Genomic DNA, 68402 nt, shown 5'->3' with positions numbered 1-68402 from the left:
TTCCCAGGATGAAGATCTTGACATTCGGACAGGATCCAAGTACCCAAGTTCCATGCCATTTAGCAGTTTATCAGTAAGGACTAGCACTCTGAATTTGGGCCTATTGACACAGCCAGCATAACTGTTTAATACAAGGGTCAGCAAACTTTTTCAGCAGGGGGTCGGTCCACTGTCCCTCAGACTATATTTTTTTGGGGGGGAATGAATGAATTCCTATGCCCCACAAATAACCCAGAGATGCATTTTAAATAAAAGCACACATTCTACTCATATAAAAACACCAGGCAGGCCCCACAAATAATCCAGAGATGCATTTTAAATAAAAGCACACATTCTACTCATATAAAAACACCAGGCAGGCCCCACAAATAACCCAGAGATGCATTTTAAATAAAAGGACACATTCTACTCATGTAAAAACACTCAGATGGTCCAGATTTAGAAGGTGATTGGGCTGGTTCTGGCCCCAGGGCCTTAGTTCGCCTACCCATGGTTTTCGAATGTTTTGGGAGTCGAATGGACTTAAGGAACGAATTAAGGTACCACTGTATACTTGGACTCCACCACCGGTCAGTCCCAGGCAGCAGTGCCGGGATTGGAGTCCATGTATATCTGGAGGGCCACAGATTCCCCGTTCCTGCTGTAGGCACTCCCAGTTAGTAACGTAGGAGCTGCATTGTACAAAATTATACGTTTCGGAGAAGTCTCCAAGGGCAGCCCCATGCACAGTGAATTGCAGCAGTCCAGTCTAGAGGTTACGAGGCATGGATGACTGCGGCCAGGTTTTGTCTGTCCAGAAGCTGCAGCCGCCACACCACTCTTGAGGTGGGTGGGAAGTGCTGTGCGCCACTGGGGACCCTCCAATGACAATGTTGGATCTAGCAGCATTTCCAGAGCATGCAAACATGAAGGAGCACATGCCTCTCCATGGTGGCATGGGAATGGGCTATGACCTGGGCAGTCCTGTGGGCAACTTGAAGCCCCCATAAGTGACAGCTGCATATTCCTGCATTGCAGGGGGTTGGATTAGATGATCCTCAGGGTCCCTTCCAACTCTGCAGTTCTATGTTTCTATGATGCTGCTCTCCTGTCTTAGGGTTCTTTTCCCATTTTTTAAGGGAAATTCCCTTATTCCGAATAGGATTCCTCGCAAGAAAAGGGAAAAGTTGACAGCTATGGCGAGGGCACACTTTCCTCTTTAGGGGATGAAAGTTAGGATACAGTGATGAGGAAGGATCTTACAGTTTCTTTTTCTGTTCCTTCTTTCTTTCTTTTCTTTCTTTCTTGTAGATTAGTTTGTTTCCTTTACTGTACTGTAAAAACTTCAATTAAAATAAATTCCAAAAAAGAGGCAGCTCTTCAAACAGGAGTTCCAAAGTAGGAGCAGTGGTCACCTTGAACTTACCACGACTCAGTCCAGGCACTGATCAGGGATTAATAAATAAACAAATACTTTTAGGCACATAAAGACTGCTTTGCCCCCAACACAACAACCAACTCCCATAAATCTGGGGTTAGGGAAAAAACTGTCCTGGTTTGCCAATTAAAAGAAAAAGGTCCCTGCCAGGTAGGCATGGCCTCTGATTTTATAAAAGTCTTTGCATTTTGAGCCCATTTGGAGGAGATTGGCAATAAATGAAAACATTAAATTTAGGTTAATCCCAGCAAATATTGAGCATGCCCCAGTGTTGAAGATAACAAAAGGTATGCAAAACAACTTTGTTCCACCTAAAACTATGTTTTTCTCCATGAATAACCCTTGATGGGCCTGTGCTTCTCCCTGGCTCTGTCTGGTCTGCTGGAGGACAATTATGTGTCCTCTGGGGGATGGATGGAGGCTCCAGCGAAATGGCTTTGCAGGGGGAAAGAGCCCAAAGAGCTAAAGCAATAAAGGGCTTTTTCCTCTTCCCATTTTTGGTGGTGTCCAGTCACCGCTGCATAATAAGAAAAAACAGGATATCCCCACTTAAAAGGTAAGGCCAGGCACTGTTAGCAACATCAGCATTCAAAGTAATGTACCTTTTGGATTTAATACCAAATGAGGGCAGCCGCCAGCACTTTTTGGCTTATTGTCGGAGCGTCTCCTCTTGGTGATGATATTATGCCATCATGCTGCATTGTGAACCTCCATTTGTGCAGCCATAAGGTCTAGCAATTTAATGGGCTATTTAATATTTAAATGAGAGCCGCAGAAAATTGATGAGCATAGCCAGGGAAGGAAGGAAGGAAGGAAGGAAGGGGGATATTGGAGAAAGACAGAAATTCGAATTCTTCCCTGACAGTGAATGGGACTTAAAAGTGCTTAAGATTTGGAGAATTGTGTGCCCTAGACTAAGGGTGGCAGGAGGAAGACTGGGATCTGCTCAGGTAGATCTCTGAGTGATTTGCAGGAGATGAGCAAAGATTCCAGGCTTCCAGTTGTTTGACAATAGCAGCAGCCGCCACCTTTAATAGTTGCATGGAGGACACCTGCTGGCTTTGCCCTTGTATTTGATTTCTAATACATACCTTGGTTCTCAACACCTTGGCACTCAAACAACTTAGAACCCAAACACTGCAAACCCAGAAGTAAGTGTTCTGGTTTGAATGCTACGCTTACGAGTGCCACACTTCCATTTTGAGGGAAAACAAAATAAAATAAAAAATTCCTTCCAGTAGCACCTTAGAAGACCAACTAAGTTTGTTCTTGGTATGAGCTTTCGTGTGCATGCCTGTCTGTTTTTGCTATTTATTTTGCGTTTTTGCTTTTGCATCTCTTTTTTTGTGTGACTGCGTGGAACCCAGTTCAGCTACTGATTGATTGTGTGACTGCAGCACATTGTTTATTGCTTTCATTTTACCTCGTTAGATAGTAAAATTCATGTTAAATTGCTGTTTTAAGGGTTGTTTTTTAAAGTCTGAAACGGATTAATCCATTTTGCATTACTTTCTATGGGAAAGCGCGCCTTGGTTTTGGAGCACTTTGGTTTTGGAACGGACTTCTGGAACGGATTAAGTTTGAGAACCAAGGTACCGCTGTAATTATTGATGTCTTGGTGTTCTGTAGTGTGTGGTGCCACAAGTAGAATTTCTCCAGGTGATCTGAGCAATAAAGGTTTGTACAGGTGCAAGCAGTCTTTCAGGTAACCTGATCCCAAGTTGTTCAGGGCTTTCTTAACAAGGCTTTGAGCATGCCTGGGATCTGAAATTTTGGAGTATTGGGGGCAGGGGCATTCAGAGAAAGATGTCCTCCGGCACCAAAATGTTTACCTTTTAAAAAATCCCACATGCATCTGGTTGGACACTGTGAGAACAGGATGCTGGACTAGATGAGCCATTGGCCTGACCCAACAGATTCTTCTAAATTCTCATTCTGCTGTAAACATGCAGACCCAGGTTCCCTTGGAGGAAGCCTAGTAAATCTTTAAAAATAAGAAGGCCTGATTCACCCATAAACAACAGAGCAACAGAGCAATGCCTCTCCTTTTTCTTGACCCACTGACTATTATTGGAGGAGTGTTAAACACAATATTAACTTCCTCAATAAAATAAAGGCAGCTAAACATAGTGTCCGTTATCTTGCCACAATTTCCTTTAAAAAGAAGAATACAAATCATACATACTAATGCTTTAGTTGTTCCTTATGGAACCAAAAGGTATCAGCTGTGCACAAGAAAGAAGTATCAGCAGGTTTGGTGGATTCCCATTTGGTAGGAATGCAAACAAACAAATACTGTAAATCTGAAAGACTCCAATGAAAACTGAGCATGCACAATGGCCAGGAATGCTGATAGACACCTGGGGGGTTGGGGGTGGAAGAGAAATGGAAAACTAGGAGAGGAGAAGAAATGGAACAGAGTAGCTGGAACACTGAGCTGGAGATCATAACACTTCAACATTTTGTTGCAGATGACATGATCCACTAGATAAGATAAGAGCTCCCAAATGTAGAGGGGAAGGAAGGTATTGTGCAGCACAACCCTGTGTGCAGGTTTCTTCAGGAGTAAAGTGCAATGATTTAATGGGGTTTACTCCCAAGTAAGTGTGCAGAGGACTGCAGGTTTAACAGCGCAAGCAGAGGAAAGCAGAAGAATCTTACTGCAGCTTAATGATGTCAGGACTGAAAAGAGTTTGGGATTATATCTTTGGCATGTGTGTGTTTGTATGCTTTTGCTCTGTCACACCCTGGTGCCGTTAGTAAGACAATTAGTTTAACAGTTCCCTGTCTCCAACTGTCTGCCAAATGTTGAATTGCATTGCAAATTAACCTGAGTTTATCACTTGCCATTAACTCTTCAAAGGCAGTTGTGGAACAAGATTTCCAGCAACCCCCTTGGGAAGTGCAGTCTGGAAATACGGATTTGCATGAACCAGAAGCCTTGATTATTATTATTATTATTTCTGTGGACAGCAGATCGGGGACAAAAGATTGTCTGGCTCCATATTAACCACCACCATTTTCCAGTTGAATACTATATATACACGAATGCTGATACAAACTTTCTGGGTTTTTTTGGTGTTTTTTTTTTTTTTAAAAAAAGCCGAGAACTCCTGCGCTGAAAATGTTTTAATCTGTTAATACTTTGGAAAGCTTTCAGCATTAAAAAATAAAAAAATGTAATGCATATGGGAACAGGTGTGTCTGGACTAAGCCGGATGTCTATATCAGATAAAGAGAGGCGAAAGTAACTCTGTTCTCTTATCTAGGTCACTGAGCCATCATACTGATGAAAAAGAGTGAGTTGCAACTGTTCAATATATTCTGATGCAGTAATGAGGAAGTAGGTCGGAAAGATTATGGTCACCTTGGGGAAGATGCACAATTTGCAGCTCCCCCCCCCCCCGCAATATATCTCCAAGGGGCTAGATCCGAGACACAAGCAAAACTTGAAACAGGAGATCTGCTGTTACCCTCAAGGCCTGGCTTAAAGGTAAAGGGGCCCCGCCCTGACCATTAGGTCCAGTCATGTCCGACTCTGGGGTTGCGGCGCTCATCTTGCTCTGTAGGCCGAGGGAGCCGGCGTTTGTCCGCAGACAGCTTCCAGGTCATGTGGCCAGCATGACAAAGCCGCTTCTGGAGAACCAGAGCAGTGCATGGAAATGCCATTTACCTTCCCGCCGAAGCGGTACCTATTTATCTACTTGCACTTTGAGGTGCTTTCGAACTGCTAGGTTGGTAGGAGCAGGGACCGAGCAATGGGAGCTCATCCCGTCGCAGGGATTCGAACCGCCGAACTTCTGGTCGGCAAGCCCTAGACTCTGTGGTTTAACCCACAGCACCACCTGGGTCCCCAAGGCCTGGCTTAACTTCTGCTAAAGTCTCAGCCTCAAAGTTGTAACTGATTGATTCATTACAAAGTTAGTCTTCAGGTCTGTGTGCCGCTTTTCCACTAAAGGAAGCACTGTACGGTGAACATTTTGACAAGTCCAAGAGACTAATCCTGCCAGAGTTCTGAACAGGTTCAGCTGTTGAGCATTTGAACATTTTCTTAAGCTCGATATAATTTCCCAAAATTGTCTGATCTTTTTACAGTTCCACCACATGTGGATCCATGTACCTTCAGCCTCCCTGCATTTCCAGCAAATGTTTGTTCTAGGTCTGAACATTTTAGCTAGCTTAACAGGTGTTAGATGCCACCTGTAAAGCATTCAGTGGCAAAGAGCTCATGCTTCGTGATTCACAGGGACTCGTAGCCCCCTTCTTCACAAATCAAGCTCTTGGTTTTATTGGATGAAGTTTGTAATTCATACAGGTTCTTTTACTGTGCTTTGTAAGTTTTATGAACTTTTTAAAAAAGTTGTTTTTTTTAAATAGAGCCAGCTGGGTCGTACAATTTTAAACAAACCCTCTGAATCCCTCCATCAGATTTCTTGATCTTTGGACGAGCGCTGGGTTGGGGAGAAGAGAGAGCCAGTGTGGTGTTAAGACAGTTGGACCATGACCTGGGAGACCAGGGTCTGAATCCTCACTCAGCCATGGAGCTCCCTGGATAACCTTGGACTAGTTGCTGTCCCTCAGCCTAACCTACCTTGCAGGGTTGTTTTGAACAGGAGGAAGAGAACTACCGATATGTACTATTGAGAACTATTGCACTCACTGGAGGAGAAGCTGGTTTGTAAATGAAATAAATAAAATGAGAGAGGAGGCTTTCTGGATTGCCATAGCATCCCTTTATGAGCGTCTCTCCCTAGGAAGGCCTGCTTGGCACCTACTCTGATGTCTTGTTGGTGTTCGAAATCATTCTCTTTATGTTACCCAGGCTTTTCATCATTTGAATCTGGTTTATAACCTCTGCTGGAATCTCTCTCGCTCTCTAATTGCTCTGCACTTTTAAACAGTTTTTCAGTACCTGAATTGGTCAAAATATTTGCTTTAAACCAATTTGTTTAAATGGTGTGTTAGTCATTTGTTCATACAGTCAGACGCATTGACGACAAAAATATGAAAGGGTGATTAGAAACATCACCATGTATAAAACCAAATTCAAATCCAATATAAATGCAGAAAGAGATAATGATAGCTACTAAAAAGGCTTGTTCTCGTTAGGGTGAAAACAATGTATTTAAAATAATTTAAACAGCTATCAAAACATTTTAAAAAAAAATTAAACCAAACAAAAAAAAATAGAAGTTTGAAAATTATATACCCCCCCACAAGCAAACTGCCAAAGGTCTTTGGGAAATGCTAATGTCTTAAGACATTAATGTAGGGACATGGGTGGCGCTGTGGGTTAAACCACAGAGCCTAGGACTTGCCGATCAGAAGTTTGGTGGTTCGAATCCCAGCGACAGAGTGAGCTCCCTTTGCTCAGTCCCTGCTCCTGCCCACCTAGCAGTTCGAAAGCACGTCAAAGTGCGAGTAGATAAATAGGTACCGCTCCGGCGGGAAGGTAAACGGCGTTTCTGTGCACTGCTCTGGTTCGCCAGAAGCAGCTTAGTCATGCTGGCCACATGACCCGGAAGCTGTACACCGGCTCCCTCGGCCACTAAAGTGAGCTGAGCGCCACAACTGGACCTAACGGTTAGATGTCCCTTTACCTTTACCTTTCATGTCTTAAGAAGCAACCTAAAATTCAGCAATGTAGCTGAAGAAGGGGAGCATTATAGCATTTTGATGTCACAAATGAAAAAAAGAGGGTTTCGGACACTCGCCACACAGACCTCCTGTACGTGAGGAACTCTCAACAAAGCCTTCTGAGATGGGGAGTTAAAAGCAGCACCTTGAATCGAGCTCTGGAAGAGTTCACATCCAGTGCTGATCTGCCAAAATATCTTACTGGTACGTTCTCTTACCAGCTATCGTGTGGAGAAATATTCAGCAGGTAGAACTTTTCCTGCGGAAGCTACTCATCTGTGGGTCGGGTGGTGGCTACAGGAATGGAAGCCCTTCCAGACCAAAGCATTGGCGAACTTACATTTCAATCCATTGCACTGATCAGCCGAAAACAGTTTGAACTACTCATGGATAATTTGAATGGGCGAGATCCATTTCTAAGACTGCAGGACTCAGCCTTTATTTGAGCCTGTACTCCAGGGGGTAGGGAAGCTGTGGCCCAACAGATGTTCCTAGACTACAACTTCGGCCACCCCTGACCATTGGCCAGGATGGGTGGGACTTGTGGGAGCTGCGGTCCTTCAACACCTGGAGGGCAGTAGGTTCCCCAGGTTTGCTGCACTCCTAGGAGCAAATGATGATGCCAACTATAGCTCAAACTATTAATCCAGCCAGTCCAGTATCTTTCGCATCACCTGACCCCATTTTGACTGGAGAAGGACGTGGGACCTTCTTCCCATAAAGGATGGCCTCTAATGCTGAGTGACGACACCTTGAGAACATCTTGCATTCCTCCAGACCTACCAGTGGAACTTCTTTGTGCATTGCTAGACAATCATAATGACTTATGCACGATCTCCCTGTTGCCTGGGCGTGTCTGACTTGCTAACTTCCTTGCATGATTTCATGAATGCATTTATTTATAGCACTAAGGCAAGCAGCTAGAAACATTGGGCTTGGATTGAGAAGACCCAAGTTCAAATTCCCACTTGGCCAGGTAGGTAAAATGGGAGGAGCAGCACGTACAACGCCTTGAGTTCCTTGGTGGGAATGTAAATATAATAAATGAATGAAAACTAAATGAAAAAAAGAAGGAAGAGCTGCATTGCGGGATATGGCTTGGACTTAGAACTGTGATGTCAGTGCATTCAGGAAAAAAATAAGCTGGAATTTTACAGCAGCATGGAGCTGAGGGGTTCTGAATTGAAAGGCGTCCATTATATGCTGAAATAAGGAGATCTGAAATAACCTTACAGGAGAATTCTACTGGATCAAACCAAGGACCCATCGAGTCCAACATCCTGTTTCTCGCAGTGGCCACCAAGAAGTCTCTAGAACAGGGGTCAGCAAACTTTTTCAGCAGGGGGCCAGTCCACTGTCCCTCAGACCTATATTTTGAAGAAAAAAAAATATGAACGAATTCCTATGCCCCACAAATAACCCAGAGATGCATTTTAAATAAAAGCACACATTCTACTCATGTAAAAACACCAGGCAGGCCCCACAAATAACCCAGAGATGAATTTTAAATAAAAGGACACATACTACTCATGTAAAAACACTCTGATTCCCGGACCGTCTGCGGGCCACATTTAGAAGGCGATTGGGCCACATTCGGCGCCCGGGCCTTAGTTTGGGGACCCCTGCTCTAGGGAGCCTACAAGCAGGGCATGAGGGCAACAGCCCTTCCTCATTGTGCTGGATGTCAGACATTCTAAGGTACACTGCTTGTGAACATGGAGGTTCTTCACATCAGATGATGCTAAGTGGCACCAGATGCCCCAACTTGCCTAGCCAGTTGCAGTTTCATTGCTGGTTTAGTTTATATCCCACACTTTCTGCCGGATACATTTTAATCCATAGAAGCTGCTAAGGACAAAGTGGCTAAAAATGACTGACGGAATATAGACAACTTCCTTACACTTAGTCAGACCACTGATCCATCGAACATGGACTGGCAGCGGCTCTGTAGGGATTCAGACAGGACCTTTCCCAAATGTTTGGGACTGAACCTGGGATTGCGCACAAGAATGAACTCTACCACTGGACTTTCCATCTAACATAAAAAATCTTGACCAGTTGATCAGAGGTAGAAACCTCCTTAAGCAGGGAGTTCCAGAGGTGGCTACTGCAGAGAATGTCCTGCTGCATTTAACTATCGATCTAACTTCTGGTATATGAGACAAATGGAACCAGTGCTCCCCAGGTGCAGGGAGTTTCGGACAGGAGGTGGTTTCCCCAAAGACATGTGGTACTTAAGAAATTTAGGGCACAATTCTATACCAGCTGACTTTCTGGGCATAAGCTCCATAGAACTCAATGGGACTTACTTTTGAATAGGATTGCGGTGTTACGTTTTAAGTGGCAGAAACAGAACCTTGAGTTGTGCCCAGAAACTGAATGACACATTAGGACACCTTATTTTTAATTTCCACCTTTGGCATTGCCCTACCTAAATTTCCCAAAGCAACTCACTTAACTGATCTCTCGGCTCCATAAGCTTCGTGAAAGCCTAAATTACCACACTTAACATTTAGGAAGCCCGTTCAGCATGCACATAAATGCGACTTTCAATAACTATTTGCCAGGCAAATAGCATGAAGCACTGGGAGTCAGGGTGTCTAGACTGCCCTCTCGAGCTCTCCTAAAACAGGCTTTATGAGCACGAGTGAGAATCAAGAGTTTCCCATGCCTCAACGTCCCCTCTATAAAATGGGTGCAATTGCAATTTGCACCACAACGTCGCCCATGGCAGGCCACTTTCTTTTGTCCAACTGATTGAGCTCATAGGGCTGAGATCCAAGAGACCTGAGTTTAAATGGCTGCAATATGCAAAGCGAGATTGCTGAGTCCCAGATGGCACACACTGATAGAGTTTGCATGACAACAACCCTGGGGGTTGTTGGCTTGTTAATGAGCAGCATACTGCTGCACACTGCCAGGGTGCAAGTGTTAGAAACAAGACAGTTGATGTCCAAACCCTGGATTGTGTGGCTTATTTCTTGCTAACAAATCAGGCTTTGTAAGCCAGCAGTAGAGATAGGGGCGGACTTTGGCAATCTTTCATAATAGAGGTCAAAATTTGGATCTTTTTGATTATGGATCTTCTCAATTTTGCGCCCCGTGACTTGGCACCCTGTGTGAGGGAATTGCTACACTGTCCTAAATTCGGCGCTGCAGTAAAAGACCCTGGTTTAAGGCTCACTTAGTGATCCTGTGTGAACACAGCCAGTGATATATTTGAACCCTACACTTGAGAATGCAAAATATGGTCTGAAGCTCAACATCAAAAAAACTAAGATCATGGCCACTGGTCACATCACCTCCTGGCAAATAGAAGGGGAAGAAATGGAGGCAGTGAGAGATTTCACTTTCTTGGGTTCCATGATCACTGCAGATGGTGACAGCAGTCACGAAATCAGAAGACGCCTGCTTCTTGGGAGAAAAGCAATGACAAACCTAGACAGCATCTTAAAAAGCAAAGACATCACCTTGCCGACAAAAGTCCGTATAGTTAAAGCTATGGTTTTCCCAGTAGTAATGTACGGAAGTGAGAGCTGGACCATCAAGAAGGCTGATGGCCGAAGAATTGATGCTTTTGAATTCTGGTGCTGGAGGAGACTCTTGAGAGTCCCATGGACTGCAAGAAGATCAAACCTATCCATTCTTAAAGAAATTAGCCCTGAGTGCTCACTAGAAGGACAGATCCTGAAGTTGAGGCTCCAGTACTTTGGCCACCTCATGAGAAGAGAAGACTCCCTGGAAAAGACCCTGATGTTGGGAAAGATGGAGGGCACAAGGAGAAGGGGACGATAGAGGATGAGGTGGTTGGATAGTGTTCTCGAAGCTACTAACATGAGTTTGGCCAAACTGCGAGAGGCAGTGAAGGATAGGCGTGCCTGGCGTGCTTTGGTCCATGGGGTCACGAAGAGTTGGACACGACTAAACGACTGAACAACAACAACAACAACACTTGATCTTAGCCAAAAGGCCAAGAAGCGAGATATATATATATATATATATATATATATATATATATATATATGAGCCCTAGAATTTTCCGCAAAAGGCCCACAACTCCACCACTTTTTAAAATAATTATTATCACTTCACACATCCTGCTAATAATTTGTGGCACAAAGATTCAATTCCAGGCCTGTGGCCTGAAGAGTCACGGCTGAAATTAAGTTCTTGGTGCACTGTAAACAGGGTGTGCAATGGGGGCAAACATTTGGAGGTGGATTGGGCAAATGAGCTTCAAGGTATCTCTCCCCCAGTATCAGTGGACAGTCCGAGCTGAGAAAACCTGCCCGCTGGGCCCTCCAAGATCTCAGGGAAATATGAGCAAAACGTACCCAAGAATCTCTGTGGGTTGCAGTTCCATGACACTTCAGCATCCTATCTCTTATGGTAGTGGTGGTGTTAAGTTCCCCAGTGGGACTACTGCGGATGAATTTGTTTAATCGGTTCCTAAACTATAGAATTCACAGTGCCAAATGCTCATTTATTCAATAGACTTTATGGATATGTCTAGGAAACTGGAGCCTAATTATTCTGAGTTTTCCCAAGTCCCAGTGAAGCCTACATGGGAAACCACAAGGATTAATTACCCTGCAACAAACCGTCCAGCCAGTTTAAAATAATTTTAAGTCCAATTGATTTCAGTGGTAGGAGAGATCAGAACACACCCATAATTCCCTCAGTGAATAAAAAGGGTCTGAAAAGTTTTTAAATTCCTGTTTTACCCACCCAAGGTATAGATGTAATAATACTTCACACTTTAGTTTGGAGCACTTCGCAAGACAGATTTGCTTTATTATTCCCATATTGCAGATGGGAATGTTGAGGCCAAGAGCACAGAACCTTGCGTCACCTGTAAATTCCTGGAAGCTGCAATCATATCCACACTTAGCTGGGAGAAGCAAGCCCCCTGGAACTATAACATCACGTCTGAAGAAGCATCCTGTTGAGCTCGGAAGCTTGCCGGTTATGTTGCGGCATTTACTTCATGCAGGTATTATGCTACTGTCCTTCTGGATGTGATTTACCCTGATGAGCTGAGATGGGCACATGGTGAACATGGTGAACACAGTGGAACTTACTTCTGAGTAAGCATGCACCAGACTGGGATGGATTCAAATGTGGAATGGAAATACTTTGGGGGGGGGAGGACCTGCCCTTTCCCTTATGTCAGGCAGCCCACAAAAGTACCATATATAAACACAGTAAATTAATAGTACTACAATACAGTAGTATAGCAATAATAGCAATGGCTTGAGTGCACTCTCGCCTCTTTAAGCACGGCTCCCTACCTAATTTCCATTAGCGATCTTGCTCATTGTGCAAGTAATACTGTAGTAGTTGCACGGTGTTCTTTTGCCTACTGACTGAGGGGTAATCAGTACGCGCACAGGAACGCCTGCGCCTAACTTCTATTCCTTCCTCCTCTGACACTTCCTCAAACCTTTTTCAAGCTTTTCCTCCCTTCTCTCCTTCCTTCTCCCTCTCTGCCTCCTCCCCAGACTTCAGGAATTAAAGAGGAAAAAAAATAGCTTTCAGAAACCCGATGCCTTTTTTTGCGCAATACAATCACTGTGTTTTTTTTTTTTTAAATAAAAAAGCGACAGGGTGTCTAGACGCCCACGTGATAAGAGGCGGGCGGCGCGCGCGGGGGGGGGGAGCGGGTTTGCCTGGGCAGGGCAGCGCCGCTGCGCAGTCTGGAAGCCACCGAGGCAGGCAAGAGATCGGGAAGGAGGGGGGGGGGGAAGAGAGAGAAATAACCGGGGGAGGAGGAGACGGAGCCTGGCTCGAGCTGGCTGGCTGTCTCTAGAGGAGGGATCAGAAGCGAGAGCAGCCCAAGCGCGGCCCCCCCCCTCCAGCCATCCAGGCGGCAGAGGCGCACTGGGGCTCCCTGCTTAGGTGACCTCCCCTCATCCCTCTGCCTTGCAAAAAGCTCTCGCCCTCCCCCGAAGGTTTCTTCATTTTATTTTAAATCCCCCCCCCCCTTTTTGCGCAAAATTGGCCCGCGGAGCTGCAAAAGGAGACCCGGCTCCTGCGCTCCGCGTTTTCCTCGTTCAGGGTGGGAGGGAAGAAGGAAAGAGGTGGAGGGAGAGCGCGAGAGCGCGCAGCAGCAAAGCTCCGATCTCTGCTGCGTTTGGGGAAAGGAAGAAGGGAACGGGAAAAGGAAGGGAGGGGAAGGCAAGAGCCAGCCCAGGCGAAACGAACTGGGTGGATAGAACACCCCCCCCCTTGCCGACGCCGACGCCCGGTTCCTCCTCTCGCTTTCTGCTGCGTGCTTGTGTCGACGAGAGAGGCGATGCTCCTGCTGGAAGGAGGAGGCGGAGGGCAAGCGGCGCAGGCAGCCGCCAGACGCAAGAGCTGAGAGCGGCATTGCCGGAGAGGCGGAGGAGGGGCTGGCGACACTTTTTCCGCCGCTGTCATTAGAGGAACGTCCTCGCTTACTTCTCCCGGATTCCTTTTGATCGCCAACGATCCACACCGACCATCCTTCTCCTTCGCCCCTGCAACGAGAGGAGAGGGGGGGAGGGCAAGGAAAAAAAGGTGGCGGTGGGTGGAGAGATCTTTTAAAGGGAGAACTTTGAAGAAGAAGGAAAATCCTGCGTTTTAAAAACTCTCCTTTCCTTGCTCGGAAAAGGAAGCAAACAAGCGAGGGGCCACCCCGCCGAGGAACAGGAAGATCAAAGCGCGTTTGGGAAGGGCAGACGCCGCCAGGGAGCGACCGGATCAAGGTGCTGGTAGCTGATCCGCAGATCGGGAGAGATCTGCTCCTGCAAAGCTGCCTGGAAGGAGAGGCAGGCGATCAAAAACAGACGTATCGGGGCGAAAAGGAACGGGGATCTTTGGATGCTTTTCTCGACCACAGATTTTTCTTCTTCCTTCTAAACGACCAGATCTAAATTATTCTCTTTTTTTTAGTTTTTGGCTCCCCCCCCCCATCCTCATTTTTGTAAACACCAGGTTCCCTCTCCCCCCTACTGCACTTTTCCTTTGGGCTGGATTTAGCACCTGCTTTGATCACCTAAGGATCTAAAATCTTGTGCCTTTTGCAACATTAAAGGAAAAAAAATATTTTTTGTTTGTTTGGAAGGGGCTGCTTGAGAAACGAAACTCCCACCGCATCACCTCGCCGCGAGGGCTTCTCCTTTGAACCACCGCTGAAGAAAATACTTCCATATCCCGTGGAGTTTCTTTGGACCGGGGGAGGGGGGCAGAGGGCATGTTTCGCTCTTCCCAAATCACCCCAGACCCCCTTTTTTGCCCCTTAGTGGATAATCACCCCACCACACGCACGCTTTAAATAAAACTGCAGGGGTTTCTTTTCTTTGCTGTTGTTTTTGTGGATCTAGAAGGATTTGCGAAGAGGGAGGAAGGCAGACTTGAACCCGAGCCTTTTTCTAAGAGACTGGCGCATGCTTCACCTTGCTTCGCCTGGGTCTCCCGCAGCAGGCAGCGCGCGGCGGCCGGCGCCCCCACCGCCCCCCGGCTCCGTCCTCTGTTTCCACTTCATCCCCATCATTTCAGGCTGCTTCTACTGGCTGCCTGGACTCGGCTCCCGGATTCTTCATGAGTTGCGGACGACATGCCCGTTTTTTAGCCGGGGAACCTTCTTCTCGTCCCGCATGTTCAGGACCAAACGATCGCTGCTCGTCCGAAGACTCTGGCGGAGCCGTGCGCCCGGCGGGGAGGAAGAAGGCGGCGAGCTTGGAGAGGGGGCCGCCGACAGCCGGGCGCATGGGGCGGGAGGTGGCGGCGGCGGCGGCGGCGGCGGAGGAGGAAGCCGGGGTTGCTGCATGGGCAAGTCGGGGAAGCTCGCCAAGGCACACCTCGGATCGGAGGCTGAACTGAAAGCGCTGACCCACTCGGTGCTGAAGAGGCTGAAGGAGAAGCACTTGGAGGGCCTCCTGCAAGCTGTGGAGTCCCGGGGGGGCACGCGGACCTCCTGCCTCCTGTTGCCCACCAAGGTGGACTCCAAACTGGGCCAGCATTGGTACTCGCTCCCTCTGCTGCTGTGCAAAGTCTTTCGGTGGCCCGATCTAAGGCACTGTTCGGAAGTCAAGAGGTTATGTTGCTGTGAATCCTATGGGAAAACGCACCCGGACCTGGTCTGCTGCAACCCCTATCACCTCAGCAGGCTCTGTGAACTAGGTAGGCACCGCTTTACAAATAACCCCTTCCACCCCACCCCCCAAAATGAGTGCATCGGGGTGTGTGTGTGTTTTGGACGGTAAAAAAGGAGAAATGTCAGGCCTTTCCATTCCAAGTCTTGCCTTCAAGTTGCTCTGGTTCTTTGGGATTTTTTTTTTGGGGGGGGGGACACAGCCTTGCATCATTCCGTGGAAATGTTGAGATCTGGAATTAAGGGGCGACCCATATTATTCGGCCACGGACCCAGATTGAGTATTTAGGGTACCCCTGTGTGCCCATTTCAGCTTTGTTTTGTTTTTAAAAGTTCAGGCTTTGATGCCCTGTCAAAGAAAAGCCCTGTGTTTTTGTTGTGCATCAGTGGCTTCCCATATATGTCTGTTTTCCTAAGTTAAAAAATAAATAAAATACCCAGGGAGATTTTTAATTTTAGGTTTGAAAGAAGCCCTGGAGGAGTTTTGTATGAGTAGTCAGACAGTATCAGGCAACCTTTTTTCCCCCCTTTCCTTTTGCAAACCTGCCCAGTTCTGGGTTTTAGTGTTTGAAGTTCCTATTGGACCTGCAATCAGGGGGAGTGAAGAAAGCATGCAACAATGACAGAAGGCTCTCCCACCCTACCTACCCCCATTTTGTAAATAAATGCATTTTTTAAAAAAACCCAGGCCATTAGTTTAAGGTGACAGGACCCGACATCAGACATTCTTCTGTGTTTTCCTAGTGTAGATTTACTATTTACGCAAAGGAGCTGTAACGCATAGTGCATGATCAAAGAAGTCCCGATTGGTTTTTGGAAAATACGTCCCCAGATCCTCCCGTTTTTAATATACAGATCTCCAGCCAGCCTGAGGTTTGCAAAAGTAATCCAACACTTTGCTGGCCAGCCTTCCCCAATATTCTCCCACTCAGCCCTCCTTCGCTGCTATAATATAAAAGACAACACACAATTTCCAGGCACCAATCTTCCTTCCTCCTCCGGGCAGGCTGCCTTTTGGTTTCCAAACTGGAAAGGTTGAAAGGGGAGGGGGGGGGAAGAGAGAAGAATCCTCAATGCAAACCCTTTTTTGTGCTTGTGAGTGTAAAGTTCACAGCCTGCATCAAGTTGTGTGTGTGTGTGTGAATGAGAGAGAGAGAGAGAACTGCTTTGGTATTTAAGTCATGCTAGCGACCCCTCTCTCCCACCCACCACCCACTCTCCCTCTGAAAACCTCGAGGCTGCAAACTCTCCCACTTTGACCCCCTTCTTCCCCAAAACCGCTTGCAAAACTTTTGGCACAACTTTTGAGCCAGCGCAGAAGAAAACTGTCCAGTTATGCAGGGCCGGGAAGTGTTGCTGCTGTTATTCTTTTCAAAGTGGGAGGAAAATGTGAGTCTCGAATTCTGTGCTTTTATCTCTCCCTTCTCTCCCCCCCCCCTTCAAGCCATCCCACCCGCCCTCTTTCCTCTCCCCACTCCCCCAGGCTTTCTGTGAAATGTTAAATGTGCATGCGGAGAGCTAGCCGGGGATTATCAGGGAGCCGGGATCAGTTGGTGATTTCCAGAGCTGGAGTGTTTCAGCCCAGCCAAGGAGGCCCCGCTCGAGACAGCCAGAGGAGCAGATAGTGCGAGCGACTGGCGCCAGCCGGCCCCCTTTGTTTATCTGACAGTTAAATATCAAGGCAATCGCCGCCTAGCTTGCCCTGCCTCCAACCCCCAGAGCTAAGACAAACAGTTTTGCTACAAGAATGCCACTGTTATCATAAGTTCCTATCTTTCTCTCCCCCCCCCCTCCTCTCTTCTCATGGCTCTGCTTTTATTTTCTCTGTACTTTTCTAATTCCAGAGTCTCCCCCTCCTCCTTATTCGATATATCCAATGGATTTTCTCAAACCAACTGGTAAGTAGACTGTTTTTAAAACAAACATAACATTTTTTGGGATGGGAAACTTGGAAACTTGAGTGTTGTTTTTTTTTCTGGGAAGGCTGTTCTCTCCCCACATGCATGCTCATGGCTCTTTTCTTACGATTGTATTGTTTCATATTATTATTATTATTATTATTAAGAATCCATTGGTTTGTTTCACTTTTTTCAGCTCTTGTTTGCTTTTGTAGGGTAGCACTCCTACACAGTTAATCATGAGCAATTCCGCATTAAGATAAGTGGGATTTGCTCCTGAATAAGTGTAGACTATGGGATTCTAGCCTTTGTTCTTTAAACCCATCAGCTTTCACAAGAAGAGACTGCCACTGGTTTTTCTAAGCTTTCCTTCCTCTGAAATAAGTTCCTTTCAAGTCAATGGGGTTTACTTCCAGTCTGATTGAGATCTAAGTATATTTGCATCGTAAGTCCAAAAGAGAGGCTGCAGAGGAACAAGCATTCCTCACCTGTTCCTGCACATAATTTACTCAGATGTAAGACCAAAGTGAGTTCAGGGGAGACAGACTCTCCCAACTTAAACCTGCAGTCCAAATCTTTCAAGCTCTTCCCTTAAAAACAAAAACAAACTTGGTTTCTATTAAAATGCAAACCAAAAGAGCACTGCTTCGTGTCATCCTGACATTTCACCTGTAATGTTTTAGGAGGAGCAGAAGGTGGAACAATAGAAAATTATTTATTTTTGATTGGTGAATAATGGAATGGGTGGATTTCGAGTAATACGGGTTTCCTGAAATGTCCGATTTGTTATTTCACTTTTGCTTGAAAATCCTGCTTTTGGCACAAATAAGAGCACACACACACACCCCAAAAAAAATTATGAAGGGGCACACAGATGTTTTTAGCACATTTATCCCTGCATCCTTGGTTGCTTGTAATTGAATGGCAGACTGCCAGGGCAGAAGCCCATTCGAGGCTGGCACCAAACGCTGTTGCGGTTGTCTGCATAAACTTTTGGCTGGCAGCAGGGCTCACCCTGTGCTAGATAAATAGGCTGGCATTGTGGAAGAGAGAGAGAGAGGAGAGGAGAGGGGGGGGGGTTAGTGAAAATCGGAAATGTGGATGAAACTGAGGGGGGGGGAGGGAAATAAAATTCCACAAAGCCACTTCATATCTCTCCCAAAGATTAATGGACCAAAATACAGATTGCAGAGCAGTTGTCTCTTATTGATTACATCCTGCCTGATGTCGAGTCGAGTCAATAGAGTTAGCAAGGTTTTAAAATTGACTTCTTTGCAAAGGCCCAATTTCATGCAGTACCAGGTAAACGAAGTCTCTGCTCCACCAAAGTAAAACATGTTACTGTTCAGTTCCCTGGATCTGGCTAGTTTGTCAAGTTTAAACATGGTTAATCTCCAGGGATGTGCAAGATGACAGTTTCCTTCTTCGGTGTTTCGACCACTTTAGGCTGTAAGCTCCTTGCGGGCAGAGACCTTTACGAGAGCTGTTGTAGTGTAGACTGAGCAGGAAGTGCTTAGTTCAGTTCTTTGCCATGAACGTGGCCTCCAGCAAATCACTCTCAGCCTCAATTCCCCCATCTGCAATTTGGGGCCTAATAATACCGACTTGCCTCTCTTCCAGGGTTTATTAGGATTACAGCTAGGTATTGCATGTGAAAGGCTTTGAACCCTTGAAAGCACACTGCTGCTGACCAGTATTGTAAACAACAACAATAATTTCTTAAGATGCTAAAAGTGTGTTGAGGTGTTTAGCTCTCTTTTGGCCAGGCAGTTCTTCTGCAGGGAGTGAGGATCATTGAATACAATCCTTCTTACTTTGGAGTAAACATGCATAGGATTACACCGCACAAGGTAGTCCTATCTTGCTGACACTTGTTTATGCCGTTTGCAAGCAGGAGAATGGATTTGCAAGGGGTAGGAAACATCCTTTAGATGTGCTCACTAAGATGACAATGTAATGGTTTGCAATCCTTGCAACGCACAATTTATTATTATGTGCTTTAGCAAGCAATAGTATGTGATTTCTGATAGACGTATGCCCACTCCAAGGTTGCATTAGATGCTAAAATATCTATCGTAACAGGTTCCCAGCAGTCTGTCACATTGCAGTGTGACGGAAAAAGAGAAATAACAGGTTCAAACCCCATGGCATCCTTAAATGCACCCATTTTATTTTGCACTATATGGGTGCCATTCATTCCAAAGGAAGGGGGAAGATTACATTTGGGAAGTCTGTTTTGCAGTGTTGCAAAAACTGACCTGGCACCTACAGACAGGGACTGCACAGGCTCCCCCCCCCCCCAATGCTGCAAGATGTTAGATACACTTCTGCTAGTTAGCCAGCTGTGCTCCAGTGGATGCCAGAATGGACTGGAAGCTGCGACGCTTTGCAATCAAATAACTGTTCCCGGTGCAGCCTTGGGCAAGTCACCTTCGCTCAGTCTCAGTTTCTCATTTGTAAAATGGTGGTGCTGTTTATCTATCTATCTATCTATCTAGCCTGCTTTTCAGACAAATGCTGTCTCCCAAGCGGCTCACATCAATTAAAAAAAAAAACGAAATAATGGCGAGAGGCGGGCCCTGCCCCCAGGCTTGCAAACCGAAAAGACAAGACACACAAGGCAAAAGGGGAGTGGAGGGAAAAGGTAGAGAGGGAGAGATCTTGGCTTGACAGCGCCAGACAGAACAATGTGGTGAGTTGTAAACAGGCGTTGATGTTCATCTGGAGCCAGACAGATCTTCCCTTGCTTGGAGGCCTTTGCTGCCTGGATAGAGGTGCTGGCAACTGACCCAGCAGCCCTGACTGGTGGCTGAGGCCAGAATGTGCTTTCTGCCACTTCTGCAATCCAGGGACACAACTGCCTGTTGGTTGGAGCCGAATGTTTTTTCTAGCGGTGAAGGGGAGAGACAAAAGTCACCTGCCTCTGGTCAATGTCAAGAGTTCTTTGTTACCCTTCGGGACTCGTAGTGCAGGCAGTGTGAGAGGTGCCCATGAGAGGTGGCGGCAGAGCCAACAAATTCTGGTTTTGTTCCCAGGACACTGGCTGGTAGCCAGGGATGAGGGCAGACTGAGATGTTGGGGCCATCGCCTTTTCACCATAATGGTCCAACCTCCACTGGTCAGTGGACAGAGCTAGGCTGGCCTTGCCATTGCAGAGGGTAAATGCCAGGAGTTCTTGGTTTTCCGGCTGGAGGATGGGTACAGAGTCTGCTGTCCCGTAAAAATGGCGTTGCTTTATCTTGCGGCCGTTTCCTCTGAACTAAGCCCTACTGTGTTTGATCAGGCTTTTATCCCAAGGAAGTCTGCACATTATCGCAGGTTCAAGAGTGCAGTTCTAAACACACCTGCTTGGACAAAGCAAAGCCAGAGAGACTTACTTCCAAGCAAAAGTGGTTAGGATTTAGGTGTCTCAGAGTTGTTGTTGTTGTGTGTGTGTGTGTGTGTGTGTGTGTGTGTGTGTGTGTTTAAAAAAAGCACATTTTTGTTTATTTACTGCTAATTGCTGTCTGTTGCACAGACCTAGGGGAATTTGGAAAGAGTGGGGCATATCTGGCAACACCAGAGCTGTTTGGAAAGAATGGTTAAGGGCCTGCCATTTGGTTTCCGGTAAAGATGCTAGGATAAATCTATTAGCAGGAGTTTAAACATCCAGCCGGCTGTTGCCAGGGCCTCATTTTCAGTTAGTGGAGTGATATATTTATTCATTAGCAAGTGTTGACACAAGGTAGCAAAACTGTGTGTAAACAGAAAAAAAAAGCCGCAGAATGTGAACGTGCCGTTTTGAAAGGAAAAGTTCTCTGTATCGGCCAATGGGAAGTGATTAATGGACCCGGTCGGAAATGAAAAGGCCCCCCTCCTTTTAAGTCCATTTGGCAGTTGAACTCTGAATATTGTCGCACGTGGAGCATGGAGACAAAAATACTCCATAAGTCTGTCATTACAGGTGGTTATTACAACCTCTGACTTCCTGTTTAATCAAGGCCATTGTGAGGATTGAGAGAGTGAGCAAAAGAGAAGTCAGTTGGTCTGTATATCATTGCTATGTTCTGCTGTGATTTCCCCCCCCCTCTCACTTTACTAAAACTGTTGTTTAAATACTGTTTGCTTGAGCCTCAGTAGACAAGAGTAGTCCTGGTGCTTCAGCTGGAGCAATTTGGGGACAGTGCAGATTAGAATGCACACACAGTGTTTTGCACAGCACTCTTCATCAGTGCAGACGATAAAGTAGCAGTTTCTCTGTTTGCTGATAGAGCAACTGTACTAATGAAAACATTGATTACTGCCTTAGGAGGAGGAACCTCTGGTCTTCCAGATGTTCTGGGGCTTACAGCTCCAGTCACCCCTGTTCATTGGCCATGCTGCCTGGAGCTAGATGGGAGCTGGAGCCACAAGAAGATGTGGAGGGGCCACAGGTTCCCCGTCTCTGTTCTTAGGTGCCTTGCATCCAAATTGGTGCTTAGGAATGCAAAACTCTTTCCCCCAGCCCTGCTCTTGGTAATATCACCTTGACAACGCTTGCAGCACCAACATGCCTGCGTAGTTAATTATTTGAATTGCCTTTGCTTGCGAAAGGGTGTTCCTCGTGGATGTCTCCCGAAGCCTTTCTAAACGGGGATGTAGAAAACTTCAGAGCAACCTAATAAGATATGCAGGTGTGTACTGTTAGTCCAGTTTTCCCCCCAAAGAGGTTGTGTGAGGCAGAGCAGAGAGTCTGCAAAACTGTAGGCAATAGGATGTTGAGTGAAGTCTTAATACATGTTGAACAGAAGGAGTTTTGGTGCGGGAAGAGAGAGAGACTGGTGCCATGTGTACCACCAAATGATGGCTCAGAGCTCCCTTTTTGAGCTGCATAGGTGAAGATCTTGAGAACAATATGCAGTCGTACCTCTGTTTACATAACCCTCTGGTTACATAAACTTCGACCCGGAAGTATTTTACTGGGTTTCGGCGCAGAAGCGGTCCTCAGGTTGCGGAAACCTCTGGATCTGAACGGATCCCATCCGCAACCAGAGGTACCACTGTATATTCTGTACTAGTTACACTAGAATTGATGGCTGGTAGCTGGAAATGTGGACATCTGACTTCAACTTACAGTTTTGTGTTCAAAGCAGTGTATTCTTTTAGGGCCTTGCGATTACCATGTGAACGAACCCTGAGTTTTTAAGGGCTGAGAAAGTCACACAAATAATTTGAGGCTAGTTTAGACTCTGTGTGTGTGTGTGTGTGTGTGTGTGTGTGTGTGTTAAAATGCAGAGCATGCATGTCACAGAGACACTTTTGCAAACATTACATATATGTGCATCAGAGAAAAACAACATGTGTGTTGCTTATCTGCTTTAATTTACCTTACCATCTATCATGGTTGCAGCTGTCCTGGCAATCCTATTTCATCCTCCCAGCAGCCCTGTGAAGGGTAGATTATTACACCAAGAAATGATGACTGCCCCCAGACCACCCAGTTTGCTTGCTGATTGAGTAGGGATAGACACTCTAGGCGCCTGTTCTGGGTTCAGACCTCTTTCGCCTGCCACACCATGCTCTTCCAAGGAGAAATCATAGAGCGGGAATCAGGATTATAATTTGTTTTAGTGCTTAGAAGAGCTGAATCGGATATTGGCATTGGTTGCATTTTAATCAACCCACGATAAAAAAAAAAGGTTTTGTGGATGCTCTGCATGTGGGGCAATGGCAACACCTAGGTATTTTTGGAAGCCAACACCACCTTCATAATGTACTCTTATGCCACTTTATAACAGTTGTGGAGAATCCGGGGAACTGTAGTTTGGGAAGACGGATGGGAATAATACACAACAGTTCCCAGGAGTTCCTTTGGAGAAGCCATGACTGTTAAAGTGGTCCGAGAGTGCTTTGAATGTACAGTGTGGAACTGGTGTTGAGTTTTTAAAATACCCAAAATATCCTTACCCTGTGTGTGAAGGAGTTGTAATTTTTTGCTGTCTTCATTGTGGGCCCTTTGCTCATTTATCCTTCATGCCTCCTTGGTTTCTGGAGACCCCTTTGTCCACATCCTTACCTGCTCTGTGCCCTTTTCCCCACTTCCTGTTCGGAAAATCCTCTTCCTTCCCTTGTTTTCTTAGAGGTTCATAGAATCATAGAGTTAGGAGAGACCATCATAGAATCATAGAGTTAGGAGAGACCATCATAGAATCATAGAGTTAGGAGAGACCACAAGGGCCATCCAGTCCAACCCCCTGCCAAGTAGGAAACACTATCAAAGCATTCCTGACAGATGGCTGTCAAGCCTCTGCTTAAAGACCTCCAAAGAAGGAGACTCCACCACACTCCTTGGCAGCAAATTCCACTGTTGAACAGCTCTTACTGTCAGGAAGTTCTTCCTAATGTTTAGGTGGAATCTTCTTTCTTGTATAGAAAGGTTCCCAAATTGCATTGTGATCTCTGGGACTGAAAGGGGCATCTCAAGCCTCCAATCACACCATGACCCACAGTATTAAATCAAACTGCTCCAAACTGCTAATTCTGAAACATCAGGTTAGGAAAAACTGGGAAGGGCTATAGCTTGGTGGGTAGAAACATCTGCTTTACATGCAGAAGCTCCCAGGTTGAATCCCTGGCATCTCCAGGTAAGGCTTGGAAAACCACCTGCTCTGAAATCCTGGAGAGCTGCTGCTAATGAGTGCAGATAATACTGAGCTATATGAACCAGCAGTCTGTCTCCGTTTAAGGCATACTCCCTGTCTTGAGGTTTTCGGGAAGGGCCATAGCCCAGTGGCAGAGCATCTGTCTGGAATGCAGAAGGTCCCATCTTCATCTCCAGGTGGGCAGAGCATCTGTCTGGAATGCAGAAGGTCCCATCTTCATCTCCAGGTGGGGCTGGGAGAGGCTCCGCAGTTATGAAATCTTGGACAGCAGCTGCCAGTAGCCAAATATTGAGCTAGATGGACCAGAGGGTCTGATTTCAGCATAAGGCAGCTTCCTATGTTATGCCACACTGGTTGCAAAGCAACAGGTGTCCCATTGTTGAGCTGGGTTTGGAAATCCTACAAGACGGGTGGGGGAACCTGCGCCCCACACTTGCTGGGCTTCAGCTTCCATCAGTGTGGCCACTAAGAGGTCAGGGATGAGGGGAGATAGAGCTCATCAGCACCTCCAAAGCCACATAGTCTTATACCCCTGAGCTACAGTTTGGGACTTGGCCATCATTCTGTCCCCTCCCTCCATACGTTCAGTAGCTTCCACCTGCTTTTTCATACTCTTTGCATGGGTCTAGCTCTGTTGTTATCTGGGCTGTACCACTTGAGGTTGCAAATGGACGTTCATGCGGTGGAGTGTGGAGCATTCCACCATGTTAGAGACCGCCGCTACCCCCAGGTCTGACCTGGTACAGCCCAGGCTTCCGCTCATACCTGGATTGAGAATTAGGGCCATCTCAAGAACGAAGGATTTGAAGTGGAGCAAGAGGCAAAGCGTTGATGTCTCATTTAAAAAAAATAAAACAAGAGGCCGTTTCCTTAGAACGCTGAAAACACTGTACATTTAGAAAGTGTATACTATACAGTATTTCACAAGTAACTCAATTTCCTGTCTGCCCCATTGTTTTCAGTTTGATTAAGTATATCCTGTTAAACTGTATATTCCTGTTCAGGGTTATACTTGACTCTGATAAAATGAGATTACACAGTCGCATACGCACACATACACGTGTTCCTGCTCTTATTTTTTTCCAGGAGTGAGTTCTTGGAAAAACAACTTGGAGGGATGGGTAGAGAAGGGATTGTATGTGTTTTTGCATGTGTCCATCGCTGCGTGTCCTAACTTCATGTAGCCACAGGCCATGTTGAAAGTTTGCCAGCTTGTCTTGAGGCTGGGCACATCCTTAGATTGGCTTTTGATTTCCTTTATTTCTCTCCTGGACTTGAACCGCTTAGATTTAGATTTATGTCTATGAGCTGGGTTCCAGTTTTCCTCAGGCCCTGGTGGTGTGGGAATTGGTTGAGAATATGTGACTTCTAGACTTCTTCTTTTTTCCTCCTGTCCTAGAGCGGATCAAACTTTGTTTTGTTTTGTTTGTTTGTTTGTTTGAGTCTTGAGTTTTCATTGCCAAGAACTTGAAAATTCTCTCCCCAACACTTGTTTTTCCTTAAGACTCTCTTAAATGACATTACATAGTTTGTAGTAGGGTAGCAATTTTGCATCAAAAACAACATGGTAGTCTTGTGGCACCTTAAAGACTAACAGTTTTATTATGGCATAAGTTTTCATGGATCATAGAATCATAGAGTTGGAAGAGACCACAAGGGCCATCTAGTCCAACCCCCTGCCAAGCAGGAAACACCATCAAAGCATTCCTGACAGATGGCTGTCAAGCCTCTGCTTAAAGACCTCCAAAGAAGGAGACTCCACCACACTCCTTGGTAGCAAATTCCACTCATGCATCTCATGGAGCGCTTTCCACTGGTTGCCAGACATAGTTTGCCCAGGTAAACTGTTGCAAAGACTGGCCATCGTTTGGAAGATTCCTATTGAAATAATATGGAAACAAGGGCAGTTTTTGTATTTGTATTTTTTTGTGTGGAAAGGAATGTCTTTGGCAAAATGCCCCCCCAGTTCTTCACTTTCGCACTGTCATCTCACTGCCTTAACTCAAATCAATAGCGCACCAGTGAAAACTCCTTTTTGATCTTGAGCTATGGCTTAATCATGGCAAGATGCATATTTCAGTAACCAGTGACCAGCCAGAAAAGAAAAAGGGATGAGGGGAAGAGAAGACTATTCCAGCCGGTCTGTAATCTTGTGCTCATTGACTAATGTGATTAAGTGGCAGAGTGGAGCCTAGACATGGGTGATGAGTTAGGGTGGATGTATCATGAAGAATTGCAGTGTCTCTGTGCAGACAATTAGTAATAACTTCCTGCTAAACGCTCTGGAATGTGCTTCATTTGGCTGGAGACATTGTTTGCAGTGTGCCTTTCTCTCTCTCTCTTTTTGAAGTGGTATGTCATGCTTGTTTCTTAATTCATTTCCCTTTTCTCTTGCAGCAAGTTGTCCAGACTCTGTGCCTTCCTCCACTGAGACAGGGGGAACTAATTATCTGGCCCCTGGGGGGCTTTCAGGTAAGAAACAGGATTTCATTTGTACCCTTGCTGTTGTACACATTTCATAAACGTTTAGCAATACTTTTTAACATTCTGATCCTGCAGATGTCTTGTCACTGTGGTTTGCACTGTCGTGGCTTAAGTGGCACCCATCTCTTCTCTTGTGTTAACTGGTAGGACAGATCCAGACAAACTCAGCCTGTTCTGTTCCCCTCTCATGAATGCAGTCATAGAGATGTTGGGAACTCGGTTGTCTGAAAAGCTCCAGCAGATGCAGGACCTTGTCTGCTGGCAGGCACCAGATGCCTTGAACTAGTTCAGCAGCAGCAGAAAAGTCAGATGTGTGCTAGCAAAAAATCTAGATCTTTGAATCCAATCTTTGAATCCAACCTCAATTGCGGTTCCATCGAAGGATACAATCAAGACTGATAATAACTATTTTAGGTACCTGTTGTGCAAAGGGCTGAAGAGCCATTTCATATTTTTAGGGGTCAGCATCCAGTTCCTAGGTGTCCAGGTGATTGGTTGCCGCAGATTTTCTGTGCACAGGGGCCTTGCATGCAGAAGGCCCCACGTTCCTGGCATAGAATTGTAGAGTTGGAAGGGTCCATGAGGATCATCTAGTCCAACCCTCTTGCAATGAAGGAATCTTTTTGTCCAATGTGGGTCCATCTTCAGGGGTGGGTGGGAAATGCTTCTGCCTAAAACCCTTCAGCAGGGTTTCCCCAATTTTTGGTCTCCAGCTGTTTGTGGACCACAACTCCCATCACCCCTAGCTAGCAGGAGCAATGGTGAAGGACGATGGGGATTGTAGCCCACAAACAGCTGGAAACACTGCTCTACAGACCTGCTGTCACCCTGCGTAGACACTGCTGAGCTGGATGGACCAACGGCCTGACTCTGTATATGGCAGTTTCCTATATACTTTCGTACCAGCAATTATTAAGTGTGTAGGTCTTTGCTGATGCTAGCTGGCAACTTGGTGGCCATAGTGCCTCTACATGCAAGATTCTCCTGCAGTGTGGAGCATCTCTTCATTATTTGGCACCAAAGAACAGTTTTGTGTGATGCTGTAGCATTTGACACATGGTGTAGAACAGTCCCAGGGCCGAGTATTTCCTGGCTGCGCCGACAACACGAGCCACCTTTCCCTCGCATTATCTTTCTGGCCCAACAACCTTGCTGTCAACCCCCGTTGTTAAAAGAGCTGGTTGTGATCCTAGACAAAGACTGCTGCTTGGCTAGCAGCTGCAACACAGCAGTTAGCTGAGGGCATTGTCTGACTATGTGATTTATGCACCGAGAGTTAAATTATATACTGTCCACTGCATGGGTGTGCCAGAGCAGGCTCCTGCTCTCCCCCCCCCCCCCAAACACACAAAGGTTGCAAGTTTGGGCTGGCATTTCAGTGATTCTGGTTGGGGTGTAAGGCATTTTGGTTGCCCAGAACTCTAGGGGATGGGAATGGCTGGGTCTCTTGCAAAAAGACATGTTAAAAGAGCATCATAAAGGCACCTGGTTTGGAGAGCTGTTGTCCCTCCAAGATCCCTTTGACTTCTAACTTGCCTGTAATGTTTATGGCAGCAATCCTGGGGGGCTTGAACCTTGATTTTTACTCAGACCAGCTTCTTTCAAAGCCGCCTTGAGCTTCCTTTTTTTCTGCTTGTGTAGTTCTGTTCCTTGAGATGCCCCTAATTTGTGTGTGTGTGTGTGTTTGCAAAAAATACCTGTCTGGGCTTGTGAACCTTTCGGAAGACAAATATTCCTTGGCCAAGGATTCCCGGCTTGATTTATGGTTTTGTGGAATGGTTCTGTTCCTCCGCTCATTAGCCCTACGACCGGAATGTCAGAAATATGTCGGCTATCTCCTCGTGAGTGTGCGTATGTGCGTGTGCTTTTCTCTCCAGGAATTGCAAGCAGCATGGCTATATTTAAGTAAGACTTGTTTGCTTTCCTTTTAGCGTAATACATACCCTGCCTGTGTGTCATTTGAGAGGGGAGTATTCTGTTTGTTCAAAGGGCCCTAATGAGAATTAATCAAATGAGCAGGAGGAGGGGGGAAAGGGAGAGGGGGGGCCCCCACTTGCAGGTTAGCCTTTGTTTTTCCTTTCTTAAAAAAAAGAGAGCAACTTGTGGTTCTAGTTTTTAAGCAGGGCCTCCTTCTGCAAAAAGCTGAACATATGTAGGGGTTGGGGGGCGGCAAAAACGAGAAGAAAGAAAAGAATCAGTACAACACAATAAGGATGCTAGGTGGTTTCAAAGAAACAGAAAAAACATGCGTGAGTACGCGAGGGGGGTGCGGTTGAGTTCCTCAGGATACCACATGAAATAAGCAAAGGAAGTACTAGCTTTTAAAGGGGAGACTCTTTTTGAAACCGTTTGTGCATTGATAGCATCTTGGTCTGTCTAGTCTGCTGCTGGAGGGGAGGGAAAGAGGGCGGGGTGGGGGGTTATGGGGCTGCAGGAAATAACATTGCCTGCCTGGTGGTGGAATGCTTTCTTAGTGGGGCTCACTAGGTAATGCAGGGGAAAAGTGGAAAAGTGGTGCTTTCAGTGAGGTTTCCAGTTGCCGTGTTCAGCACTCGAAGCCTCGTTGAAATAGATCTTATCCCTCTATCATTTTTGGGGGTGTGTGTGTTGTTTTTTAGCATGCCAGAATGCCAAGCTCCCACTCTAAAAAAGGGAATCTGTAGTGTAAAAAAAAAGTGTGTGTTGTTTTTTAACTGCACATTTTGTAGATATTTACAGGTTTAATGAGGAGGGGGGGGAGGGAGTGCTTTAAGTCACAAAGGAAATGGCGAGCTCTGAAGCAAAAGCTCAATATCTGCTGCACGAAGGAGCATTTGTTCTGAATTTTGCCTGATTTTCTACTAAACCCACTGGAAATCTCGGAAGTGTGCCTCTGAAAATTCCCCAGGAGGAGGAGGAGGAGGAACTGCAGTCAAAAAGGCAAAAGTGAAAAAAGGGGGAAACAGGGGCGTCGCTAGGGGGGTGCGGTGGGGGCGGTACGCCCCCGGGCGACAGGGGCGAGAAGCGGCGGGTGGGGGCGACAAGCGGCGGGTGGGGGCGACAAGCGGCGCCCCTCCCGCCACTCCCCAGGCAACGCCGGTCACCCCGGGAGCAGCAGCGCTGCACGGACGGGGTGCTCCCTCGGCCGTGCGCTGTTGCTCCCGGGGCGACCGGAGCGAGCGGCAGCGCATGGGGGTGACAAGCGGCAGCCCCTCCCGCCATTCCCAAGCGCTGCCGCTCCCTCCGTCACCCCAGGAGCAACAGCGCACGGCCGAGGGAGTACCCCGTCCGTGCAGCGCTGCTGCTCCCGGGGTGACCGGCAGCGTGGGGAGTGGCAGGAGGGGCCGGCGCTTGTCAGCCCCACGCGCTGCCGCTGGCTCCGTCCCCCCGGGAGCAGCAGCGCACGGTGTGTGCGGTGCTGCTGCTCCTGGGACAACGGAGCGAACGGTGGCACGTGGGGGTGACAAGAGGCAGCCCCTCCCACCATTCCCACGCGCTGCCGCTCCCTCCGTCACCCTGGGAGCGGCAGCGCACGGCCCGACGACGGAGTGCGCCTGCACGCGCAGGCGCACTCTGTCATCGGATCGCCGCTTCCACAGCCTCCTTTTGAGCCGGAGAGCTTAAAAGCGAGCTCTTCGGCTTAAAAGAGGGCTGCAGAAGCGGCGCCGGCACCCCCCGGAAACGCCCTGGGGGCGGAGCGTCATGACGTCACAATGTGATGTCACGACGCCCCGCCCCCGGGGCGTTTCCTTTGCCGCCCCGGGTACCGCGGAGTCTTACTCCGCCACTGGGGGGAAACACTATCTAGGCATAGCTAAAAGTCCAGTCAAGAGATTTTAGCACATGCTTGACTCCCACCCATTGCGAACATTAAGGTTTAAAAGTACTTAGCTTTGGATTGGGGCCCAGGGTTTGGAGCAGCTCATCAAAGCTAACTTTCTCTTCTCTTTGCACAGTTGAGATATGTTGCTAGAGAGCGTATTTGAACAGGGCTTTTCATGAGCTATTGTCAGGGGCATTTAGGGTACTTTACCTTTATCTGCAGTAGTAATAACTTTAAGTAAGGGATGGTTCACTGAAAAGCACACATATTCTTCCTTTTTCCTGTTGCCTTCCATGAATAAGCTAGGCCAGTTGCCTTCTCACTTTATCCCAAGCAATTACGAAATGGGTTGTCAAGAGTCTTTGTTTGTTTGCTTATTTGTTATTAAATGTCCTCCTTCCTCCCAAAGGAGCCCTGTCCCTCTCAACACACAAACCAAACAATCCTACCTGCCATGGCTTTCTCTCTCTCTCAAATTCTTAAACACACATCACATAAGCTTTCTGTCTCTCTCGCACACAGACAATTTCTTTCTCTCTCATACGTATACACAAACCTACTTCCCATTATTTTTTCTTCTAATCCGTCATCTTGGCACCATGAGATATATATATGGTGACCCATCTACAGAACCTTTCACTGCTATGTGACTTACCTTTGAAATGGTAAGATGTAAGATGACAAGCATTGTCCCAACGCAGACAAACCTTCAGCTTTTCTTGGGCAGCTTCACACACCATGTACATCTAAGATGATCTGAATGCAACATTGAGCATTATGGCGAACGAGAGGAGGTTCAGTCAGGGCAGACGAAAGCAAGTCCTTTTCTTAGGCGCAGAAACGGCATGGTTAACTTACGGAATTCATTATGGGAACTTATGGCATTCATTTGCAGCAATGGCCACTAGCTTTAGGAGGCTTGCAAAAACAAAAAAAGCATTTGACAAGTTCACGGAGAACAAGATTATCCGTAGCTATTAGCTGTATGAACTAAATGGTTCAGCGCGAGTGTATCTCTGAACATCAGAAGTGCAGCTGTTGGCTTCATACCTTGCTTGTGAACTTTTCAGAGGCCTTACCAATGCTGATGGCAGAATGTTTGGGAGCAGATGGATTTGATCTAGCAATGCTGTTCCTGTTTTTGTTTCTTTACTTGGTCCTACCTTCCCAAAATGTTTTTCAGTGGTGCATACGATATACCTCTTTAGGCATCACCCCTCGTGTAATCTCCCATCACATGTGTAGCCCTGCCCTACTCTTTTTTTGGGGGGGGGGGGTTGTCACCTCTCCTGCGGCTTTCCACCTGCAGATTTTTCTACTCCCTACATGATCTAGAACTTTAATCTCCTAGGGCGTTAAATATTCCAGGGAGCCAGTGACTTGATTCTGTTAGCAAAGAAGGAAGTTGCTTGCTTCAGAAATTCAGGATGTGAGGGAGGGGGCATTATGCACCCCACTCCCATTGTACAGTGGTAGTTGTGGTGGGGATGGAGGAAGAACATGGGGAAAGGGACATTAGCCTCACTTTTAGCAGTTCCATATTGTGAGTCTGTAATGTGAAACTGTTGAAATCAGTGAACCAATGAGGTTAATCAGGGGAGCGATTATTGAAATCGTAATGCCAAAGCAACTATTTTGTGGGCGCTTGCAATGCAGAGTGGCTGGGGAAATCCAGCCAGATGGGTGGGGTATTAATAATAGTAGTAGTAGTAGTAGTAATAATGCCCATGGGCACACCGTTTTCCTAAAAACATGGCCCCAAAGTCCTCTTTGAGAGCCAGTGTGGTGTAGTGGTTAAGAGCGTTAGACTTGTAATCTGGTGAACCGGGTTCGCGTCTCCTCTCCTACACATGCAGCTGCTGGGTGACCTTGGGCTAGTCACACTTCTCTCAAGTCTCTCAGCCCCACTCACCTCACAGAGTGTTTGTTGTGGGGGAGGAAGGGAAAGGAGATTGTTAGCCACTTTGAGACTCCTTCGGGTAGTGATAAAGCGGGGTATCAAATCCAAACTCTTCTTCTCTTCCACATCCAACATGGGAATGATTCTGGCTCTGCAGTAGGGCATGCATGGTGTTTCCGAAGTACACTCTACACTGTTTTTTAGGAAACTATTAAATATTTTTTTAGCCAGCTCTCCCTCTCCCCCAGGAGTTTCCAGAATTCCCATTCCCCCCCCCCAAAATAATTCTGTTGAAAACTTGCTGCTGGGTGTTTTGCTTCCAGGAGGGCATCTTAAAACAGTTGGAAGGCAAATGGTGCATTTTATATACATATATACGGTATGTATGGCTGCCTGGCCTTTGCCTGGAGAATGCAAGAAGGGGCTGGCTGTTTCCTTTAAGGGATGCCTTTCAGAGCTACAAAATACTACTGCGTCCTGCTTCATGTGGCTAGGAACTACTCTCCCTGATGAATGGCGAAGGTGTGGGGGGAATGCGCACTGCCCAGAGGATGTGGGAGGGTGACCATCATGGAAGGATGAGAGAAATTCATGGGAGAGAGCGAGAAGTGGGGTGGGGTGGGGATGGAGAGAGGGGGAGAGAGAGAGAGAGACGCCGCTGCCCAAAAGTGTTTCCCCCTCGAAAATAACCAATCTGACTCTCTCTTTCACTTGCTGTGTTTGCTGTTTTTCTTCCTGGCTTGGACGGAGCTGCAGCGGTTCCAGCTAATGAATGAGGCTCAGTTCAGGGTGGGAGGAAGCCTGGGAGCCTGGAGCCAGTGACTTGATTCTTTTGGCAAAGGAAGAAAAAGAGAGAGAGAGAGGGAGACAGAAATATATATATATATATATTCTGGATTTGAAAACTTAATCCTGTGGGGGTCTTCACAAAGGAACTGGTTCCACCAGAAGTGACCTTTAATTCACTCTGTGCTGCCCTTTCATGTTATGTGTGGCGTTTGGAGGGAAAAAGGATGAGAGGCCGTGCAGTTGTGGGGAGGGAAAGAAACTAGGTTGGCTGGCCAAATTTTCTGGGACCTAGTTTAACTGTTGTTGTTGGGTTTTTTTGTAAGAACTTCCCCCCCCCCCCCTTAAAGGAGGATCTTCCCAAAGGTTAAAACCTGAACAGGGAAACTTAGGGAGTAAACATGTGGCTTGGATCGATTTCCGCCCTCCCCTGTCTCAGTTAATCCTCCTCTCCTGAGGCAAAAAAAAAAACACCACTCCCTGGTTTTCTCTTTCCCCCTCCTTCTCCATAGGTCTTTTGTCCATCTCACTCTGTGACTCTCCTGCCCGTTTGTTGCCTACTCTTCCCTCTCTCTTTTGGGCAGAGATTCATGTTTCTTTTGCAGTAAATAAACTTTGGGTGGGTTCCTAGGGGGGCACATGGTGGGAATGGTCAAAGAAGTCAGACACCTGGTAACTGAATGTCACGGGTCCCAGAAGTGATGCTGAGGCACAGCCATTTTTGCCAAGGCCGTTCATAGAGTGGCTGGGGAGACCCGGCCAGATGGGCAGGGTATAAATAATAAATTATTATTATTATTATTATTATTATTATTATTATTATTATTATTATTATAGAACTGTAGAGTTGGAGGGGGCCCTGAGGGTCATCCAGTCCAACCCCCTGCAATGCAGGAATATGCAGCTGCCCCAGACGGGGATTGAACCTGCAACCTTGGCTTTATCAGCACCACGCTTCTAACCAACTGAGCTATCCAGGCTGAACATTCATGTTGGAACTGGGTCTGCGATTGAGACACAATCCATTTCAGTATCAATAGGATACAGGTTACTTTTGGAATAAGTTTTGACTGGCAAGCTGGGAGGGTATTTGTTTGTTTTTAAAGTGAGATAGTCCACCAAAATCTCATCGAATGCCAAGCTCTCGTTTGGAACTTGGGCCGGCACCTTCAACTTGGCTTGAGACGTTTTCTTGGTAAATAGGGCTGCATATTTTGAGCGACACCAGAAGTTATAAGTTATATGTTGCATTTAACCCGATGTAATGTGAGAGAGGAAGTGGGAGGCAAATTAGGGAGGGAGGAAGGAGGTCACAGCTAATCTACCTTTCGTAAAGAGAGGCGAAAGCTTGGTTCGGAGGTTTGTTGAAGTTTACTGGATTAGTCACATGGGTGATCCTACCCCAAAAGAGATCCTGTTATGTCACCTGATTGCGATTGAGAGTGAGGGTGAGTGAGTTCAGTGGAAATGAATAACCAAACAGCGAGAATGAGAAAGAAGAAGAAAAATCACTGAAAAGAGGGTAGGGTGTTTGGGGTTGTGTTTTTTTTTTAAGCACTACAAAAACTGCAGTTTGGGCTCAGCTCTACATATTTTGAAAGTTCGCACCTGTTTGTGTCAACGGAAGCTTTGGTCTCGAACAGTCATACTGTTTTCTATTTCCGTTTTATTTTTAAGGAAGATATTAGATGTGCAAGTAAACTAGCCATAACATGAAAAGGTGTGACAGTCAAATGCATCCCACCCCCCACCCCCTCTGCATGAGAACAGGCCTCGCGTTATTTTAACACATATGTTCAATTCTACTTCAGTATACCTTTTTACTACAAAAAGCAGGAAAAGCTGGTGGCCATTTCATTATGAAATAGCAAACGGCCCTGGTATGTTTCACTATGCCTCTTGATCCTTGCTGAGGCGGAACATAAAAATAATCTAGGAACCCTTCACAATGGCAGAACATGGTTTCGTTAGTGACCAAATTTATCTTCTCTCGCATTTCCCTACGAGTTAGATGATAAAGAGAGCAGGGCCCCTGTAGAAGAGGGAAATTCGGAAAGTGACACTTGCAAAGCGCATACCTGTGGAAATCCCCTCTTTGATGCAATCGTCTTGTTCTGTTCTGCATCTTGACTACCCAACAGTTTAAAATTGTGCATGGTGTTATTGAGGGCAAGTAATACTAGGATGGGCAGGATAATTTTATTCATACAAATCCCAATTACAATCCAGTCCCTTCCCCTTTAACATCAAATTTATAGCTGCAGAAGAAATGCAATTGTTTACACTTCAGCATTCCTCTTACAATCTTAAAAGTGAGACATTTCTCTGTAAAACCACTTCAAGCTAAACAATTGGTAGTGCTTTTTAAAAATAAAATAAAAAACCAACACCACCCCCCAATATAAAGCATTTATTTAAATAGCCCCACACCCAACATAAATACATATATTTCTCCATATATGGCTTCAAATGTGGTCATGCACTGCCTGTTTTCTTACTGCTGGATTTTTTAAAAAAAGAGGTGGGTTTTACAGAGCATTAGCTTGTACTTATGCCTTATTAAATGGCTTACCTAAAAACTCAGGTCTGTCTGTGCAAAAGGACAAGGTTATCAGGGGTTAATGCTAAGATGACAGCAATGGAGTCTTTGAAGTGAAACAGGCTGCCTGCCAGACTAGCACAGAAGCATTGCAGCTCTCCTCGCACATCATCTGACCATAGCAGTATGTAGCAAACGGAGGAGACTCACTCTTGGCACGGCGTCCCGTGTAGTTTTTGGCCTCTGACGCTTCATTCTAGCTTCACTGCCCCCCCCTCCCTCCCGCTTTCTCTCTGTCTCCCGGGCTTTCACTTCCATAGGAAGGAGAAGCAACATTTCAGAAGCCCGCAAAATGCGAGGGAGTCCGGATGCAGCCCTCCTGTTCTGGACATGCTTGTGCTGCGCAGCTCGGTTGGTTAGAGCAGGGTGGTGATAATGCCGAGGTTGCAGGTTCGATCCCCGTATGGGACGGATGCATATTCCTGCATTGCCGGGGGGGGGAGATGGGCTCGATGATCCTCGGGGTCCCTTCCAACTCTATGATTTTCTACTTACTCTAAAGTAGACAGCAATGGAAGTTAAGTCACAACTAAGTCTCTTTGCTGTCACTGGGACTTGGTCACATGACTAACTATAGCTGGATTGCAGCCATTAATAATAAAAGTCAACATTCCTTGGGCCTTTAAAAAAAAAAGTTGGTCGCAGTGAGAAGGAAAGCATGATGTTTATCAGACACAGCTCTTACTAGAAAGAACCATGTAATTTTTGTGAGTGTTTTTCTAATATAGTGGGTTGCTTTTTTCTTCCTTTCCGGCCTGCTGCATTCCCTCGACAGTTCCCCACCCCCCAATAATGTTTTAAGTGTTTCCATGGCTTTCTGAGCTCTTTAAATAATAATAATAATAATAATAATAATAATAATAATAATAATGGGGGACGAACGGAGATGAAGTCCCAACAAATATACAAAGGCACACTTTTCAAAAGTCTAGTCTAACCCTAATGGTGCGAGCCTGGCTTTATTTATGTATCTGCCTGCTAAATAAAATTTGCCCAGAGGAAGTGGTGAGGGCTTCGTCACATGAGACGGTTTACTTCAGCATGTAAGAGTTGGCAATTGAGCCAGATGGGCAACTTTAAATAGGTGCGGTTGGAGCTAACAGCCAGAGAGTTTGCATGAGGGAGCTAAAAGAAGCCTCCACGTTAGGAAATCCTTCTTGTCTGCACAACACCTCAAATGGCACTTCCCATTCCCCAGGACCCTCTTTATGGCGATAGATTATTCAAGACGCGGTTCGGACGCTTACCTGCGTAGTGGCTGCCTTTGTATAAGGGTGGGTGTCTGGCACTCTCTTGCACCACTCATGACATTAATGTGTGATTTCGGGTGCTCTAAGGGAGACGGCCTCCACTTCCCCCAGACAAACTGGATGGGCTGCCTCTTAACGCATGTTGCATAATGTGAGTGGAGGAAGGAAGGGGCAAAATGCACCCCGGTAGAGATCTATTCCCTCAAGAGTAAGGGGGACTCTGCCCAGACCTAAGAGCTCACACACAGTTAGCTTTACCTCAGGCAAAATGGTTGCAACTTAACTGTATCAGGACTGATGGATGCAGGAAAGCCTTGAGAGAGACAAGCAGACTGGAGAAGGCCTGTCACCTTCTGCCACATCCACCCCATGAAGGCCCTCTCCAAGTGGCTTCAGGCCTATTTTGCACACTCTTCGCTGTTTCCTTCCATTTCAGTCAGTGGCTCCGTGCACCACCTTTGAGAGTCATGGCCTTTGTTTTCATTATACTTTATTTAGGTTATTCTTTGGGCTCGGGGGGGGGGGGGGGTATGGTCAGAAGGCACACGAGGCCACCATTCCCTTTCTGAAGCCAAGCCGCTTTGAGTCTGGTCGGTGTAGGGATGGGAGGCCACCTGGAAACCAGTGGCACTCTGCTTTAGCTTCCATGATGGAATGAAGGTGTAGCGTAAGCTTAAGAAAAGAAACACAAAGCTTGAAAAGCGGGCCCAGCAAAGACATTCCACTTCCCTTGGTAAAAGTGTGAATACATGGACAATGTGGGGTTTGTGTTTCGTTTCTCACCCCGTCCGTTAAACTTCCTAACCATTTCACCAATGTCCTTGTTCCATGTGCTTTGCTATTGAACGATAAGCAAAATTGCAGCAGTGGGGTTGTTTAATAACAGTCGTTTGTAATACTACCGTGTGAACAAAAGGGCAGCACTTTCAAGGGTGTAGCTAACCGCACACGGGGTTTTCGGCGGTCACGGAAACCATGGGAGGTGTAGTATTTGCTGTGGAGGAGAGAGTCACATTTGCTGTGTAAACCCAGCCTCTCACGCAGCTGCTGATCCAAGACTCAGAAAACTGATAGGGATTTCTTGGCAGAGAAAAGGTGACTGCTCCTTCGGGGTATACCTCAGGTAGGCACCCCGGCTGTTCCTTCCAGCACGTACTTCCCATTCCTGTATTTGCTCAGCTAGGAGGCTGCAACGTGCTCCTCGATTGCCCGCTGTTTGGCTATTAACTAAGGTTACTCCGGGGTTATCGGCTTTTGCACTATCTGCGGCAGCCCATCTCCTCAGCCTCTGCTACTCTTGCCGGGTGGTTTTGAAGAGATGCAGGCACCTGACCTCTCTCAATTGTTTCGCCCAAATATTTGGGCCTCGGCCACTGCCTTATCAGACAGTGCGGTTTCGCGAAGATGAAAGTGAAATTCCTACTGGTGCCGTCTTGCAGCAGCCTCCGAGGGAGCCGTGTAAAAGAAGACGACAACAGGGCCAGTCAGAGGTCACTGCCAGCGAGGACCATCTTTCAGAGCAGGATTGAATGACCCATACCTAGCAACCTGGCTCTCCTCCTAGTGTCACAAAGCAGCTTCCTCTCCAGCTTGTTTTCAGCTGAGGGGTATTGAGCGCAGTTCCATAGACTTAGTTCAGTCCATACCACACAAAAGAAAGCAACCTTCGTGCTTTGTTTTGGATGGGTTTTTGGGGCACGCTGCTGTCTTCTGCAGAGTTTGTTTTAAGGTGTAACCGGGAGACGGTCTTCTGCTGTTCAGGAACTGAGTATCTGTGAGAAGGAACATGGGCTGGATGCTGTCAGAACGGTGGGAACCGAAAGTGCTTGATAGCTATCCAGATCTCTGGCCCCTGAGTTTGTAATTAGATGTTTTAACCAACTTTACAATCTTGGATATATTCTTACTTTATTCTATTCTATTTTGCTGTTAAGCTGGAGGGAACGGCTAGGTAATTTAATCAAACAGAGCCACCGTGTCTTCAGAAGCACAGGGACTTTCTGCAAGTAAATGCCCATTAGGGTTTCTATATTGGGATTTCCCCCTACATCATTCTTCACTTGTGCCTAGTTGCATTAGCGAGGAATGTCCAAACCCAACTCCTTTAATATGGCTGGGCAGGGGCGGCTCTTTTCATGTAGCCCTCATGTCCTTTCATCACTGCCTTTACCAACAATAAATTATTCCTTATTTAAGCCTCCTGCATCACATAGTGCCACCTAATGCAGATTTTGCACCAACCATATTTCAGTAGTTGTGCTCAAGGCGACTCATAAGCTACCTGGGACTTCATGTATGTTCTTTCTCCCCCCGCCCAACATGTAGATGTGATGCACGGACCAAGTGCTGTACATTGATCAATGGTTGCGCAGACACCTGCCTCACTCAGTCTCCCTTCCCAAGACTGGATCACGTGATCCAGCGCCGATGCAAGAAGAAGGTGCACGGCTTGTCTATGTCTACATCTGTTTGGTTGGAGGGAAAGAGAAGTGCACTCTGCTCCCCCCACAATTCAAAGTAGCATGCAGACTGGGGAGAGGGGACTGGAACACAGTATGGAAAAACTGATGGCTTTATTCCTGGACTGGAGAAAGGACAGAAAAGGCATTGACCCCATTTACACGTGGGTGGGCCCAAATAGGGTAAAAGGTAAAGGTAAAGGACCCCTGGACGGTTAAGTCCAGTCAAAGGTGACTGTGGGGTTGCGTCGCTCATCTCACTTTTCAGGCCGAGGGAGCTGGCGTTTGTCCACAGACAGCTTTCCAGGTCATGTGGCCACCATAACTGAACCGCTTCTGGCGCAATGGAACACCGTGACGGAAACCAGAGCACACGGAAACGGCGTTTACCTTCCCGCCGCAGCGGTACCTATTTATCTACTTGCACTGGCGTGCTTTCGAACTGCTAGGTGGGCAGGAGCTGGGACAGAGCAACGGGAGCTCACCCCGCCGTGGGGATTCAAACCGCTGACCTTTTGATCGGCAAGCCCAAGAGGCTCGGTGGTTTAGACCACAGCGCCACCCGTGTCCCTCTGGGCCCAAATAGTGTGTGAAAGACTCACAGGGTGAACCAACAAATGTGGGATCATCACACCCTGGCGGTGTGAGTGAATGGAGCTGTGGAATGGTGAAATTGGGAGTCCCCTTTTTAAGCCTGGGCTCAAAGCCTTCAGCCTGAAAAAAATTAGATAGAAAACCATTCAGCTTTCAGGACCAGAGAGCCAGTTTTCTGCAGCCTGGGGGGGATGACACAGTGTGGGGCTGGGGGGGGGGCAGCCTGTGTTGATAGCAGATAGCATTTTCAAAACACATAATGGTAACTTTCACCCTGTTCTTAACAGGAAACATTGAAACACGATAGGATATTGCATCATTGCTTCATGAGAAAAGTTTTTAAAAAAAGAAAAGAATGAAAGGACAAAAGGGAGGGAAATGTAGTTAGTAATTAGTGAAAGAGGAGAAAAAGACAGGGAGGCTTGAGAAGGCTGTCTCCCCCCCCCCCTTTCCTAGTAATCACGTGCTCTTGCAGGGCCTGATTTCCAAAGAGAGAGACTGTTTTGTGTGCTTGATTTTTATTTTTATTATCTCAAAAAATATTTTAATAGCAGGGTCACCTTTACTTGAACACTGCCTTTGCCGCCTCCTGTCTCAGTTTACTGAGGAATCTTTTCATGATTCCCCCCTTGGTTTCCTTCCCCAGAAGGCGAGGCAAAGAGAGCTTTTTGGCTGGGAAGCTAATTTTGGTTTGGCTGCTGAGGATTAAAATTTGGTCTCCACCCAGTGTCATTATCTAGGTTTCAACTTGGGGTGGTGAAGGAGCGCAGAAGAGAAGGGGGGGGGGGAAGACTTCATTAAAAAATCGTTCAGCCCTCCTTTACCCTTTTAACCTTGCTACGCAGAGGGATTTTTATTTTTATTTTATTTTTTTGCGTATTTGGTCTCTCTCTCTCTCTCTCTCTCTCTCTCTCTCTCTCTCTCCTTCCATGCTACTGAGTATGTTCATGTGCCTTGAAAAACATGAAGCCACCAGCCCTGTTTTTTCAGGAATTCCTTTGAAAGCCTCTTCAGTATCTCCCTGTGCATTAGCAAGAACAAAAAAGGAAGTAACTTTTTATAGCTGCCTTGGTGAATCTGTCTTGACTGCCTGTAAAGAACTGGCACAATTAAACCTTTTCTTTAAAGGGGAAGGAAGGGGAAGGCTGTGGGGAAAAGCCCTTTCAGGCCAATTATCATGCAGTCGCCTTCCTAAGGGGCTAATGGTATCCTAGCTTCAGCCTTTAATGCCCTGACCTTGATCTGATATCTTTCACCTTTTGTTTTTGGTAGAATCCTTTTATGTTGGTGTGAATAGAGATACAAGTTAAATCAGAAAGCGCTTAGCCTTGTCTATGGGTCTTTGTTAGCCCTCCAAAAACCCTAGCGTTCTGCGGTTTGTGTTATCTTTTGAGATAAGTTTTGGTTACAGAGAGGTGCCTGAAAATGTGATTGCTCAGGAAATGCAATGGGAACAGCAACAAATAAGCCCCAAGCTATCTTAATTCGTTAGGAATCTGGTGATAAGCAAATGTCCTTCTGGCTTAAGACAAACCACATCTAGCCCAGTACTCTCTCCCCAACAGTGGCAACTCAAATGAACCTGCAAGTTCACAGGCTGACCATTATGGAGATAACTTAGCAATCCCTGCCAACATATGGGAAATCAGATGTCTGTTGACCCTCAACATATTAATGACTCTAAAGTCTAATTATAAACATTTTTCCAGGTGCCAAAACCCATTTGAGGCAGACTATTTCAGAATAAAAACCCTGGTAAATTAACTAAACAATATGTCCATCAACACTAAGTTTGGCCTGTGCCCTGTGGGTATGTTTAGCCTGGAGAAGAGAAGGTTAAGGGGTGATATGATAGCCATGTTCAAATATATCAAAGGATGTCATATAGAGGAGGGTGAAAGGTTGTTTTCTGCTGCTCCAGAGAAGTGGACATGGGGCAATGGATTCAAACTACAAGAAAGAAGATTCCACCTAAACATTAGGAAGAACTTCCTGACTGTGAGAGCTGGTCGGCAGTGGGATTTGCTACCAAGGAGTCTCCTTCTTTGGAGGTCTTTAAGCGGAGGCTTGACAGCCATCTGTCAGGAATGCTTTGATGGTGTTTCCTGCTTGGCAGGGGGTTGGACTGGATGGCCCTTGTGGTCTCTCCTAACTCTATGATTCTATTATTCTAAAATTAGTTGAATTTTTCATGCAATCACTGCATGAAGATTAGCTGAGACCATTTGGCTCGTGGGTTGGATTCCTGTGGGGCCTTAATTGCAAAGACAAATTATCCATTTCTGGATGGATCAGATTAGCAGAAGCCCATAAGCAAATTGAGGAAGAAGGCATGGAGTCAATGGGATGGTGGGTTTTTTATCTTAAATCCTCACTATCCTGGGTTTGATGCTGTTGCCTATACAACAGTGGACAGCCCATGCCTGTGTCTGTCATTCCTTCTTCTTTCATTCTTTGCAATCTGTGTCCTTTTCAGAGCTAGCATCACAGGCAGAAGATCTTGCTTTCCCTGTACATTGGTCCCATCCGAGGGCAAATCTTGTTGCCTCTATATGCAGCAGATTGAGACAGTGATAGAAGTAGACTTGTCATGATTACAAATTGCTGGGTGTGAGCCCGGCGTTTGCATCTAATTTGACTAGCCTCCCAATTTCACATGCATCAGGGAGAGAGGAAGCTTGCTTGGCTAGGGTGATAGAACTCCCTTTATTGAACTAAGCACAAAGCAGAAGTCTGGCTAGCTCCTTTGCTGCCTAAGTAACCTCATCCTTCTTGTCTTCCCTTGCTTTTCATCCTTCTTGTCTTCCCTTGCTTTCCCCCCTTTCCTTTTTGGCTTCAGTTTGTTTTCATAACAACAAGAGCCTGGGGTTGCAGTTGTCAGTGTGTAAAGGCTTGCTGATCCTTCAGCGAGTGTGACTTGTCAAAACACAACAAGACGCCACAGCAAAATGATGTAGGTGATTGCCTGATGAATGATGGGCCCCTGGAAAATGAATGTTGATCTCCCTTTATTGCTAAAATCTACATGGGAGGGAGAAGCGCTTTGGTGTTGGAAATGGCTGTTCAAAGCGTGACTATTGGCCCAGTCCTTGAAAATCCCACTTGCTTCTCATGAGTAGTACAGTCGTACCTCGGGTTTGTACGCTTTGGCTTGCGTACTTTTCGGGTTACGAACTCCGCTAACCCGGAAGCGCAACCCGAAGCGTGCGCAATTTGCGCATGCGCAGAAGTATTTTCGCGGTCTGCGGGTTTTTCGGTTTGCGCATGCGCGAAACAACTTTTTCGGGTTACATACTTTTCGGGTTATGTACAGCAACCCGGAACCAATTAAGTAGCTTTTGCCTATTCCAGGGGTCAGCAAACTTTTTCAGCAGGGGGCCGGTCCACTGTCCCTCAGACCTTGTGGGGGGCCGGACTATATTTTGGAGAGAGAAAAAATGAACGAATTCCTATGCCCGACAAATAACCCAGAGATGCATTTTAAATAAAAGCACACATTCTACTCATGTAAAAACACGCTGATTCCTGGACCGTCCGTGGGCCGCATTTAGAAGGTGATTGGGCCGCATCCGGCCCCCGGGCCTTAGTTTGGGGACCCCAGGCCTATTCTGACACTACATAATACTTCCTTTCTTTCTTTTTTCCCTATCCCCCGAGATACAAAAGAGCTGGACCAACTCTGTTTTGGTTTTGGATTTTACAAGGTGCTGAGGTTTCTTAAAAAAAATACGGAACTGAAGGAGAAACACATGTATGTTTTCCTGTAGTGCGTTAGATCTTGTGGCGTGTAATAGGTTTGCCTTGCCTTTTGTGAGTGTCTTCATTTCAGGGTTATCCAGGAGCACTCCAGATCTCTCTGGTGTTTCTTTTTTGCTTCAGTGGAGGCTACCCCTTCTGTCTGTTAAATCAGCTGTGGCTGATAGATACTTTGAACCCCCAGATAGCTTCATTGTTCTCTGTAGGTTCTTTCTTAGCTGAAGGCCCACCAATGTCGACTTAACAGCCATGACTCCGTACGCGTAGATCACAGTTCCTTCAAGCAGTGGTGTTGGTTTTCTGGGGGGAAAAATTTGAATTGGAAAAATTTCCTATGTGATTTAAGAGTAATGAAAATTTTCAGTTTAAATTTTGTGTGTGTGTGTGTGATGCTTTAGAGAGCGCTATAATTTAGCATATAAGCTTATTTTGCTTATATTCAGTAAACAAAGCTACAAAACATTGAACTACAAAGCTTGCCGCCTATTACATATTTGCATCCCTTTCACTGCTTCTAATAGACTTAGGAAACAGAAAATTCTCCTTTTTTGAAAGGTTTCCCACTCCACACATCACCACCTGCGGATGGGAGAGCGATAAGTATTTTATGGGTTCTATTAGCTGTGTCAGGGAATTTCATTCAGCTTCAGTAAAGAGGTAGAGTACACCTGTAAACAAGATGTGAATGTTTATAATGTATATGCATATGAGAAATATATCTGATAAGCAGCCTTGGGATTTAGCAATTTTCTTTGTTAGTACATGGCGGTGCAGCGGGAGGCCCCATTAGTTAAAGTGGTGCTTCAGGTTAAGAACAGTTTCAGGTTAAGAACGGACCTCCAGAACGAATTACGGTAAGTACTTAACCCGAGGTACCACTGTAGGTGTTATTTATAGTGCCATGTTGCTGCCTAGAGAAAGTTTAATCAAGTTTAATCTTTTCAAAGTGAGTGCGATGCCAGCGTTCAGCGGACGCTCTTGTCTGGGTAGCCTAACACCCTCCCTTCGAAAGACACTTACCGTGACTTATGCATTCATAGTTGGACAGAAGTTCATTAACTTCTGAAGCAACTCCTTATTTATGCCTAACCAAAGCTGAGAATGTCTAAAGAGCTTTCACTTTGTTGCTTCCAAAGTTCGCCCCAGGCTGTATCACTTGTAATGAGAGCTTGGGCGGACTTAATTCATAGATACCAGGAGTTCCAGAGCATTATTACCACACGGAGGGTTAGGGTTGAATATAAAGGATAGCTGGGATGGACTAATACTTACCCAGGTGAGTAAGAAACGAGATCTCTGGTTTCCAAACAGTGTTGCAGAGAATCCCGGGGTTTCTTGGAAACATATTAAGGGTTGTTCTCCAGTTGGACGATTAAGTGGTAACAGACAAGCTTTTCCCCAAAAAACATTTTTTATTTATTTCTGTAAGTAATTCATTGTTTTGACCATAGGTCACAGCATCACAGGCAGATTTTAAAAGGGGTATGTCAACAAATTGTACATAAGTAGTCCATATAACACCAATAAAACAAATCACCATTCAAAGATTGCACAATAAAATTCCCATTGATCCTTACGACAATCTGCTGTATGAGTGTCTAGATGAGACTGATGTAGCTTGGCAGCCACAAGAAGTAAATATTGCTATTGGCATGCTAAAACTCACGCTTTGTTTTACTGATTTGGCCAGTGGTCTAGTTTGAATTAAGGGATGCGTGTGGCTCTGTGGGTTAAACCACAGAGCCTAGGGCTTGCCGATCGGAAGGTCAGTGGTTCGAATCCCTGCGACGGGGTGAGCTCCCATTGCTCAGTCCCTGCTCCTGCCAACCTAGCAGTTCGAAAGCAGATCAAAGTACAAGTAGATAAATAGATACCACTCCGGCGGGAAGGTAAACGGTGTTTCCGTGCGCTGCTCTGGTTCGCCAGAAGCAGCTTAGTCATGCTGGCCACATGACCCGGAAGCTGTACACCGGCTCCCTTGGCCAGTAAAGTGAGATGAGCGCCGCAACCCCAGAGTCGTCCGTGACTGGACGTAATGGTCAGGGGTCCCTTTACCTTTACCTAGTTTGAATTATATATAACATTAAAGAATTTAACATATAATCTTAAAACAACAACAAAATAAACGACAAAATCCACATGAAAAGCTTGCGATATAGTCAGAAATATGTATCTTTCTAGAATCCTTTGGCAGTGTGCGGGGTTCCATGGCAGTAAAGGTTGTGCAGAAAGGGTTTCCTGAGGGTAGAAGACCTGAAAACTGTGGGGATATAGATATTGCAGTCATGTCCTCCTTGTGAGCATCTGTGATACCTGGCTGATAACTGTCAAAGACAGAATGGTGTGAGATAAATGAACCATTAGTCTGAGTCAGCATGGGTATTCTTAAAAGTTCTTCCATTCATTAGGTTTGCATCCATAACCAAACACACGGCAGAGTTAGAAAATCGCTTTGGTCTTATGTGCTTTGGAAATTGTCTCATTCTGTTGTTGATTTCAATTAGAAAAAGGGTTGTTGCGTTGTGCTGGTTTGTTTGATGGGCATGTTTGATGCCTTCAGCACCACCTTCGAAATCACAAACCAACTAAGGGCTAATTTGCAGTGATCATAGAATAGTTTACAGGTTACTGTGAGTACTGAGATCATTCCTTCATCACTCCCCCCCCCCCCCCCAGCTCAAGCAGAATTGGCAAACCATGATCTCTGGCTTAACATTGCATCCAAACCAGGGTTGTGGTTTGTTTCAGTCCAAACAGATCACTGTTGGTAAGCCAAGAACAGACCTTGGCTCTACCTCATGGTTTGTTTGGAGCGAAACAAACCACAATCCTGGGTCCAGGTGTAACACTAAACCAGGAGTCGCAGTTTTTTGCTCCTGCTGGTGCTGAGGGAATAGTGAAGTGGGAGCCATCTGGGCGCTCATGGTTAACCATGGTACATAAATGCAGTCAGGTACATTCGCCACCAGGAGTGGACACTGGTTTCTGAAAAGACGAATGGTGCAAAGGGGAGGTATAAGTTTGTATACTTGTAGACATACATTGGGCGTTCTCATCGACTCTGCAGATAAGACCATATAGGGCATGGGTAGGCAAACTAAGGCCCGGGGGCCGGATCCAGCCCAGTCGCCTTCTAAATCCGGCCCGCGGACGGTCCGGGAATCGGCGTGTTTTTACATGAGTAGAATGTGTGCTTTTATTTACAATGCATCTCTGGGTTATTTGTGGGGCATAGGAATTCGTTCATTTTTATTTTTATTTTTTTCAAAATATAGTCCGGCCCCCCACAAGGTCTGAGGGACAGTGGACCGGCCCCCTGCTGAAAAAGTTTGCTTTGGGAAAGTAACTTAGTTAGATTGATGTCATCAGAGCTCAGGTGGTCACTTGCATCCATTTGGAAACCAGGCTGAGGCTTTTAGGCTTTTCTGCGGAGCAGCGCATGCTTAAATCAAAAAGCACAGAGGTCCCACAGTTGTTCCTGTTTGTTTGTTTGTTTACACCCTAATGGGGTAAGCGTCGTCCCTCACTTTGAAGCATTAGTGGACTTCATTATACAAAGCCTTTTCACCTGCTGTTAGTTTGGTGCTGATGAGCATTGCCTGTGAAAGATTGCACATCGAAATTCCTAACTAGCTCTGGATGTTTATGCTGCAAGTATGCTTGCCTATTCAGAAGTAAGCCCTATAGACAATAAGTCCCATACTGCTTGTTATTTTTAATAGATAGAGTGGTCAGGCCATTGGCAAAATGGTGGTTAATAAGACTCACCTGACCAGGGTTGTTGTCAGGATCACAAGTAGGTAACACGTGTGAAGTGTTTTGACCATTTCAAAGGGAAATAATATTGTTAAGTATTATTGTTAGATGGAAAGCAGCTTTGAGTAAAAACTGATCTGTGTGAACCATATTGGCGTTTGATACAAAGAGCAGAGGTGCCTGAATTCACTCGGTCACAAGAAGACAAATGGATGTCAAGCTAGATGCTCCAGGAAAGCTCACAGGCAGACTGTGGTTCTGTTTTAGACTCTTGTATTTTGACTTGGGCTCCTGGTAGTTTGAAGCATGCCATCTCTGAACGTAAGAGCATGCATTTCTGAAAACCATGATCAGAACCGATCAATAGGCCTACCTTCCGTATCACTTTTTTTAAAAAAGCATTTAATGTTAGATCCCATCTCAGTATCCTGTGGCAATGAATTCCATTGGCTAATTATCCATTGTGAGAAGAATTGCTTCGTCATAAACCATGTGCCCGTTTGCTTCGCTGGAAAACATTTGAGTCCATGTAATTTTTCCAACCTGTTCCATCCCCGCTGCCAAGTGTCTCCTCCAGGTTGCCATATTTTCTCTCTCACTTAAACCAAAAGTCCCTGGCATCCCTTTTATGTACCTCCTCCAGCTCCGTTCTACTGTATTTTGTCTGCCATTGTGCCTGCATTTAGTGTGTGTGTGTGTGTGTGTGTGTGTGTGTGTATTTGATTGATTTTGAAAATTGCCTTTCGGATTTTATATCGTTTGCTTCCTTGGGCATGCCCCTGTATGGAAAGCCCAAATAGCTAGTTCACTGATGGGAAATGGAGGATAAGAAATGTTCCCTATTTACACAGTAAAAAAATTCCTTCCAGTAGCACCTCAGAGACCAACTTTGTTTGTTCTTGGTATTAGCTTTCGTGTGCATGCACACTTCTTCTATGGCAGACCAACACGGCTACCTACCTGTAACTGGACCTATTTACACAGGTTTGATGCTGGCTATCCTATGCTTGGGGGACCCAGGTGGCGCTGTGGGTTAAACCACAGAGTCTAGGGCTTACCGATCAGAAGGTCGGCGGTTCGAATCCCTGCCAAGTGCAAGTAGATAACTAGGTACCACTCCGGCGGGAAGGTAAACGGCGTTTCCATGCGCTGCTCTGGTTCGCCAGAAGCGGCTTTGTCATGCTGGCCACATGACCCGGAAGCTGTCTGCGGACAAACGCCGGCTCCCTTGGCCTATAGAGCGAGATGAGCGCCGCAACCCCAGAGTCGGACACGACTGGACCTAATGGTCAGTGGCCCCTTTACCTTTATCCTATGCTTGGCGAGCAGCTCTCTATAGCAATGAAGCCAGTTAGGAAAGGCCTTAGTGACAACTTGACCTGAATATAGTACAGATACTGCAGTCTAGACAGAACCTGACTTTGTTGCGGTAGCTCAGACTGCTGGGGGTTTAACCCACTTTGTAGTGACAGCAGTTCGTGATTGTTCTCTCTCTCTCTCTCTCTCTCTCTCTCTCTCTCTCTCTCTCTCTCTCTCTCTCTCTCCCTCCCTCCCTCCCTCCCTCCCTCCCTCCCTCCCTCCTAGTCTAGCCTGGCGTGGCAAACTAGGTCAGGGGACAAAACAGCCTGCATGATTCTGCAGCAGCAGCAGCAGCAGCAGCAGCAGTTCAAGCAAGTGCACAAGAAGCTAGAGAAGTTTCCTGCTCCTCTGCTAGTTCACACAGTGAATTGCTGCTATGCACTCAAACACCCTCTTAACTTTTAAAATCGAAGGTGTTTTTTTGTTTTTTAAAATTAATTCCCCCTCTCCCTTCTGCAGCCTGCTTCCCAGGAATGTTGGGAAGATTGATTATGTAATGTACTGTCTTAATTGTTAAGTGTTATTAACCCGCCAAGAAAGGTAGGAGACAGAGGAGGTGGGTGGGTGGCCGGCCGGCCGGGTGAAGGGAGAGGGTTTTATTTTATTTTTTATTTTTTTGCAGGGTGTGTGTCCAGATAAGCAGCATGTGGAGCTGGTCTAAATAGCCTTCTCTTGTTGCTTTTGGCTATTAGCTTTCATTCTTGACTTTGGGGGTCACTCTGGTTTCTATCTGGAGGGTTGGGGGCAGAGAGAGAGAGGCAGGACTGCTAGGCAATGGTTTTGTAGAGTTGGCTCTGTGAGAGAGAGAGAGGGAGAGAGAGCTTTTGTTGCCTGCGCTTAGGCACAGAAGTGATTAGATTATGAAGGCAGACAGAAGTAATGATTAACTTTTTCAGTCTGCATGCTGTCTCCAGTCTGGCGCTATGTGTTGTTTTTCCCCCTAAGTAGGCCCTGGCCCTGAGTCGACAGGGTATTAGGTTGTAAAGAAAGGCAGAAGGGAATGAAAGCCAGGGGGGAGGGAGGGGAAGAAGCAAAAAGGGGGGGGGGAGGAAGGCTGGCGCTTTTCTTCCATCGGATCCGGGAATGGAATTTATTGGCTGGAATGCAGTAAACGTTCAACATGCCAAACCTCCCCCCCCCGCCATCTAAACAGTTTTCATAATTGTTATTGGGGGGGGGGGAGGATCTGGGCTGGATGAGAACGGAGGGAGCATGAAAAGAACTTTTTGTTTCCAAACTCATTCATATATATTTGCTGCTTATGTTTATGCTTAAGGAACATTTTCTTTCACTCTCTAGGAAAATAACTAGTGGGTTTTGGCTAAAAAGGATGCCTTAAGCTTCGCTTTTTGCAGGCTGAGAACATTTGATCCGTGTGTGTTGCCGCTGAGAAGGGTTTCCTTTCTTATGCCTTCTCTCTTTCTCCCTCTCTCCCATTAGTAGATTTGCAGAAAGTGTAGTGCATTCAGCAGAGGACCAAAAAAAAAAAAAAAAAAAGCAAAACCCCCAAATTCTGCTAGAGTGTTTAGTGTCAAATTGGTATACTGTACAGTACTGGCTTGTTGTTGTTGTTGTTTCGGCATTTGCAAAGTTTCTTAGCATAGCTGTTGCCAGAAGGGGGGAAAAAAGCAACGAAACCTACAACCTATCACATGCAAAAAAGAAAGAACCAGCCCCAGCCCAAATGGGGCGGTCAGTTTCAGTGAAATTAGATGTCGATATTCCAGGGCTTTTTGGTTCAGATGCCACATTGGTCACAAAAGTAGACCTCCCCAGGACCCAGTGATGGCCAAACTTGGCCCTCCAGCTGTTTTGGGACTACAACTCCCATCACCACTAGCTAACAGGACCAGTGGTCAGGGATGATGGGAACTGTAGTCCCAAAACAGCTGGAGGGCCAGGTTTGGCCATCACTGCCATAACCCATCCAGTGTAGGACGTGAATTGGCTCTCTGTGTGAATAAGGATATGACACATATTTAAGTTTTTGTGAACAAGGAGAGAGAGAGTAAATATTACGCTGCTATGGGGGAGGGAGAATACAAAATTGGTTTAATACTCCCGCTGTTGTTTATGTAACACAAGTTTTGAATGAAAAGCGCCATATTTTTCGATCAACACAGAAGATACTTGGATTTATACAGGAGAATCTGCCTCGACGCTGGCATTGGAGAGGGATATTTTTAATTTGTGAAGCTGCTTTGAAATAGGTGCAGAAGTCATTTTATACGGGGATTGAGGTTTGCACGTTGGTTCTTGCTAGCACCTAGGCGATCTTTATGCTTGCTGGACTCCTGTCTGGTCAAGGTATTAAACTGACAGATCCTGAGCATGGCCAGTCTAAGCCAACATGGCCATTGGTCAGGGATGATGGCAGCTTGAGGGGGTTTGCAAGACCTGTAAGGCCAGAGGTTTCACAGCAGTTTTGCTACAGTGCAGGGTGAAAAGGCAGGACGTTTTGGGCAAGTACGATGACAGTGAATATAGTATGTTGTGCTTCTCCTGCCTCCCCACTCTCTGGGTCAGCCTAGCCTACCTCACGGGATTGCTGTGAGGATAAACAAAACCTGTGCACTCTCCAAAAATGCAGTTGAGATTTTTTTTTTAACAATAATGACTCCCTTCTGGAGCCAGAGAGGGAGGGGAAGGGGGGGGGAGAGAACCAGAGAGCTTTGGGGGATATTTAAGTAGAAGGAGAGAAGAGACACCGAGGAGGAAATAAGGTTTTTGAAATTAAAACTTCAAAAATAATTAGGCTGGGCTTCATACCAAACAACAGCAAAGAGGGCCATTTACTGTAAATATTATGAATGGATTTGGCTGGGTTTCTTGATCCCCGCCCTTCCAAGACTCCTTTTTCTTCTGAGCTAAGTAGAAACTCTGCCTTCAGACACCACAGAACTCTATAATTTGCATGGCTGATGAGGCCTGTTGCCTGGGACAGAGGAGACTGGAGTCAGCTGGCTTTAGTCTAACCACCAGAGACAGCCAGGCCAACCCTCCTTGGGGTGGGTGGGTGTGTTTCCCCCCCCCCTCTAGCTATAAAGCGTACTCATTCGAGGACTCTGTGCCTTCTGCCTGCTGGCTTTTAAAAGAAAATACAATTAGGCTTTAAAAAGGAATTCCCCCCCCTCCTCCCGGCACTGCTCCATCTTTCGTCTTCTTCCTCTTCAGATCGTTTCGTAGCAATCGTAATTGATTACTTGTCATAATTAGACAGCGGCAGTGACTAATGAAGCATTTATGAATCAATGTATGTTTGCTTTCCAAAGGCCCCTTTTAAAACGCTAGGGAACGCAGGTCTTTCTGCTGTACGATCCCTCTCTAACGATATAACACACAAATTTTGGGCGTGTGTTACGTTCTTGCACCCCATGGCACCGTTCACACATTTGGCAATATGGGTACCTTTAAGGTGCGGTGAGGCAGTCGGGTCAATTGGGGCATCTAACTTGGTATTTTCTACATTGCATGCGCTTCCACTCCGCTGCACATGGGTGCTTCTAACATGGATGCAGTGTCTAAGTGCAACACATGCACATTCATTTTCATACACAAAGCTTAACTTTCATTATTCTTTAGCTGGGGAGGAGAGATTGGAGGAGAGCACCGCTTAGACATTGTTTCTCAAAGCTGATTAATTTGGGTGCTGGGTGGGCTACTTGAGAATCGCTGGTGGTCTAGGGGGGATCCCCCCCCCAAAGCTGGTTGCATACGATGTGGGGGGAACACACACTGTAATGTGAAACATTGCGTCGTGTCAAGTAGGAGGTTGAGATCCATCAAGTTGCATGTAGTTCACAAGTCACAAGTGGCAGCCGGCGCCCACCCAGGGATAAGAGAGGATGGTGGTTTCAAGTACCTTGCATGACTTAGAAGTCCATTATTTAGCCTGGTGGTTCATAAATCACACATTTTTGGAGTTATGTGGACCACTAACCTGCATGCGCCATCCATTCAGGTGGTCAGGAGATCATGGGATTGTTGTGAGGATGAAATGGGGAGGCGGAGAATCATGTCGACCACCTTGAGATCCTTGGAAAATAAGTGTGTGCGGGGGGGTGTAGAATGTGTAAGAAATAATAATACTAATCTGGGTGGCTTGGGGGAATGGAAGTCGTTCAACAGGTGTGTGTACATGTTCCCAAACTGCTCTCTACAGAGAAATTGTAGGGAGAGGGATATTTCAGTGAAACAGGAGACACTTCTGAGCAAGAAAGGTTGTATGATAGTGGAAGCGGCCATCTTGGGAGGTGATGGGATCTCCTTCGCTGGAAATATTTAAGCAGAGAGTAAGCAGAGTGTTGCTGCAATTACATCCTGGCTTTGTAGAGCTGGCATTGAGCAAGGGGGCTGGAATGGATGACCTTGCGGGGTTCCCTTCCAACGCTGAAATGCTATGAATTAACAACTTGGAGCTTGCTCTGTTTAAGTAGAGTCTCACTCCCTCCAGAAGCCAAATTCTGGCCCACATTTCCATTGTTATATATGAAATACCTTTATTCCATTTGATGGTGTGTCCAAGCATGGTCTGAAGAAGAAGAGAGCAGGAACATTACATCAGCAGAAACCCAACATACATGTTTGTTGTATTCTAAGTCTCCTTTGAGGGGAGAATAAATTTTAAAGAATTTCCATCCCCCCTCCCCGCCCTTGAAATGGATGGGGATCCTTTTCAGAAACTTCATATGCTTTAGCTTGTAGGGTTACTTGGAGTAATAACTGCCTAATTGGCCATAGACACAAATTTATGTTCTGTACTGTGAATCAACCCATAACTCCATTAGTTTTGTACAATGAGTGGAAGTACATGGGAAATTCACTGTGCAGGACACAGTTGCATTGAAAGTGAACCATCATTTACAACTCACGAAGAATAGTGGCTTGCGTGTTCCCACGTAAAAAATGTGAATGGGCGAGTCCTTGCTCATTTGTCCTAATAATCTCTTCAAGCAAATACATAAGTAGCACTTGTTGATAATCCATTCTATGCAGTATCAATAATTGCATTATTATTATTATTATTATTATTATTATTATTATTATTATTATTTTATTACCCCTCCCATCTAACTGGGTTACCTCAGCCACATAATAAAAACATAGCGTAGCATCAAAAATTTACCTATGCAGGGCTGTCTTCAGGTGTCTACAGAAAGTTGTATGATTGTTTATTTCCTTGACATCTGACTGGAGGGCTTTCCACAAGGAGGGCACCACTACCGAGAAAGCCCTCTGCCTGGTTCCGTGTAACCTCACTTCTCACAGTGAGGGAACCGCCAGAAGGCCCTCGGAGCTGGACCTCAGTGTCCAGGCTGAACGATGGGGGTGGAGATGCTCCTTCAAGTATACAGGGCTGAGGCCGATGCGGGCTTTAAAGGTCAGCACCAGCACTTTGAATTGAAGAGCTATTTATACTCCATAGATAGATAGATAGATAGATAGATAGATAGATAGATAAGATAGATAATTTCAACTTCCTAGTCACCTGTATCAGATGTTTAGCTCACCTTCTAAAAATATTCATACGTTACCAGCACCAAAGCCTGAAGTTCATGGTTTTTGTTTTTTAAAAAAACTAATGAAATTTAAAATCTATTCAATAAATAGCTTGAGTCCTGTAAATGAGAGGTGGGTCGAGACTTACTTTTGTGTGGTCTTATTTCGTTTCATTACATTACTAGAATCCCTGTGGTCTACCATATGTTCTAAGTCTAGGTTTACTAAGCAAAGGATCTCTTTAACAGTTATTGAATAACTAAGCTAGAGCATAACTTGTGCACTCTTCTAAGAGTAGGTCCACATAAGAAATGCCTTCTGGGATTGGCCATGGACCATCTGAATACAGCATTTTGAGCAGGAATCAGGGCTATGTGGTCCACAAGAAAGCGGTCCTTTGCCAACTTTCTGCTCAGCAGTGGTTCTAAACAGTGGCAATATTTCCTCTGAGCAGGCTGTGAGGAGTAAGATGGGTGGCAGCTGGGAAATGTCCTGAACTTGTCACTGATGGTGGCATTAGTTTAATACACAGGCCCTTCTAAACTGAAGAACTTGATCACCTGGGGGCATATATTGTTCTGTTCTCTGTTGGCATACCTAGCAGCCGGACAGAATGGTGAATGCAACAGGGAAATGTGATTACTGGTACATTGAACTGTATGAAAGGAGCATGCAATTTACATGTGGACACAAGAGAATATAAGGGATAAGGACCCACAAATGCACTTACCAGCACGCCATCGGCCAGTGCTTCTTTTGTTCCTTCCATGCCTGGGGAAGAGCAAAGACTCTTTGTAATGCCAGACAGACTTCAGGTGTATGGTGGAATGGCAGAGCCTCTCCCTTATGTTGTACTTAACCTAGGGGAGATACTTGGGCAGCCCTGAGACATTTTGCTGCCTTTTGAGTGTCTGAGGCGCAGCAGTACCAGACCCAATATTTTAGTGCAGCGCTTCCCAAACTTGGGTCTCCTGACTGTTTTTAGACTACAGTTCCCATCACTCCTGCCCATTGGTCCTGCTAGCTAGGGATGATGGGAGTTGTAGTCCAATAACAGCTTTAGTGTCTATAACAGTTTTAATATATATAAAAAATTAAAAAATTGTCCAGTAGCACCTTAGAGACCAACTAAGTTTGTTCTTGGTATAAGCTTTCGTGTGCATGCACACTTCTTCAGATACACGAAAGCTTATACCAAGAACAAGCTTAGTTGGTCTCTAAGGTGCTAAGGAGAATCTTGAGAGTCCCATGGACTGCAAGAAGATCAAACCTATCCATTCTGAAGGAAATCAGCCCTGAGTGCTCACTGGAAGGACAGATCCTGAAGCTGAGTTTCCAATACTTTGGCCACCTCATGAGAAGAGAAGACCCCCTGGGAAAGACCGTGATGTTGGGAAAGATTGAGGGCACAAGGAGAAGGGGACGACAGAGGACGAGATGGTTGGACAGTGTTCTCGAGGCTACCAACATGAGTCTGACCAAACTGCAGGAGGCAGTGGAAGACAGGAGTGCCTGGTGTGCTCTGGTCCATGGGGTCACGAAGAGTTGGACATGACTAAACAACTAAACAACAAGGTGCTACTGGACAATTTTTTGACATACTTCGACTGCATCAGATCAACACTGCTAGCTACCTGAATAAACAGTTTTATTGTCTGTTGCTGGGATAGCTAGCCTTGTGGTTGCACATCCTGTGGGTTTCTTTTTACGTTTTTGTGAATCTCCCTTGTACTAGTTACTGGAGGGATGCCTTTGGCCATCTCTCAGTTGCAGAAGGAACACTTGGTTAGGGAAGTAAAAGTGGCTCGGAAGTTATTTTGATCAGTTCATTCCCTTTAAACCAGCTTGGCTATGTAGCGTTCCTGATAACGTAAGCCTTGTCCCTTTATTCTTAGTTTGCGTTATGTTATCTAGGTGCATTTGCAATACTATATTTACTAAGAGATTCCTAGGCATTGCCTCTGTGGGCTAGGCATTGCTTCAGCTTTTTCTCACTTGACATCTCTCTTCACACTTACCCTTCACTGCATTTGCTCACCAACTTCTTGCTTGATGTGCTGAGCCCAAAACTGGATCCACAACTGTTCTGCGTACCTCTTAACTATTTTTTAAATTAACTTGGGGTGGGGTCTCTGGAGGCATATATTAGCTTTTCAAAATCTTACCTACAATTATATTAATAATTACGGTAACTGCAACCAGAAATCCATTTGAACCTGTTCTTGGCGATTTAGTTGGGAATTCTTTACTACAGCTATAGGGGAGTAAATTCAGGGATGCAGTACAACCTCAGCCTTCTCCAGACCTAGTGTCTTCCAGACGCTTCGTACTACAACACCCATCAGCCCCAACCATTAGCCATGCTGGCTAGGACTGATGGGAGTTGTAGTCCAAAATGCACCAGGTGGGGTGTCTGTACTGTCCGAGATACCTTTATTATCACAGAGTTTTATACTTTTATGGCTAGCTATAGATGCAGTGGACCCACAGAAATTATATATGTTTTTACTCTGTTGGTAACTTGTAGAAAAATAAAATCTTCTCTATTTCTTCCATTTGTTTTCAGTCTCTGATATTGTGAATGCTTATTCTTTAACCTCTTGCAGTGAGTGCAGAAGTAACCCTGGGGCGCATATTGACATCCTGTTGTATGCACAGGAACAATTTCCTGTCCAGGACTGGCTTCAAGAGGAGATGTTTCTTCCATTTTAAAAGCTGGCTATGCAGAGCACTGACTGGCGAGCACTTGTGACACCATAGCTCCATCTCCTTTGCAGAGCAGCTTCACAACTCTTTTTAATGGGTGTTATTTTCTGTTTAAGTAAAATGCTGAAGCTTTAACTTAATAAACATTTTTTAAAAATGTTTAAAGTCATGCAGCCCACCTTAAGATTGTTGTGCATGCATGGGTATGTCTGTCGAATGGATTGCAAAGGTGGAGAAGAGCGGTTTTTGCCCTTGATGCTGGCAATCTCAGAACTAACAAGACTGTGCTGCAGATTGAATGCCGCACGAACGGGCAAACAGTAGCTTGTCACCTGCCTCATTCATGAAAATGATAAGCAAATTACGCTAATTGCATGCAGCTGAAAATGCAAATGAGCTTTGATTCTCTTATCTCATGATATATTACTAATCTGGCCTTTGGTTCTGAACGAATTGCCCAAACATGGCACTGAATAATGAGCCCATCTGCACAGTTGGCTCCCCTGGGACAGCTGGAACGACTGCTGGGTGTTCCAGTGCTAAGTCCCATTTTACAGTGAACTGCAACTGGGGAAGTGAGAATTGCAGAGATAAAGGCGCATTGCATGATAATGAGCAGCCAGCGAGTCTTCGATCCGCAGCCCTGGTTGGCCTCACTTGGTCTGCATGCTGATGTGCACCCAAGTAGCTGCAACCCACGATATAACTGACTGCTGGTAAGATTCCTTTGGTCTGTTGTGGATGCTTAGAGCTCCCAGCGACAAACCAGCCTGAGAAACAAACCAAAGGCAGACAATGAGATTGCACACTTGCAACGCCCACCAGTTTCCTAACTGCAAAAAAGAAAAAAAGATTTCCTTTTGAAGTGGATTTGTTGCTTTTAGGGCACCCAGAGTATATCTTAATCCATTTCAGTTGCACAAACCTAAATTTATGGTGTGCGCTTGAATCCCTCATGCAAAACAGCGACAGTCTTGGAGGCACACCTTATCTAAAATCTTGGTGTGTGCATGATTTTGAGCAGGGGTCAGCAAACTTTTTTTTCAGCAGGGGGCCAGTCCACTGTCCCTCAGACCTTGCTGGGGGGCTGGACTATATTTTGAAGGGGAAAAAATGAACGAATTCCTATGCCTCACAAATAACCCAGAGATGCAGTTTAAATAAAAGGACACATTCCACTCATGTAAAAACACGCTGATTCCCGGACCACCCGAGGGCCGGATTTAGAAGGCAATTGGGCCGGATCCGGCCCCCGGGCCTTAGTTTGCCTACCCATGATCTTGAGAGTACCCTTGCCACTCGAGATGGCAGTGCAAGTGGCCATTCACATTGGGGGGAAGTTACCGCTTGATCAAGGATCATAATGCACCCATCCAGTAGCTCCACATCACCGTTTGTGTGTGTGTGTGCGCGTGCATGCATGTACGCCCGCCACCCATGTAGGAAATTTGGCGTTCAAAGAGGTCACTGAAACCTGCCTGTGTGGTGAGTTCTTAGCAGCTGTAAGGGACATATAAATGGAGAAGTCTCCCTGTCTGGCACAAACAAACACCAGAGAGAGAGAGGAGCCTGCAATTTATCTAGGCTCAGCAATTAACATAATCTGAAAACTTCTCTTTAACTGACGTCTGCCTGAAAATTGCTGGGTGGACTGGCGGGGCCAAGGAGATGAAAGGGAAGGAATGCCGTCTGAGGGATTTTCTTTCATGAAATAGGGGAGCTAGAGAAAGAAAGGTCCTTCTGCACAGATACACAGATAGAGATGTTCACACACAGACATTCCCTGCCTCTCTCTCTCTCTGCCTTTGGTTCTCGTTTTTGCTTTTTGCTTTCATGAAAGCATTCTCAATCCCCCCCCCCGCCTTAAACCTGGGAAATAGTTCTGTACTTTTTCTATTTTTGTGTAAAAAGAAATATACTTCCCCTTTGTATTCTGCACCGACGTCTACATTTGAAGTAGTTCTGGAGAGTTTAGGTTAAAGGTAATTTGATATCGGCGTTCTTCGCCTATCCCTCCAGCCCTTTTCAACCCCCTCCCCTTAACTCAGCTCTCTTCCACCCCCCACATTTTCGGTGCCAGGTTTCAGTGGGATAGTTTTATTGAAACAAAGAATTGTGAGGCACAGAAAGGGGACTGTTGGAGGCGGCCGAGTTGAGGGGGGGGGGTCGGCTGGGTTGGAGGGGGGGCAAAGAGCTGAAAGACAAAATCAAGGCCTACCTCAAAAATACGGGCAGCCCATCCCACAGGCCTGAGCGGTTTAAGGGAGAGGGTCTTCCGCCCCCTGGTCCCCAGGGATGGGTTATAAATTTTATCTTTCTAATTCCCAAAACACTGCCTCCCTTTTTTTCTCTTTTTATAAATAGAAGCTGCCTCAAGCTACCAAGGAAATATTTTCCTAGCCGGCATTTAAAGGAGGAAATTGCACAACACTGTTCCCTCCCTCTAAATGTGGTGGGTTTTTTTTTTTAAGTATTGCAAACTGAAGTATAACGTACCACTCTCGGATCAGGGGAGGGCTGGCTTTAAGGAGTGGGTGCAGAAAATGGAGCTGCAGAACGATGTGCTTTTGGCTCGGTTGATAGGTTTCCTCGATGGCGCAGCTGCCAGCTTGAAAACCGCTCCCCCGACATTGCCAGCTCATTGTAGGAAAACTTGGTCTTCCCGGGAAATAGTCGAGAGGAACATAGGAAGCTGCTGCACTCAGAGTCTCACCATTGGTCCATTCTAGCTCAAGACTATCTACTCAGACCGGCAGCAGTATTTCAGGCTAAGGACGTTCACAACCCTCCATGGAGATGCCAGGGATGGAACTTGGCACCTTCTGCATGCCAAGCAAGTGCTCTTACCACCGAGCTACAGCTGTTTCCTGCCTCTGATGGTTTGGTTTCCTTGGCAAAGTGGAAGCCACCACCAAGGAGAAGCGTCAACTCTGCTGATGTTGACGTTTGAGGCAGGTCTTCCTCGCGCTACCCTTTATTTTATTCTTTAATGTTGTTGGCCTCCAAGGTGAAAACGGCAAAGCACCATAGATCCTAAATATTTGATTAGGGCATAAATTCTGTTTTATAGTATTCACGGCTTGCTTCGACATTGTGGCTATGGGGGCCACAGTCTCATATGCGCACGGCACTGTAAGCATTGGTGATGGTAGACTTGAGTTTGCACCTAGGGAGGCTGCACAACTGGGTTATCGCCCTGAACTGGCCACTGCTTCACTGCATGCAGGGAGCTGGGACACCCGATTTAGCGCACACATTTTCTCGGTAGTCCACGCATCTAAGCAACCTGTGGATTTGCCTCACCTTTCTCTGAACGGAAGCGGGCAGCCCGTTGGCACAGATACTCTGCATTTTCGCCAAGGCTCACCTGTACGGGGCTTTGAGTTCAGTGTGCGTAGGATTGATCAGGGAAAATGAGCAAAGCGCAAATGTCACACTAAACTAGTAGAGGGTGATTTTGGAGCAAAATGTTCACATGCTCCTGACGGCTCCAGGGGCGTTATGGCAGGTTCGTGAGGACTCTGGTGGAAATATTCTTGAGTTGTGAGACCCCCCGGCCTGCTCTCCCCACCCCGTTCCCTATTTTCTGTCCCTTTTATTAAAAGGAAGCTTTGCATAGGGTTAATAGTTCCCAGGCCTTCCTACGTCTGTAAATAGCATTATGGAATTTCTGGGTAATCAGAACGGAGCTGATTCGCTCTGCAAGTTGCCTAGCACTTTGAATGAGAGACCTGGAGTCAACACTCCCCTCCAGCACCATGGTGGTGATAATTGCCTCCTTTACTCTGAGTTGAGAAAGCGAGGGAAGCAGATTCCCCACCCCACCCCCTTCCCCCCCTCCACCCCACTGCATTTTTTTTTTTGCTAACAAATGCAAGACTTCCGGGCTCCACCCCTGCTACCACAAACCACAGTCTAACTGCAATTCAATCAGATTTATAGCTCATCTGACGTCTGCATCCTTGAGCATTTATGACCAGCGATCTGGCTATAGGCTTAAATAAGGCCCGTAAATTACAGCAGATGATCTTGCCCTACCTCCCCAGTCTGGATGGAGCTATGGTTAAACTCTCCTTTTATGTCTCCCTCCCGACGAGAGGGAAATTTATTATATGAAACAAAGCTAGGGATTGGCTTTTAAGAACAGGATGATGTACGCAGCGGGTTAGTCTGTGCGATCCCTCGCTGTCAGCCCTGCTTACCCACACTTGACATCACGAAAGATGTCTGCGGCTGATTAGCAGGTCTTTGGTATTATGTTATCTGCCATTGATTTGCCGTTGGCTTAAACTGAATGACTGTGTTCGCGACCTGAAGGCTGCAGCCAGGTGGTTGCAGGGTGGGGATAAATCAGTTATGGGATATGCAAGGTGGCACATTGTGCTGTAGTTTTGTGTCTTCAGCCAGTTCCTTTGCCACAACATGATTTGTTTGGCCCGGTTCTTGAATAATCTAGACCAGTGTTTACCCAAACTTGGGTCTCCAGTGGTTTTTGGACTACAACTCCCATCATCGCTAGCTAGCAAGACCAGTGGTCAGGGATGATGGAAATTGTAGTCCTAAAGCAGCTGGAGACCCAGTTTTGGGGAAACACTGGTCTAGACAGTGGGGAATGGTACCAGGGTAGGAGGAATAGCCAGAGCAGCAGCAATGATTAGTCCCAGATACTTAGCTTTTTAAAAGTTCTGCAGTTTACCACCAGACTTAGGTTTGTGGAAAGTATTTTGGTCATAGGGAGTTTGGTTCAGCTCTCCATGAATCCACCCCCGTCCCCTGGAACCCGGGGCGGACTGCCCCCTACGCCCCGCCCTTCCTACGCCACTGCCAACACCTGGCACCCAGAGGCCTCCTTCTCCAAAGGTGTAGATCTTGTTTAGCTTAGCTCTTACGACTTTGACCATAGTAGCAGCTTTTCACTGAAGAAGGAACGGGAATCCTGAGCTGCAAAAACAGGAAGAAAAGCTTTCCTATAGAAGTTTCCTGCTCTTCTGAACATGTGGGTGTTGCCAAAGGAGCCACAGTCACACCATGTGGCAGAAGCACAGTGACCAGTCAACTGGTGGTGACTTTGCATCCTTGCTGCCACATCAAAGTGGTTCTCCGAATCATGTCCAACATTCGCCCATAATGTCAGCCAGGGAGGGATTTGCAGTGCGTGCATCCTAGCCACATAGAACCCTTTCCTTCTTGCTGTCTACAGGATCTAATTAAAATCCAGAGATGCTTACTTATGTGTATTTGTGTGGGGGGGAATAGTTCTCTTAGAGCCCCCCCCCCAAAAAATAATGATTTGTAAGCCCAATTCTCTAATGTTTAGCTGCAAACGCAAAATTCTTTGCATTTGGGTTAATTGATTCCATAATAAGACAGTTGCAGAATAAACAAGGAAAATGTTTGGTCTCTGTTGGATTCATGCAAATGAATGTGTGTATTCTGTTTGTAGCTAAAAACATAAATTATCTGGTACACTTAGTGGAAAGGAGGAGAGTTGGTGGGCCTGGGAAGACAAATGAAGGGGCTTCGTAGATCTGTTGTGACAATTGTTGTGACTATTTGGGTGGAGCCTGTGGCTGAGTTGGCAGAACACATGTTTTGAATGCAGAGGGTTCCAGGTTCAGACCTTGTTAGCCCAAGACTTGTAGCGCAGGTACCAGTCAGTACTGAGCTAGAGTTCACAAGAGAGATATGTTCATTAAATGACAGGGGGCATGTATGTTGTTCAGTCGTTCAGTCGTGTCCGACTCTTCATGACCCCTTCATGGACTAGAGCACGCCAGGCATGCCTATCCTTCACTGCCTCCCGCAGTTTGGCCAAACTCATGTTAGTAGCTTCGAGAGCACTGTCCAACCATCTCATTCTCTGTTGTCCCCTTCTCCTTGTGCCCTCCATCTTTCCCAACATCAGGGTCTTTTCTAGGGAATCTTCTCTTCTCAGGAGGTGGCCAAAGTACTGGAGTCTCAACTTCAGGATCTGTCCTTCCAGTGAGCACTCAGGGCTGATTTCTTTAAGAATGGATAGGTTTGATCTTCTTGCAGTCCATGGGACTCTCAAGAGTCTCCTCCAGCACCATAATTCAAAAGCATCAATTCTTCGGCAATCAGCCTTCTTTATGGTCCAGCTCTCACTTCCATACATTACTACTGGGAAAACCATAGCTTTAACTATACAGACCTTTGTCGGCAAGGTGATGTCTCTGCTTTTTTTAAGATGCTGTCTAGGTTTGTCATTGCTTTTCTCCCAAGAAGCAGGCATCTTTAATTTTGTGACCTCTGTCATCATCTGCAGTGATCATGGAACCCAAGAAAGTAAAATCTCTCACTGCCTCCATTTCTTCGCCTTCTATTTGCCAGGAGGTGATGGGACCAGCGGCCATGGTCTTAGTTTTTTTGACGTTGAGCTTCAGACCATATTTTGCGCTCTCCTCTTTCACCCTCATTAAAAGGTTCTTTGATTCTTCCTCACTTTTTGCCATCAAGGTTGTGTCATCAGCATATCTGAGGTTGTTTATATTTCTTCCGGCAATCTTAATTCCGCTTGGGATTCATCCAGTCCAGCCTTTCGCATGATGAATTCTGCATATAAGTTAAATAAGCAGGGAGACAATATACAGCCTTGTCGTACTCCTTTCCCAATTTTGAACCAATCAGTTATTCCATATCCAGTTCTAACTGTAGCTTCTTGTCCCACATAGAAATTTCTCAGGAGACAGATGAGGTGATCAGGCACTCCCATTTCTTTCAGAACTTGCCATAGTTTACTGTGGTCGACACAGTCAAATGCTTTAGCATAGTCAATGAAACAGAAGCAGATGTTTTTCTGGATATACATGGGGGCATGTATAGTTGTTCATATTCTGTGTTGTTGTTGTTGATGATGATGATGATGATGATGATGTTTTGTTGTGAGGTTAAACGTTGGTCTCCCATCTTCTCTTCCTCCAGATTCCCACGTTCTGCAAGAGCCGGGGGATCAGTCACACTGGTGCGTGGTTGCCTACTGGGAAGAAAAAACACGCGTGGGCCGGCTGTATTCTGTCCAAGAACCGTCCCTGGATATCTTCTATGATCTACCTCAGGGGAATGGCTTCTGCCTCGGACAGCTCAACTCGGACAATAAAAGCCAGCTGGTGCAGAAAGTCCGCAGCAAGATCGGCTACGGCATCCAGCTGACCAAGGAGGTCGACGGGGTGTGGGTTTATAACCGCAGCAGTTACCCCATTTTCATCAAGTCGGCCACACTGGACAATCCCGACTCCAGGACGTTGCTAGTGCACAAGGTGTTCCCAGGCTTTTCCATCAAAGCGTTTGACTATGAGAAAGCGTACAGCTTGCAGAGGCCCAACGACCACGAATTCATGCAGCAGCCATGGACTGGCTTCACTGTTCAGATCAGCTTTGTGAAAGGCTGGGGCCAGTGTTACACGAGACAGTTCATCAGCAGTTGCCCTTGCTGGTTGGAGGTTATTTTCAATAACCGATGATGACTCGAGAGACTTAGGCCGGACTCAACAATGACCTTTTATAACTACTTTGCTGCTAAATATCTCCTTCTGAGTGCTTGCTTTTTCATGCAAACTTTTTTTGTTCGTTTGTTTTCTGTTTTGAGAAATAGCTTATGGAAAGATTTCTCTCTCCGTGTTTCTTTCCTTCTCTTTATTTTTTCGGTTTTGGTATTTCGATAAGTTTCTTTTCTTTTTTAAAGTGTGAATGACCAATAACTCAGAAGGGGGAAAGGAAGGCACCTGGGAAAGGGGTGGGGTGGGGTGGGGTGGACTGGAGGAGAGTTTCACTTGAACGTACTTCATTAGTGAGTCATTTTGTACCCTTTTAAGTTATTATTACCCGAACGTGGTGGGAGGAATTGGATGCAGCTTGGTTTATGCATGGCTCCCTCTCAAATTCAAACAGTGGTACAGGTTCCTGCCCCCCCTTCCTCACACCCTCTTGGTGAACACACATCAATTTGGAGACCTGTGTTTGCTCCCAGCGTTCTTGCGCACGCGGCTTTCACCCTGCTCATTTCAGTCGAGGGATCAGATCTGCACACATGCACAACGAGGGATACAATGAATGGAAATGCCATTGCAGGCTGGACAGCTCCAAACGCACATTGGAGTTACCATGCTTGTAGGAAGGAAAGAAGGATAACCTCTTTGGGAACAGATGATCTAGCAACCAGTTTGCCCTGCACTCGGCGCTAAACCGTTTGCAGGAGTCTTGCCGCTGTGCGATGCCTTCGTGCCGATCTCGACGCAACACACATTTCGTTTCGCTGCAGCTTCTGCCCTTGGTGGCAGATCAATCCATCTGCTGTTTGTTACAGACACACCAACTCCTTTGCTGGTATGAAGGAAGCCGATCTTCTGTGGCGACGGAAACCCATTGTGGGTCCCTGGCACAGAGAGAATGTCCACAGCACATGTAAAGGCAAGCGGAGTCAGATTAGGGGGCAAATGCAGCCAAGTAAATCTTTTGCCAACAATCTTATAACCTTTTCTTCTCTCTCTCCCCCCCCCTTCCTGCCCTCTCCACTGCGGCCATCTGCTGCTTTAACACTTCATGTCTGTGTCATTTGGGGGTGGGTTGGGGGGCAAGAAGCATGGGCTTCGAAGGGCATGCCCATTTTTCCATTGCGCTTAGTGATCATTTGTGATGCCAGGAAAACAATTAAGGTGCATGGCCTGTGCTTTTCAAATTGATCTGCGATGCAGACATGTGGAGACCTTTTTCTTTTAAAAAAAAAAAAAAGACGAAAGGGAATTTCAGTATTTATCCCCTTGTAACCTGCCCTGATCAGGTTTGCAACAGTACTGTTCGCATCCGGAAATTGCAGTCATTCATTTATTTCTTCTTGAATTCATACACTTAGTATGATAATTTTACACTGTTCTTAGCTCAATGAGCATGTTTAGACCTTAACATAAGCTATTTTTCTAAATATAAAAGGTTTAAGTGAACAAGAGAAGCATTCTCATTGGAATTTTAGCATTGAAGTGCTTTGGAAAACAAAAACAAAAAACAGCAACAAAAAAGAGACTCCTTTAAAAAAAGAAACCCTGAGATTTATTAAAGAAAAAAAATGTATTTTATGTTATATATAAATATATTATTACTTGTAAATATAAAGACGTTTTATAAGCATCATTATTTATGTATTGTGCAATGTGTATAAACAAGAAATAAGAAAAGATGCACTTTGCTTTAATATAAATGCAAATAACAAAATGCCAAATTAAAAAAAAAAAGATAAAATCACAACATTGTGGTGTTTTTCTTTCTTCCTCTGGCTGTTATCATCCGGCTGAACGCTTTTCTAAATGAGTAATTTATTTTTTAAGTACACTTGATGTGATAACTATGCACAGCTTGGTTTTTTTTCCAGTAAGTTGGGTGTCGGGGAAATAGTGGCATTCAGAATTGCAGGTGTCTGTGCATAGCAGAAACTGGGCACTCGGGCAGTACTGCAAGTGTAAGCTTGACAAAGGGAGAAGTCAGAATCGGGACCTTCAAGATGAGTGAACTTGGAAGATTCCTCATGATGTAGGGGTGAGGGTGACACAATGTGCCAGATGTTAGGTGGTAAGATAAGGCTGTCCCATTTCCTGGTTTTTAATAAAATTATTTTAAGCATATAGGGAAGAAAGAATTCCCAGCTCACATTAACAAGAATAAACAAATCCCAATTTATATCTATCTGTTTTATGTCCAAGCAGATATCAAAACAAGATTGACGATTTTATGTTCCAGTGTAGAAAAAGGGCAGTTAAGATCTTCAGAACATTGAAGTGTAAGTTTCTCTGCAACCGTAGAGACTTGTTGATAATCTAAAAGTACACAAATGCAAAGGATTTTCCCAGAGTGAATAGGCACAACAACCTGGCTCTTCAAACAAAAGTGGTTTACAGGTTAATAAGAATACAAGACAGTTGGTGCCTTCAGTGTTACAATATAAAAATGCATTAAACAAAAGGACAAGTGTTTGGGTAGGGAGGAGGGGTGGTTCAACTTCTGCACCCATTCTCAAGGTTACAGCCCTTAAAATGGCCATCTGGGATGGAAGGAGTTTACCGGTAAGTCCAGTCAAAGGTGACTATGGGGTTGCGCTCATCTCACTTTCAGGCCGAGGGAGCTGGCGTTTGTCCGCAGACAGCTTTCCGGGACATGTGACCAGCAGGACTAAACTTCGGGTGCAATAGGACACCGTGACGGAAACCAGAGCGCACAGAACGTCGCTTACCTTCCTGCCACAGCGGTACCTATTTATCTACTTGCACTGGCGTGCTTTCATACTGCTAGGTTGGCAGGAGCTGGGACAGAGCAACGGGAGCTACCCCGCCGTGGTGATTCGAACCGCCGACCTTCTGATCGGCAAGCCCATAGCCATGCGACAAGTGGCTAAAATATGTAAATATATGTATCGCATACATGTGTAATGAAACAATACAGGAGCTATAACTAACATTACTATAAATAAGGTCTGCCGGGTAGCTCAGTCATAGAATCATAGAGTTGGAAGAGACCACAAGGGCCATCCAGTCCAACCCCCTGCCAAGCAGGAAACACCATCAAAGCATTCCTGACAGATGGCTGTCAAGCCTCCGCTTAAAGACCTCCAAAAAAGGAGACTCCACCACACTCCTTGGCAGCAAATTCCACTGTCGAACAGCTCTCACTGTCAGGAAGTTCTTCCTAATGTTTAGGTGGAATCTTCTTTCTTGTTGTTTGAATCCATGTGTCCACTTCTCTGGAGCAGCAGAAAACAACCTTTCTCCCTTCTCTATATGAAATCCTTTTATATATTTGAACATGGCTATCATATCACCCCTTAACCTTCTCTTCTCCAGTCTAAACATACCCAGCTCCCTAAGCCGTTCCTCATAAGGCATCGTTTCCAGGCCTTTGACCATTTTGGTTGCCCTCCTCTGGACACGTTCCAGCTTGTCAGTATCCTTGAACTGTGGTGCCCAGAACTGGACACAGTATTCCAGGTGAGGTCTGACCAGAGCGGAATACAGTGGTACTATTACTTCCCTTGATCTAGATGCTATACTCCTATTGATGCAGCCCAGAATTGCATTGGCTTTTTTAGCTGCTGCATCACACTGTTGACTCATGTCAAGTTTATGGTCTACCAAGACTCCTAGATCCTTTTCACATGTACTGCTCTCAAACCAGGTGTCACCCATCCTGTATTTGTGCCTTTCATTATTTTTTGCCCAAGTGTAGTACTTTACATTTCTCCCTATTAAAATTCATCTTGTTTGCTTTGGCCCAGTTCTCTAGTCTGTTAAGGTCATTTTGAAGCATGATCCTGTCCTCTGGGGTATTAGCCACCCCTCCTAATTTGGTGTCATCTGCAAACTTGATCAGGATACCCTCAAGCCCATCATCCAAGTCATTGATGAAGATGTTGAATAAGACAGGGCCCAAGACAGAACCCTGTGGCACCCCGTCGCTTACCTTCCTGCCACAGCGGTATCTATTTATCTACTTGCACTGGCGTGCTTTCATACTGCTAGGTTGGCAGGAGCTGGGACAGAGCAACGGGAGCTACCCCACCGCGGTGATTCGAACCACCGACCTTCTGATCGGCAAGCCCATAGCCATGCAACAAATGGCTAAAATATGTAAATATATGTATCGCATACATGTGCAATGAAGCAATACAGTAGCTATAACTAACAGTACTGTAAATAAGGTCTGCCGGGTAGCTCAGTCAGTAGGAGATTCTTAATCTCTGGGTCGTGGCGGGTTTGAGCCCAAC

General features: G+C 45.9%; 1 protein-coding gene across 3 annotated transcripts; it reads left to right on the top strand.

Annotated features, from left to right (window-relative positions):
* The first annotated feature begins 14130 nt into the window (after nt 1-14130).
* On the top strand, nt 14131-64327 carry SMAD7 (SMAD family member 7). 3 transcript variants are annotated; one of them, XM_033163992.1, is made up of 4 exons: nt 14132-15199; nt 17015-17068; nt 26086-26160; nt 63581-64327. In XM_033163992.1, the coding sequence occupies exons 1-4, from the start codon at nt 14464-14466 to the stop codon at nt 64117-64119; spliced, it is 1404 nt and encodes a 467-aa protein (XP_033019883.1). In that variant the 5' UTR covers nt 14132-14463; the 3' UTR covers nt 64120-64327. The 3 variants fall into 3 exon arrangements, with proteins under 3 accessions (XP_033019884.1, XP_033019883.1, XP_033019885.1); XM_033163994.1 differs by lacking the exon at nt 14132-15199 and adding an exon at nt 16532-16559; XM_033163993.1 differs by lacking the exon at nt 17015-17068 and having other exon boundaries at nt 14131-15199.
* Nucleotides 64328-68402: the final 4075 nt, after the last annotated feature.

This window comes from Lacerta agilis, chromosome 11, assembly GCF_009819535.1.
Source record: "Lacerta agilis isolate rLacAgi1 chromosome 11, rLacAgi1.pri, whole genome shotgun sequence".
Classification (NCBI taxonomy): domain Eukaryota; kingdom Metazoa; phylum Chordata; class Lepidosauria; order Squamata; family Lacertidae; genus Lacerta; species Lacerta agilis.
The sequence above is the reverse complement of the archived record's forward strand: the minus strand, read 5'-3'. Positions and strand labels throughout refer to the sequence as shown.

Bases quoted from the DNA above. Each gene is read 5' to 3' on its own strand.
- SMAD7 (XM_033163992.1), top strand. From the start codon at position 14,464: ATGCTTCACCTTGCTTCGCCTGGGTCTCCCGCAGCAGGCAGCGCGCGG. The intron at 17,069-26,085 runs GTAAGTAGACTG...TTTCTCTTGCAG, and splicing joins GGATTTTCTCAAACCAACTG to CAAGTTGTCCAGACTCTGTG. The intron at 26,161-63,580 runs GTAAGAAACAGG...CTCTTCCTCCAG, and splicing joins GGCCCCTGGGGGGCTTTCAG to ATTCCCACGTTCTGCAAGAG.